The sequence below is a fragment of the Mustela erminea genome, chromosome 18 (assembly GCF_009829155.1).
Source record: "Mustela erminea isolate mMusErm1 chromosome 18, mMusErm1.Pri, whole genome shotgun sequence".
Taxonomy (NCBI): Eukaryota; Metazoa; Chordata; class Mammalia; order Carnivora; family Mustelidae; genus Mustela; species Mustela erminea.
Window position 1 is genome coordinate 8,477,579 of NC_045631.1, and position 72,089 is coordinate 8,549,667.

At 45.5% G+C, this 72,089-nt stretch overlaps 1 protein-coding gene across 2 annotated transcripts; it reads right to left on the minus strand.

The window, feature by feature from the left end:
* Positions 1-22,903: 22,903 nt before the first annotated feature.
* Positions 22,904-52,990, minus strand: PMP22 (peripheral myelin protein 22). Of its 2 annotated transcripts, none has more exons than XM_032320357.1 (5): positions 52,769-52,990; positions 48,313-48,424; positions 46,952-47,051; positions 31,030-31,170; positions 22,904-23,158 (listed from the first exon to the last, which is right to left on the minus strand). In XM_032320357.1, the coding sequence occupies exons 2-5, from the start codon at positions 48,388-48,390 to the stop codon at positions 22,995-22,997; spliced, it is 483 nt and encodes a 160-aa protein (XP_032176248.1). In that variant the 5' UTR covers positions 48,391-48,424; positions 52,769-52,990; the 3' UTR covers positions 22,904-22,994. The 2 variants fall into 2 exon arrangements, with proteins under 2 accessions (XP_032176248.1, XP_032176249.1); XM_032320358.1 differs by lacking the exon at positions 52,769-52,990 and adding an exon at positions 50,136-50,480.
* Between the last annotated feature and the right edge of the window lie 19,099 nt (positions 52,991-72,089).

Here is a 72,089-nt window from a genome sequence, read left to right on the forward strand (position 1 = left end):
GCAGATATAATTGATGTCCTTAATCAGTTGGCTTTAAGTAAAAGAGATTATCCTGGTGGGCCTGATTTAATCAGTGGAAACCCCTTGAAGGCTTAGGCAGTCCCTAAGCCAGTTACTAACAAGAGTTGACCCTACAACTGTTCTCTGTTTTCTTGATTTTCCCTTCTTAATTACCTGCAGACAACAGCTTTGGCCCATGTCCATGGAGCTCTAGGCTACTCATGATCTCTTCTTGACTGCCAGACTCATGGACTTCAGAGCTGCTTAAATAGGCCCCATAATTATCTAAACCAGTTCCCTGTAATAAGTGTCAATCATCTATCTATCTACATCTATCTATCAATCTATCATCTCTTCATATGCATGTTTCTCCTACTGGTTCTGCTTCTTTGGTTGAACTCTGAATGATACAAATGGAGCCATTAAAAAATATTTGGTTAATCCCCCCAAAAGCAAACTCTTTCTTAAATGACCAGATAGTAAATATTTTAGTGTTATAGACATATAATTTCCATACCAATTACTCACCCTTAACATAGTATTAAGAAAGCAGCCATATATAATACATGAACAAATAAATTAGACTGTGTACCCATAAAAATTTATTTGCAAAACACATGACTGGCCTGCAGTCTGTAGTTTGCCAATACCTGCTCTAGGATAGGTAGAGTTACCTGGAAGAGAGGGAACACAAGGAACCAACACTGGGAATGAGAAGGCTGACAGCCTGCATTACATCATGAAGATAATAAAAGGAAAATAAGGAAATGTGTAAACAAATTTATAAATTTGATAAACTGCATAATTTTGAAGTTGTGACCAAGTGCTCCTTGAAAAACACACGCTACCAAACTCATTCAAAAATAGAAATCTTAATAAGTCTATAAATATTTTAATAAATTGTATTTGTAGTTAAAAGCTTTCTCAGAAAGACATCTTTAGGCCCAGAAAGTTTCAATGATGAAAACTTATCATGTATTTAAAGAGTAAATAGCACTAATTCTACACAAACTCTCCAGAAAATTGCAAAGTAATGTCCACTTCCCACCTCATTCCTTGAGTCCAACATTATTTGAATACCAAAACCAGACATAGACATTATAAAGAAATGAAAACTATACACCAATATTCCTCATGTAAAAATTCCAAAGACTATTTTATAAAATTAAATAAATAATATAAATCAGGATTAGTATATTTTTTTCCCAAGAATTCAGGGTTGGTTTAATATTTGCAAGCCAATCAATGTAATCTTCCATATTAACAAATAAAAATAAAAGAAACATACAATTCTCTTGATAGTTGCTCAAAAGCATTTGATAAAATCCAACATTGATTCTTGCTTTAAAAACAAAACCAATTACCACTGCCGCCACCACCAAACAAAACAATAGAAAATAAAACTCTAGCAGAGTAGGAACTGAAGGAAATTTCCTTAACCTGATAAAAGACATCAAAGAAAGATGTGTAACTTTCATCATACTTAATGGTAAAAGACTGAATTCTTCTCTCCTATGCTTAGTAATAAGCCAAGGACGTGTGCTCTCACCACTTCTATTCAACATTATCCCAGAGGTTCTAGCCAGTGCACTAAGACCAGAAAAAGAAATACAAGGCATCAAAGTCAGAAATGAAGATGTAAAACAGTATTTATTCACAGATTACATGATTGTTTACATAGACAACTTGAGGGAAACTACGAAAGAAGCTACTAGAATTAATTAGTGAGCTTAGCAAGGTTGTAAAGTATATGTGACAAACGATTTAATTGTATTCTCATATACTAAATTTTTGGAAATTGAAACAAAAAAACAAATACCATTTACAACAATACCAAAAACTGTGAAACACCTAGGGATAACTCTGACAAAATGTGTATAAAACTAAAAAGCATCTTACTAAATAGAGAGATGCACTTGTTCATGAGCTAGGAGACTCAATTTTGTTAAGATACCAGCTATCCCCAAATTTGCCTATATATTCAATGCAACCCTCATCAAAACCCCGCAGGTGATTGCAACTGGTGTCTGCTGGGGTGTGTATGTGTGTGTGTGTGTGTGTGTGTGTGTGTGTGTGTGTGTGTGTGCATGTGTTGGGGTTAGAGGCAATCTTGTGGGTCTCAACCTGTAGGATCTGATGCTGCCCCTGGGTAGGTAGTGTCAGAATTGAGTTAATTGTAGGACACCCGACTGGTGTTGCAGAGAATTGTTTGGTGTGGAGTAACCCTACATTTGGTGACCAGAAGTGTCAGAATGTGTTCTGTATAAGTAGTAAAGGAGACTCACAGGAAAGAAGTATACAGTAGAGAAGAACTAGGTTTTTCTCCACACAGGAGGGGGGAAATGAGTGTGGTTTTTTGGTTTTTGGGTGTTTTTTTTTTTTTTACATTCTAATATTTATATGATGGTATCTCATTGTGCTTTTAATTTGCACCCTCAAATGAGGGTTGTCAAGCATATTTTATGTGCTGGTTTCCAATCAGTGTATCTTTTTTTTTTTTAATTTTGAGTTTTTATTTCAGTTCCAGTAGGTAAATATACAGTGCAATATTAGTTTCAGGAATAGAATTTAGTGATTCATCACTTATATGACACTCAGTGCTCATCATAACAAGTGCCCTCCTTAATACTCATTACCTGTTTAACCCACTCCTCTCTTCCTCCCTGCTAGAAACTCTCTGTTCTCTATAGTTAAAAGTCTGTTTATGGTTTGCCTCTCTCCTTTTTCATTGGTTTGGTGCTTAAATTCCATATATAAGTGATATCATATGCTATTTGTCTTTCTCTGACTGATTTCACTTAGCTTAATACTCTCAAGCTCCATCTGTTGTTATAAACGCCAAGATTTCATCCTTTTTGATGGCTGGGTAATATTCCGTTGTATGTATATACCATGACTTCTTTATCCATTCATCTGTCAATGGACATTTGGGCTCTTTCCATAATTTGACTATTGTTGATAATACTGCTATGAACAATGCAGTGCATGTACCCCTTTAAATCAGTATTTTTGTGTTCTTTGGGTAAAGACCTAGCAGCACAATTGTTGGGTCATAGGGTAGTTCTATTTTTAACTTTCTGAAGAACCTCCATATTGTTTTCCAGAGTGGCTGCACCAGCTTGTGTTCCCACCAACAGCGCAAGAGGGTTCCCCCTTCTCTGCATCCTTGCCAACATCTGTGTAGAATCTGTAAAGATTTGCTCCTAGTCTGTGCTTTGCCTCTCCATTCTCCTAACAGTGTCTTTTAAAGAGCAGAAGTTTTTAATTTTGGTAAAACCCCATTGATCAATATTTTTTCATTTTTGCAACACAGAATGGCAGTTTCTTAAAATGTTAAACTTAACACTGACCAAAGGAATCAGTCTTTTTATTCCTAGATATTTGCCCAAGAGAAAAGGAAACATATGTTCATTCAAAGACTTGTACACAAATGTCCACAGCAGCTTTATTTGTAGTAGTCCCAAAATGGAAACAACTTAATGCCCACTAACGACTGAATGGATGAACAAAATGTGTTAGTCACACAAGGGAATACTTACTTGTTCACAGTAAAAAGGAATGAACTATTGGTACAATCAAAAAATATATATTTTAAATACTTTCAAAAGTCTACAATGAGACAGATGAAATTAATTTCAAAAATGTATTATATTTAACCCAATATATCTAAAATGTTCTCATTTCAACATATAATAACTACATATAAACACTGTGGTTAAATCACTGTAAATTAATTATAACTCAATAAGGTTAAAAATTCACTTCCTCATCTCATTAGCCACATTTCCAGGGCTTGATAGCCACCAGGGGCTCATGGCTATTGTGAGGAGAGTGCAGGTCTAGACCACTCAAGAATATTTTAAAGTTTCTCTGTGGTCAGTATCTGCAAAAATCAAAGGTCAACTTAATCTTTGAAACACTTTAACCCACCTACAGACCCACCTACAACAAATGACTGGAGTTCCCGTTTAGAGCAGCAAAAAGGGAGAGAGTCATCACTTCTCCCCTCTCCATGACTTAACATTGCATTTTTAGGAAGAGATGCAAGTGGCATTTCGAGAACAGGTCAATGTATCCAACTGGTCCTAGTCCTTTTGACCCATTCTTCCTCATCCCTGGAAGCCTCCAAGTTCCCTGAAAAGAGTTTATTTTTGCAACCTTGGGTTCCCCTAGCCTCCCCACCTCTCATTCTAAGAGGGGTGCAAAAATATCTACAAAAAATATCTCAGGTCCCCTGAGTGGCTCAGTTGGTATCTGACTTTGGCTCAGGTTATGATGTCAGAGTCCTGGGACTGAGCCTCAAGTTGGGCTCTTCACTCAGCATGGAGTCTGCTTGTCCCTCTGCCCCTGCCCCACCCATGCTCTCTCTTTCTCTCTCTCTCTCAAATAATAAATAAAATCTTTAAAAAAAAAATCTCAGGACTCAACAACCCCTCCTCTTGCAAACCCTGTTTTGTTCTTTTCCCTACAGATGTCTGGAACTTCCTTCCATCTAAAGGGCAGACTATATAAAAGGTTATAGGAGAAAAAGAGCACGGCCAATTTTTAAAAATAAGCTTTTACAACAGCAAACTTTTCTCTTGCAGAATCAGAAGTGTGAGTGACTCTGGAGAAATCCAGTAAATAGAGGCTGGAGTAAGATAATCCATTAAGCCCAGATCACTTGAATTAAAATCTAAACCTTAAAGTCGAGAGTTATGCTTATTTCTTTAGTTTTTAGTAGATGAGTACTGATAAGATTACATTGTTGTACATACAACGACGAGGGCTTTTTCCCTCTCATTTTTCCCTAATTAAAAAAAAATATATATATATATTTTTTTTTCACTTCAAGGCACCAGGAAATATATATATATATTAAAAATAAACAAAATAAAATAAAAAATATATATATATATATATATATATATATATATTTTTTTTTTTTTTTTTTTTTCTCCTGATGCCTTGAAGTGAGAATGATCCTTGGAGCTGCTTTGTTGGCTTGGTCAAGGGGGCTTGCTCTGTGGGCTTAATTTTGTAAGACATTTTCTTCAATAATTAAAGGAGATTTTTGTGTCCATTCTCCCAACCATGTCCATTGCCACCCCCCTGAAACACAAATCCATTGACGGTTTGGGGAGGAGGAGAAAATGGCACGGTACTGTTTAATTCCCACTGATACTCCATAAACAAAATATGCCCAGGCTATGAAATGGCCTGGGCATATTTTGTAAAATTATATATGTATTAAGTATAATGATTGCCTAATTATTAGCTCTGCCATTGCTAGTAAGCTGGTAAGGGTGAAGTAGAGCTGGTAGGAATTTGGGAAGGAATTAGAGGTCTGAAATGAAGGAATTTAGGACACCAAAGACAAACCACATCTAACAAGATTAACAGTGATACCTGACATACATTAGGCACCTGTCATTTGCCAAGATTATGTCACTTAAACTCAACTCTGTGAAGTAAATACTGTTACTGTCTTGGAAAGGTTGGACAACATGTCCCAATTTTATGGTGAGTGAGGGCAAGACCCTGGGTCTGAATGTAGGGTCCTGATTCTAAACCCGAGGAACCCCCTGATTCTGAAACCCTAATCCTAACCCTAATCTCCACTTCTTTGGGCTGCCTCTGAGTCTGCATGGCTCTTAATGGCAACTCTGATCAGTCCCTAAAACAGGTCACTTCGAGAAAGAAAAGAACAAGTATGTACCATTGTTTGGCATTATAGAGACAAACACAGGATTGAATTTAGGAAAAGTAGGCATTCTTTTCCCCTTAACTCAGAGAAATCACGAAGGAGCCACTTTGATTTTGTTCCCCAGACAGTGTTTAGAATGCTTAATCACCCAAGAGAAAGGATGAGCCCCAGGCTGAGGCTTTACCGCCAATCCTCACCAAGGATGGGTCCTGCCCCTCACTTTACTCATTTGAGGCTTTGTCTGAAAACTGCCTGATGATTAAGGTTTGGGTGATTCCAAAGTGCATAACAATCACCCATTCAAAGCCTCTTAGTGTGTTAATAAGTATATATCCAGACTCCTGGGTGGCTCAGTCGGTTGAGCCACCCAACTTTTGGTTTCAGCTCAGGTCACGACCTCAGGGTAATAGAATCGAGTCTTGCATAGGGCTCTAGGCTGGAGGGAAGTGTGCTTGGTATTCTCTCTCTCTCTCTCTCTCTCTCTCTCTGCTCTGTCTTTCCCCAGTTCATGCACTCTCTCACTCTCTCTAAAATAAATATATAAATCTTAAAAAAAAAAAAAAAAAAAATATATATATATATATATATATATATATATATATACATGTATCATTTAGCTGCAAAATAAGTGCAGTAAGACCAACAAGCCCCCAGGACGGATGGACAGGTCCTAAATACTCCATGCTTTATGGTCAATCACCAGGTATCAAATCTAGAATCCAGAATGCTGGGGGATTCCTGATCTGGGGTCTAGACATAGAAAGAGTAATCTGGTTCATTTCAAATGAAAAAACAAAATAATTTTGTGTTCAATGTGCAAATAGAGCTGGGGTGGAAAAAATATGAAAACAAATCCTATTCAAAATCTTTAGGGTGTGAGTTTTGAAGAAGGTAGAAGAACTATGTATGAAGAAAATGGTCCCTCCTTGTATTACCCAAGCAAGGGCTCCCTCTACTGGAAATCGATTTTGAAACTGGTAAAATTGTAACTGATTCCTTGAAATGCCTATTTCGTGGTGAAACAAGAAAAGCACCCATAATTTAAACTTTCAAGACTGACATCACCTGTCTACCTAGGTAATGATAGCTTTTCACATTCTTTTGAAGCCAAAGCACTGATTTAGTAAAAGAATATTCATTTGCTTTAGGGTGATTAAGAGGAATACAGAAAGATGCTATAAATCTTAGGAAAATGCTCCTTAAAAATGTTTGTTGTTGTTGTTGATATTCTTAATTTGGCAGAGCTATAAAATCATCCTGGGAAATACCTAATGGAGCCCAAAGGAACAAAATGACTGAAAGGCATAATTTTTCACTCAACACCCTGATGGGCAATGAAGGAAATGTTTTTTTGGCTGCAGTCCATATGAGATGTGGACTTACTGTATATTTCTCAGAGGTTTAGGTCTTGACTAATGGTGTAGGCACCCCAAGGTGATTGCTATACATCTCCAACTCTTAAACCTCCATGCCTGCCCAATACGGACCAGCACATTGAAGGTTTTATATATACATCAGCCTCCGATGTAGTCATAAAGCAAGGCACTTTAAAATCATATGTTGCCTACTTCTTGGCTCCATTTGGAATTTTTTTATTAAAAGGACCAACACAAAGTCCAGACAATATCCATTGGATATTGTAAACATGTAGAGTTAAATTTTGGAATCCACTTACTAGATTGTAATGACTGAGTCTAAAAGACATTATCAAGGGGCACCTGGGTGGCTCAGTTGGTTAAGTACCTGCCTTTGGCTCAGGTCCTGGGATCACATGGGGCTCCTTGCTCAATGGGGAGCCTGCCTCTCCTTCTCCCTCTGCCACTCCCCCTGCTTGTACTCTCTGGCTCTATCTTTCTGTCAGATAAATAAATAAAATCTTTAAAAAAAAAAGGTCATTACTGATTGTGTCAAATCAATAGGTCAGTCAACTGTACATTGTCTTACAATTCCCAGCAGTCATTTGCACAAAAGTATATACACCATGAACATGGCAAAATGCATAGAAAGCCAGTCTTCCCATATAGTGAGCAACAAAACAAACTGACATTCTCTCTGGAGAGACTGAGTTCGTACCATGTTTTCATCCTACACACACACACAACACTCATGCACTCTGACCAGCTGAACAACCCTGAACATCTCAAAGTGAAAAATCACAATGCAATTCAAAAAAGTCACTGAGTACCTTCTGTCAATTCCATGAGAAATTTGTAAGCAAGCAAAGTCGAAAAGACTATAAAAGGAAAGAGGGTAAGAAGTGCTCACAGAAAAATAACATTTTTGAGTGTGAGTTAAGGAGTTTATTCATTTTCACATTGAACTGGAGACCCATGACTCTATTAACACTTTGATTTTGGTTACAAAACAGTTTTGTTGTGGAGAAATGTTCTCCCTCACAAAGAATATAGACTTGTTCCCCTACATCTATTATAATAAATAATAAACAAAAACGTGAAAAGTTGAAATGAATAGAACAATATTAAAATACTGTTTTATAGCCAGCTTTTTTCATTTTACAATGTATTCTGATTGTTCATTTTTATAAATATTCTTCTATTACAACATTTCATTTTTAATAGCTGATATTCTAGCTTATGGATGTGTCACAATTATTTACACTGTTTTTTATTTTTCCAAGTTTTCTACTATAAATACATGTCAAATTAATATCTTTGACCCTAAATCTGCACACAGCTTTGATTATTCTTTTAAGAGTAAAATCCATACTGTAGAATTACCAGGGCAAAGGATATTTTCATATGTAATAATTTTGATATATATTAGCAAATTGCCTCCCAGAGAAGCTGTACCAGTTTATGATTCTATACTAACTTCTCTTTTCCAGCTTTGTAGGTATAAAAAAGGGGGTAAGGATTTTTTTTTTTTTTTTTTTTGAGAGAGAGAGAGAGGGAGGAAATGCAGGGGTAGGAACAGAGGGAGAGAGAGAAAATCTCAAGCAGGCTCCACAGCCAGTGCAGAACCCCACAAAGGGCTCAATCTCATGATCCTGATGTCATGACTTGAGCCAAAATCAAGAGTTGGACACTTAACTAATTGAGCCACCCAGGCACCCCTAACTTTTATTTTTTTATTCATATTTAGCATTTTTATTACTTCTTATTTACAAATTATGTGCTTATAACATTCACCCATTTTGGTGTGTTTATTTCTTAGCTACTGGCAAGAAATTTTTGTATGCAACATCAAAAATAAGAACCCATTGACATGTGTTAGAAACATTTTCCCATTCATTTACTCTAGCAACAAATATTTAGTAAGTGCCTACTATGTGCAAAGATATATACTAAACCCCATAAGCAAAATGAGAAAAAAATCAGTAGTCTTTAAAGGATGAAAAAATATGCCTGCTCATAGGATCCTAAGATTCCACAATGAACACGAGCAGACAACAGTATATCTAACATTATGGGGAGAAATCTGTGAACCACGCATTTTCTATATAGCCAATTTATGTATTCAGGTGACAGAAGGTCATTCTGTTATTCACAGCTTCAGAAAACACTGTGCCCATGTCCCCTTGAAAAGTTAGTTGAAGATGTCCTCCAACAAACCATAAAGTGAACCTCATTGATGAATTCAAGAATGGGGAAGGCATGGTATAAAAATATTGGGTGAGCTCAAAAACCGTGAGAACGGTCACAAATAATTACTGATACAGTTTCAAAATTACAAAAATCAACTTCCAAAAAACCCTCCAGAGCAATAATTGTTAAAAATAATAAGCAAGATTAAGCATCCCAACACCTAGGAAGAGATCATTGTAAAGAATACGTAGTCTACGCCAAGAGGGGCTATTAAAAGATGCTAAATGGTGGGCGCCTAGGTGGCTCAGGCCATTAAGTGAACAACTCTTGATGTTGGCTTAGGTCATGATCTCAGGGTAGTGGGGTTGAACCTCACATGAGGCTTCCCACTGAGCATGGAGTCTGCTTGGGACTTTCTGTCTCCCTCTCCTTCTGCCCCTCCCCACACACCCCCTACCCTACTTGTGCACACACGTACCCACAGATTCCCTTGCTTTCTCTCAAATAAATAAATAAAATCTTAATAAAAAAAGATGCTAGATTTTAAAGATAAAGTAAAGTCATGTGCAAAGGCATTTTGAAGGACTATAACTAAAAGGAAGTAGGATGGAAATGCTCTATTCATACAAAATAGAATCCAATGCAAAAAAAAATTGATTAGGACAAATAGGGTTGTGTTATATTCTAAAGAGTATAATTCAGATGGAGATATAACTGTAATACTTCTTTATACAGCAAATGTTAGAGTATCAATGTAAATAAAGCTAGAAATTATTAGAGATCTGAGGAAGAATTGGCAAAAATAAATAAGAAACTGAGTGAATGAAAGCAAGAAGTGAAAAGGAAGAAAAATAAGAATCCTCTTGAATTAGAAAAAACTATGTCAGATTGATTAAAAAATATATTTTTTAAGAAAATAAGAGAGGGAAACCACCACCACAACTAATCAAAGAAAAGAAAACACACATGTGTAAAATTAAGACAGTTGATACAGGCTATTTTAAATTTTTATTAGAAAAGCCTGTCTCCCCTTAAAAAGTAAATTAGAAAATCTGAAGAAAATAGACAATTCCTAGAAAATGTATAAATCATCAAAATGAATGAAGAGTTCAAACACTGAAATAGGAAACAAATTGGGAAACAGAAATTTAAGGAAGAATGCAGAGTGCTATTCCATAACTGGTAGGATCTCTTCACAAGAGCCAGAGAATTTTTGCTGCTGAGTACATCTCATCTTCAAAAAAAACCAGTAACACCTGTACTACAGAAGTCCCATAAGGAAACATAATATTCTTCATTCCTGTGACAGCCCTTACATGGCCCTAAGATTAAAACTTATTGAAGAAAGCACATAAGAAACTTAAAAATCAATTTAATTTATAAATATGAACACCAAAAAAGCCTTGATAAAATGCTATTAAAATCTGTCAAGATGGGAGAGGAGCAGGCGAGGCAGAAGAGTAGGAGACTAAATTTCATCTGGTCCCAGGAATTCAGCTAGACAGTTATCAAACCATTCTGAACACCTATGAACTCAACAGGAGATCGAAAAGAAAAGCAGCGATTCTATCAACAGAAAAACAACCACTTTCTGGAAGGCAGGGCATGGGGAGAAGTGAATCAATCAGAGGTAATATTTGGGAAAATAGACCACAGGGAGAGGGGCCGGCTCCTGGCAAGTGACAGAGCAGCAGAGCGCAAAATCAGAACTTGTACAAGTCTGCTCTGCAGAGGGATGTCACTCCAGAGGCTAAACATGGGGTGGAGCCCTCGTGGGGACAGTTTGGTCTCAGGACCCACCAGGTCACAGAAAGACGGGGCGTATCTGAGTGTGGCAGAGCTCCCAGGTATCATAGCAGGAAAGCCAGCAGCAGAGACAGAGCTGAGGGGCAGCTCTCAGCTCCGGGTTACCTTAAACCATGATCCAAGGCACAGCCTGGCTACTACCCTTTGAGCAGTGACCCCACAAGTGGCAGATCCGGGAGCCTCACCTTCCTCTTCGGGAGGAGCAGCGTGGGATCGCAATGCAGGAAGCAGCTGGGTTTGGAGACTCCAAATGGGGCCAGGCGCTGGAGATAGAAATGTTTGGTCACAGGCCGGTTGAGCACGGAGTGTGGCTGGAGACCAGGGAGATAGGAGGGATTGACTGCTTTTCTTCGAGGGCACACTGAGGAGTGGGGCCCCAAGCTCTTGGCTCCTCTAGCCAGAGATTGGGAGGCCACTATCTTCATTCCTGTCCTCCAAAGCAGTAGGGAAAGAATTCAGGGAACAAAAGCTCCTGATAGCAAAACCAAGCAGATTGCTCAGCCTGGCCGCTGGTAAGGTGGTGCAGTTCCCCCTCAGGCAAAGACATTTGAGAATCACGGCAGCAGGCCCCTCCCCCAGAAGACCAGCAAGAACATCCAGCCAAGACCAAGTTCACCCATCAGTGAGAACAGCAGAACTCCAGCACTAGGGGAAAGCAATACATGGAATTCATGCCTTTTCCCCCATGATTCTTTAGTCTTTCAAAATTAAATTTTCTTAATTTTCATTATTTTTTCCTCTTTTTCTACTTTTTTTTTTAGCAGAGTGTACTAAAATTCTGACTGGTGTGAGGTGGTATCTCACTGAAGAAAAACCAGGGTTCTTGATAAAGACTGAAAATATTTAGTAACATTTAATATACATTCTTGGTTAAAATTCCTATTGAGAATCAAGAAATATGTACTTATTGAAATAAATCATCTTTAAATAAATTAACAATAAGCACTAGCATTCTCATTAAATTCAGAAAAAAATAAAATGATGTCTACTATCACAGCTCTTATCTGGCCTGTTCTGAAAGTTTTAGATGATCAATAATGTGATCAAAGATCTAAGAACTATAAATACAGGAAGGGAAAAAGAGGCACATTATCTCATTTTTCTATTTTTGCCCATGCACTGATTACCTGTGTGAAAAGTCAAGATAACCAATTGAGAAATGTTGAAAATAATAAGACAGTTCTGCAAGGGAACCAAGTATAAAACTGGTTAAGAAAATCCAGTAGTTTGGGGTACCTGGGTGGCTCGGTTGGTTAAAGTCTCTGCCTTCACCTCAGGTCATGACGTCAGGGTGCTGGTATTCAGTCCTGCATCAGGCTCTCTGCTCAGCGGGGAGCCTGCTTCCCCCTCTCTCTCTGCCTGCCTCTCTGCCTACTTGTGATTTCTCTCTCTGTTGAATAAATAAATAAAACCTTTAAAAAAAAAAAGAAAGAGAAGAAAAGTCAGCAGTTTTCCAACATGTCCACAAAAAACAATAAAATACAGTGGAATTAAAATAATTCACAAAAATCAGAAAACATGTAATTGTGTAAAAAAATAGAATTCATATAAAAATGTAGGATCAGTATAAAGAAAGCAAAATATGCTATTAAAGTATAAACTAAGAACTGAATGATTAGCATTCACTCATACTCTGCACTTTGTTGGGGAGAAAAATTTCTCCCTCTAACCGAGGTCTTCCAGCAGAACTAAGAATTAAATTTAGATGAGATGGGTTAACAATAGATGAAAAACCCGAGGTTTTATTACACATGCCTTGAGGCCCAATGATGACATTGATACCTAAAGAAATGACAAAAGCAGACAGCTTTTATACATTTGAGGCAAAGACACAGTAAGTTTGTGAGAAATGTATAGAACAAGGAAAACAGGTATAGGGAGTTTCATTAAGGAACATCATTAAGGAATTCTAATGCAGAATTTGGGCTGAGTTAGTAGATTAGCAAAAAAGTAACAAAGTTTGTTTTTACAGATTTCTTACCTTTTAAAGTCTCTATCTCTGGTGGTAAGGATGTCTTTTCCTTAATGGAGGGAGGGAGCTTTTCACATGGGAGATGTATTTCCTGCTTTCAGGGTGACAGAGAAGGGTCTGCGTGTCTTTCCTCTATGGGCTATTGTTTAAGTAACTTCTACTAAAAATAATCAATATGCCAGGGCCACCTAGGTGGCAAAGTCCATCAAACATCTGACTCTTGATTTTGGCCCAAGCTGTGATCTCAGTGTCCCGAGATTGAGCCCCATGTCTGGCTCTGAGCTCAGCATGGAGTCTGCTTGAGATCCTCTCTCCTCTCCCTCTGCCCCTCCTGCTTGTGCATGCTCTTTCTCTCTCTCTCAAATCAATAAATAAATCTTTAAAACAATAAAATAAAAGAATCAGCATGATGAAGTGGCACATTTGGGGGCAGCCTGGCTGGCCTTGGTCCCTACGACCTGCGTGGGATGATATCGATTTTCTCCCAACTAAAATTTATAAATTTAACATAAACTCTTTCAAAGTAAATAATCGTTTTCAAAATAAAAGGGCCTTCATGTACAGCAGCTTCTAGCAGCCCCATTCTCCTGGCTTCAAACTACTGAAAAATCTGGATAAAATTTCTCAAAATCTGTTTGAAAGCATTGTTGTGACACCAAGGCCACCAGGATTTGAGCCAGGAGATCAGAGAAAATAAAACCCAGTGAGGTGCACCCACCACTAATTCTGAATTTCCCCTTAAGAGGTTTGCAAACTAATAAGCAGCAGACCAAGAGATTGAAAAACTGTCTAAAAGCAGATGCTAAGGGCAGAAAGACTAAGCCATTCTCAGCACTTTGAAGAATTGCAGACAACTGGAGTTTAGCGTTTACTAAGATGTGAGGGTACAAGACCCTGGAGAGAAAAGAAATGGGAAAAAGGACTCCCACATCTTAAACTGCTATCCCCACTCTGTGCACTTGACATTCTGTAAATGGTCCACACCCTGAGCCTGAGCCCACAGGCAGAAAGCAGCTAAGAGGATAGTTTCTGATCCAAACTCCATTTGTATCAATTCCTGAGATTAAAATATTTCTCAGAAGAGCTCCAGGATGGAAAATAAATGTCATCCAAACAATCCCCTGGGGAAACCCAAGATTCTGTTAGTGAAGAAATATGTTAACTGTCCATCTTCAACATCCTGTCTTGCTTTTTAGTGCTCAGAAGGAATAAGAATCTTGTCCTTTTTTTTTTTTTTAAGAGAATCTTTTTTTTTTTTTTAAGATTTTATTTATTTGACAGAGAGAGATCACAGGTAGGCAGAGAGGCAGGCAGAGAGAGAGGAGAAAGCAGGCTCTGCATGGAGCAGAGAGCCCGATGTGGGGCTCGATCCCAGGACGCTGGCATCATAACCTGAGCTGAAGGCAGAGGCTTTAACCCACTGAGCCACCCAGGCACCCAAGAATCTTGTCCCTTAAAAAAAAAAAAAAATCACGAAAATAAAAGGTGTATTACTTTTCAAACAGGAAGAACAGACTTAATGAGAGATCTACCAACAGCTGGGACAGACAGTGGTCTCTTTTCTTTCTTATTAACAGTTTTATTGATATATAATTATCCTAGAATACAACTGACCCACTACAGTGTACAATTCCTTGGTTTTTAGTATATTCAATTCTGTGGAAAGACGTGTAACCAACTTGACAGTCCATTTTAGAACATTTTCATCACCCCAAGAGGAAACATGGTACCTGGGAGTTATTACAACCCTACCCCCTTACATTCTCATCCTCCCTTCCCCGGTCTTAAAGAGTCACTGATCTTTCTGTCTCTGTAGCTTTCCCCACTCTGGACTTTTGAAGAAATTGACTTATATAGTTTATAGTCTTTTGTGACTGACTTCTTTCATCCCATATAAGGTCTCCAAGGTTTGCCTGTGTTGTAGCATATAGCAGAACATCATATCTTTGTGTGAACAAATAGCATTCTGGCAGGTGGGTATAAGACTTATTGCTTATCCATTCATCAGGGAATGGACATTTGGGCTGTTTCCACATTTTGGCTGTTATAAATAATACTGCTATAAACACCCATGTATTTATATGTCTGCCTTTTGTGTGTTGATGTCTCTCAGGTATATTCCAAGGACAGAAATCACTAGGTCATATGGTAACTCTATCTTTAATCCTTTGAGGAAATGATAGGATGTTTTCCAAACCAGTTGCACCATTTACATTGCTGCCATCAGTCTATGAGGCTACAATTTCTCTACAGGCTCACCAGCATGTGTCATGAGCAGGCTTTTTGGTTTTAGCTAACCTAGTAGGGGTGAACTGGTATCTCATTGTGGTTTTGATTTTCATTTCCTCAATGACTTACAATGCTGGGCATTTGAGTGTGGAGTATTTGCTTGCCATTTATATTTTGTCCTTGGACAAATTTCTTTTCTTTTTTTTTTAAGATTTTATTTATTTATTTGACTGATCACAAGGAGGCAGAGAGGCAGACAGAGAGAGTAGGGAGGAAGCAGGCTCCCCACTGAGCAGAGAGCCTGATTTGGGTCTCAATCCCAGAACCCTGAGATCATGACCTGAGCCGAAGGCAGAGGCTTTAACCCACTGAGCCACCCAGGTACCTCCCTTGGACAAATTTCTATTCACTCATATTTTAATTGGTTTATTTGTCTTTTTATTATTGAATATAAGGGTTCTTTATAAATACATTCTGGATACAGGCTCCATATCAGATATATGACTTGCAAATATTTTCTTCTATTCAGTGGTTTGTCTTTTCATTTTTTGATAATGTCCTTTGAAACACAATAGTTTTTCATTTTGATGACATCCAATTTATTGATTTTTTTTTCTTTTGTTGCTGGTGATTTTGGTGTCATATCTAAAACTCTTTGCCAAGATCAAGGTCATGAAGATTATTCCTAAATTTTCTCCCTTACTAAGAGTTTTGTAGTTTTAGATCTTTAATTTAGGTCTTTCACCCATATTGAGTTAATTTTTTATGCACTGTTGGAGTGCCTGGGTGGCTCAGTCATTTAAGGCTCTGAACAGCCTTCAGAGCAAGGTCATGATCCCAGGGTCTGGGCATTGAGCCCTGCATCAGGCTCCCTGTTCAACTGGGAGCCTCCTTCTCTCTCTCCCTCTGCCTACTTGTGCTCTCTCTCTCTCTTTCTCTCTGTTTGTCAAATAAATAAATAAAATATTTTTTTAATTTCTTATGTGCTGTTAAATAAAAGTCCAACTTAATTATTTGTATGTGGATAGTTAGTTGTTCAAGCACTGTTTGTTGAAAAGACCATTCTTTTCCCCAGTAGGTGGTATTAACACCCTTGTCAAAATTCAGCTGATCATAGAACATGGTCAAATATATGTGAGCTTATGATATATGATCATAGAAATGTGGGTTTACTTTTAGACTTTCAACCTGATTCCACTGATCAATATGTCTATTTTGGGGCTAGTAATGACTGTCTTGATTACCATTGCTTGTGTAGTAAGTTTTAAAATCAGGAAGTGAGAATTCCTCCTACCGTTTTCTTTTGCAAAATTATTTTGGTTATTTTGGATTTCCAGTCATTCCATTTGAATTTTAGAAAGAGCTTATGAGTTTCTATAAGGAAATCATAAATTGGATTCTGATGGTAATTGTCCTGAAAATGCAGAATAATTTAGGAGCATTCCCATCTCAACAATGTTAAATTATCTGATCCATGAACATGGGATATCTTTTCAATTATTTAGGTCTTTTTCAATGTCTTCATTGATGTTCTATAATTCTCAAACTATAAACTTTTGCACTTTTTTTGTTAAATTTATTCTTTAGCATCTTATCCTTTTTTGGGTGCTATTCTAGGTGGAATTGTTTTCTTATTTTTATTGTTTAATTATTCATTGCAAATATAGAAATACAATCAATTGTTATACATTGGTATTGTGTCCTGCCAATACCATGCCATGAATTTGCTGAATTCATGAATTAGTTCTAAAGTTTTTTATTGGATTACTTAGTATTTTCTATATACAAGATCATTTATCTGTGAATAGAGATAGTTTTAGTCTTCCATTTTAATCTTGGTGCAATTTTTTTTTACCTAATTTGCCTAACCGTCCTAACTAGAACCTCCAAGTTAGTGTTAAATAGAGGTTATAAGCACAGACACCTCTGTCTTGTGCTTGATTTTAGAGGAAAAGTATCCAATAATTTAGCAATAAATACGATGTTAGGTGTGGGTTTTGTTTTTTTTTTTTAATAGATTTCCTTTATGAGGTTGAGGATATTTTCTTATTCCTAGTTTTTTGGGTGTTTTGTCATAAAAGAGCATTGGATTTTGTCACATGCTTTTTCTGAGTCTATTGATTGGTATGTCATGATTTTTGCCTTATTGTGCTTTTCAACAACATAATTTCCATTTGTCCTTTTTCATAATTTCCATCTTTTTATTTATATTCTTTATCTGATGCAACATTGTTATCATACCTTCAGTTACTTCTTTAATCATGATTTCCTTTGTTGTGTGAGTATGTTTACGACGACTGCTTTAAAGCCTTTTTCTGATAAATCTGACACTGGCCTCATTCATAGATAGTTTTTCTTTCTTTTTTTAAAAAAAGATTTTATTTATTTATTTGACAGACAGAGATCATAAGTAGGCAGAGAAGCAGGCAGAGAGAGAGAGGAGAAAGCAGGCTCCCTGCTGAGCGGAGAGCCCAATACAGGGCTCGATCCCAGAACCCTGGGATCATGACCTGAACGGAGGGCAGAGGCTTTAACCCACTGAGCCACCCAGGCACCCCTCATAGATAAGTTTTTCTACTTTTTTCTAGTGTATGGGTAGTACTTCCTGTTTCTCTGCATGCCTCATAATTTTTTTGTTGGAAACTAGATATTTTAAATAATTTATTGTAGACGAGATATTTTAGATAATATATTGTCCCTACTCAGGAGTTTGTTACTGTTATTCACTTGTTTAATTATAGGCACATCTCAGAAATACAATGTGTTTAGTTCCAGACCACCACAATAAAACAAATGTCACAGTAAAGCAAGTCAAATGTTTTTTCTTTGTTTCACTGTGCATATAAAAACTGTGTTTACCCTGTACTGTAGTCTACTAAGTGTGTGACGACATCATGTTTGAAAAACCTATTGTATATACTTTAATTTAAAATACTTGTTTTCTGGGTGTGGTGCATAAACTATGAATTCTGTAACACTGAAAAGAAATTTAGAAAATAAATAAAAATTCTTTTAAAAAATTTTAAAAAAATACCTGGTTGCTAAAACGTGTTATCAGCTGAGGTTTCAGCAAGTCATAAGCACTGGTCACAGATCACCATAAAAAAATATAATCATGAAAAAGTTTGAAATATTGCTAAAATTACCAAAATGTGACACAAAGATGCAAAGTGAGCAAATACTATTGGAAAAATGGCGCCGATAGACTTGGTCAATGCTCAATGCCACAAAGCTTCAGTTTTTAAAAAATGCAAGATCTGTACAATAAAACAAGGTATGCTTGTATTTGGTAACTAACTAGATCTTTTTTTTGGGGGGGGGGCTTGTTTGAAGGTTCTAGCAAGGGAGCACAGCTACTCGTATACCCTTGACAGAAGAATTGTCCTCTCCTCCATCAGGGAAGGTCGCCCTCTTTGACCAAGCACGCAGCTTCCGGAGGGACGCACGTGGAGCAGTGAGGGAGAAAGGGGACACCCGTATAGCCAGCCAGATCGGCCAAATCAACCCTGGTGATCAATGGGGTGACAGATATCGCAGCCAAATCGCCCTCACGTCCATAACTAGATCATTTTAGTGAGGCATCTGTCTTTCCTCCCAGCAGTGCTGAGCCTCCGATGTTGTTCCTCAGAGAGGCACAGCTTTGGAACCCTCACTCTCATCCTGGGATGACAGGGGATTCAGCAGGCTTTTCTTACTCTCTTTCCCAGACCATGTCACACTGTTAGACCCCATTAATTTATTGCTGGTTTCTCTATTGTTTTCAATAATGCCCTGAGTCATAAATTGATCTACCGATTAATCCAGTCCCATTCCAACTCTTTGGAAGGAACAGTTTCTGAAGCCAGGGTGTGATTTTTTTGTTCTGATCCCAGAGGGTTCCTCCTACCCAGACTATTCCCTTGTTCTCTCCTGCAAACCAGGCGGCCAGCATTTTAGCCTGTATCTTTTTTTTTTTTTTTTAAGATTTTATTTATTCATCAGAGAGAGAGAGAGAGCACAGGCAGACAGAATGGCAGGCAAAGGCAGAGGAAGAAGCAGGTTCCCCGCCAAGCAAGGAGCCCGATGTGGGACTCGATCCCTGGACGCTGGGATCATGACCTGAGCCGAAGGCAGCCGCCTAACCAACTGAGCCACCCAGGCGTCCCATAGCCTGTATCTTGAATCTCCTCCCAACTGCCTTCCCTCAGCACCTCCACCATCCTTGAAAGTATCTTGTGGCCTGAACTTCTTCACTCTCTGGAGTAGGTGTGGTTTGCTCCTGGGAAAGAGAGGAGAAACTATCTGTTTTGTGGATGTTTCTCCACCCAGGCAAAAATTTCTGAGCCAGGGCTCAGTGAGAAGGGTGTAGGTACACAGCAAAATATGATGCATAATTCTGAAAGCATGAAACCAAGCTCGTTAAAAATAATGAGGTATATGCTGATGTAGAAAGATCTCCAATGTATGTTATTAAATGAAAAGAACACCATGGTAGTAGTAACTTGGTCCCTTTGGGGCACATTTTTCAAATACTTAGATGGGTGTATATATGTGGTCATGGTCTTTTTATGTGGAAGACATCATAAGCCATGTCTTATGGGTTATCTTTGGCAAGAGACTATGGGGAGGTAGGAAAGAGGTTTTCCCATGTTATTTTCCCCTCCAGATGTCTCTAGGATGTTATGATCCTAGATATGTATTACTTTTTTTTTTTTTTTAATGCCAAGAGCATTTCTCAGGTGGGGACATTTGGGCCACTTTTGGTTTTCTGCTTTATTCTTATGTATATAAATTTCTAAGTGTTAGGTCAATGTTATACAGGAAGGTTTGTGAAATGGAAGTGTACTTTTCAATGTATAAGCTTGTGAAGTGACACTCCTAGTTTTCCCAATCATCTATGTCTCACGTGCACCTGGTGGCCATCTTGTCACCCAACCCTGTCTATCCAAGTCACAAACAGAGTTAGCCCATCACTACTGAAAAGGAAGAAAGGAGGAAGCCCTCCTGTCAGAGCTGTCCAAAGACACAAGAGCATGAGGTGCCTGAAGGTGGGTTTATTCATACCCTTGCTCCTCAAAGTGTGGTCCGTGGAATGGCAGCATCAGCGTCACTTAGGCACAAATCAGAAATGAAGAACCTCAGTCCCCATCCCAGACCTACGGAACCAGATCTGCATTTGGAGGATTCCCAGGTGATTCATCACCACACTGAAGTCTAAAAAACATTTCACAGGCTCCTGGTTTATCATCCCCCACTATGCACTGGGATCACCTGCAGGGTCCTTTAAATCTGTTGAGGCGGGGTGGGTCCCAGGACAGACAGAAAGAATCCACATCTCTGGGGTAGCCCTTGCATGGGAGACTCTAATGTGGGGGACTGGGATTTCGAATTCCCCGGAACAATCAATATCTCTTTTCAATTCACCTCAAACATCGCATCTGTCATAATCACTGATTTACAGAGCGTTTTCTGTCTACTGCTCACTACACTAATAAGCACTTTATATTTTCCATCGCTTTTTAATCTCTACAATCCCATAAATTGGGCATTGGCATGTCCATCTTATAGATGAGAAAATGAAATCTTAGAGTTGGTCTGTCCCCAGTCTTCTGCAGCTGGTAAGGGAGAGAGGGCAGGTTCAAATCCAAGGAGCCTAATCAGTTTGTCCTTCATTACGATATAGTTGTGTGCCTGTGCCTCTCACAAAAATATTACCCTTTGTGATCCTAGGGGCCCCTGGGTGGCTCAGTTGGTTAAGCATCTGACTCTTGGTTTAAGCTCTGGGTCCTGGGATCCAAGCCAGTGTTGGGCTCCATGCTCAGCATGGAATCTGCTTGAGATTCTCTGTCTCTCCCTCTGTCCCTCTCTCCACTCATGCTCTTTCTCTCTAAAATAAATAAATTATATCTTAAAAAAAATATATGTGATCATTTCCTGACCTCTGGTGCCTAGTTCAGTGTCGGTGCTTAATGAGTATCAGAGCAACGCCGAGTGAATCATAAGCTTGATGTTTTGCACGTGTGTGATATAACATCGATGGGTAAAAATATCCACAGGTGAGACACAGCCCAGAACCCCGGAGCTAGATGACATGGTCAGCCCGTGCCCTCCCTCAGGACCCCATCAGGAACTTAGTTGATGCCTACTAATGTTTTATCTCAAAGTCTGGCCTCCAATCATCATCCAGTGATTCCTTCATCTGACCTCCCCCTTCTTTTAGAGGATAGGGGTGTGCACAGCCCATGCCAACATTTCCCATATGTTAGGTGAATGCATGACGTGCTTCCACGGTTCCCTGTGCAGTTCATCAGAGAAGAGAGCGCGGGAGAGAGGGTTGAGTTAATGAACACTCAAGTCCCTTCCAGCCCATTTACAGTTTGTTTCAGCTGCGATTCCTCGTCCTCCTCAAAGAGCAGACATCTGCACAGGCTTACAGAAGGCACGATGTGCTCCCTGTCACCTGCAAGAAAGCCAAAAGCCAACCTAGACCATGAGCCCAATCTTGGTTTCCGCCAAAGCATCTCTTTCCTCCACTCTGAAAGGCAACCCCCACCCCCAAGCCAAGGTCCCAAAAAAACTCCAAGAGAGATCAGTGAGTTACTCTGATGTTTATTTTAATGCATCTTAGTCCACACAGTTGGTATAAAATCAGAAAAAAAGCAAAGGCAAAAAAAAAAAAAAAAAAAAAAAAGGTCTGGAGTCTTAGCATCAGAAGGGCACCATATTTACATCTACAGTTGGTGGCCAGTACAAGTCATTGCCAGACAGTCCTTGGAGGCAGAGAACAGTCTAGACCCAGCTGAGCCCTGGAAACGCACAGTCCTGGGCGGGGTGGGGGTGGGTCTAGAGCTTGTCCCGATGCTCCGACCGTAAGAAGAATGTGGGAGCGATAAAGGCTGTGTTTATTATTTATCTATTATTGGAATAACTGCAGCCTAGCTAGGTACAAAAGCAGTTATAAACCATTTATATTACAGAGAATTATTTATTCAGGTCTCCATTCTACTTTATGTTGTAAAACTGTTAATTGAATTTCCAGTGAGTGGTTTAGATGATTAGTGATACTAAGGAATGGTAGATATATAGCACCATTTCATGGGTTTCTTGTCACCGATTTCTCATCTCGATATGTGACCGAGACACCCACCGTCAAGGGCAAGCGTTCCGAGGCCACAAGCCGTGTTTTTGCCAAGGGCTCCAGTTTGGGGGTTTCCCGCACGTGAGCGTGAGGCTTCGCACGGGGTTGTGCGCGGCGCCCGTCTCTGTGGGAGAAGCACGGGGCCACCCACAATTTAAGGGTTTTGGCCATTCAGGGTTTCTACCCACACTTTGGTTTTCTCAATGAGGTGGAGCGGAAGGGAGGTATCTTCTTTCAGATAAAAGGGAAGGGGCAAGACGGAGTTATTTCATGTCTGGGCAAAACAAAAAGAACGAAAAACAGAGAACGGAAAATACTGAGCTCGATTACACGGTTAGGATGTCAAGTTCCTTAGCTACTTCTTTAAGATTCAACACAAGGCTGATGGTCAACATAAAAAGCAAACAATACTATGTACATATATGTAAAAAGTGTTATAAATAGGTTTTATAAACCATAGATATTATATACATCTTCAGTCAACACTAACCCCCCCCTTTCAACTGCTTTCTGTTTGGTTTGGTTTGAGTTTGGGTTTTTTGGCTAGCTCTTTTTTTTTTTTTTTTTTTTCTGGTTTCTGGTTTCCTTCCTCCCTTCCCCTAGGTATGCTCAGTGCCTCAGACCAGCTGTCTGGGCGCCTCATTCGCGTTTCCGCAAGATCACGTATATGACGCCGCTGAGAAGGGCCAGGGGGAAGGCCACCCAGGCCAGGATGTAGGCAAAGCCATAGGAGTACTCCGAGTTGAAATGCCATTCCGGGTGCCTCACCGTGTAGATGGAGGCCGCGCTCATTACGCACAGACCTGGGGAAAGATAGAGGCAAGTGCGGTGAGAGAGAGGTCACGGCGAGGGGTCCCCGGTCCAACACCCCCAGTGCGGATCCCACACTGGGGGTGTACCTGCCCACACCACTCCCTGCTCTTGACTCACACACACTCACAGACACTCACACACACACAAACACACACACACCGGGTTGCCCAGTTGTTGGCTGACAACACAGAGAGAGAAGCATATCTGATTCGGGAAGGAACCCGCTGCCAGGTTGAGAGGAGGAGCTCAAAGATCTAGAAACACAAAAGTGATCTGTTCTCTGGTTCCGATCTATGTTGACCTAGACCAGCATCTCCATGGTCCCTTGTCATCTTTTCTGCCCCATCTCTGTTCCTTTAACTGTCACCAATTCCTAGTCGACAGCAAGAATTTGGGTTGTAGGATAAACCTGCCTAGCTCTTTCCAAGGAAGGCTGGGAAGTCGGCATCCAGGGTGGGAGCCCTCGGGACCCTGTGAACTGCTCTGCAAGTGGGCCGTGATGCCATCTGAACCAGAAAAGTGAAATGACACTCTGCCACCTGAGTGGCGCGAGGGCCAGAGCATGGGGCTCCAGGCAGAACACAGGGCCCCTTAGCAGGACTGCATTGTATCAGATCGAGTGATCAATGCCTATGGGCATCGCTAGGCTTACAAAGGAATATAGAGGAACAAGAAGAGGACGAGGAAGGACAGTATATGACCAGGAGGCAGAGAGAGGAGGAAACTATCATTGTGCTTGGTCCCTTCCAACAGTTCCTGGTGCCCCCAAGGTTGGTGAAGCCCAAAGAGGAGAGGAAGGTTATTGGATACACAGATAAATCAGGAGAACTTTCCCCTGCCTACGTCTGCACCCTTCTGGTGTGGGAAGGACAAGAAAAAGCTCTACCTAGGAGCTCTTGAAGCAGGCAAATTCAAGAGTGATGGTCTATGCCCACAGTGGCAGTCCGCATCCCCCTGAAGGGAGGGGGTCCGGTGATGCCAGCACCCCAGCCCGGAGCTGCACAAAGCCTGCCCTGTTCCCTCTGTTCCCTCCTGAAAACAGGGTCTGTGAGAGGCTCTGAGTGGCTTTATTATAAATCCAGCATGCTCTGCGGGATTCCTGTGGTTCCAAAGCTCCCAGTGCCCCAGACCACCTACATCTAACCTCACTGCTATTCAGGCTGCTGTTCCAAGGGACACTGCAACTTTGTTTCAACAAAGTGCATAAGTGGGACTATGTTACATTCGCCACCCTGATAAGACTGTCCTTCTCCAAGTCAGAGGAGAAAACTCCCACTCCGCTGGCCCCCGCTAAGAAAGCCACACAATGGTCCTGGAACTACAGTGGGATGTGATCCAGGATCCACTACCTACAGAAAGTTCCAGAGACAGCCAAGATGCCTGCGTTGGGGGGGCGCGGGGGGGACCCGAGCAGGCAAACTGTCATTTGGGGAAGACAGCCGCTTTGACCTGTCAGGAACACGCTTTATTTGCCCTGAGGCCCGTGATCCCCAGTTCCCATCCCCCATGGCCCCCCAAGGCTCACCTCAGCCAAGTGCAGACTCGCATCTTTAAGAAAGATTGCGGTAGTCTCTTGGGAGAATGTTGTCCAGACAACATTCGAGAGTTTCTCCCTATCAGGGCGGCTGGACCTACCTAACGAGGGCAGGGCTGTGCAAAGAGAAATGTGACCGAGGGAACAGAGTGTGAGAAGGCCAGGCCGATGCCTGTCACGCTGGCCAGGCTTCCAAATGGGCCATGCGCCTAACCAGCCGCCTCCTGAAAAAAGGCCACGAGAGCTGTGCAGACCAGCCGTGCCTGGATTTCACTGGGAAGGAGTGAGCATTCCATCTGTGACCAAGAGGGACCGAGGGAGGCAGGATTCACAAGCATAGCAACTAAGCAGATGGCCTAATTTACATGACATTTGCCTGAGGAACATCTCAGAGGCAGAGGAATTTGCACTTTGCCAGGATCTGCAGTGAGCTGAGCTAAATCACAAAGCCGTGCTTTGTAATTACTGTCGTCAGGAGACTGATGTTTTAGGGAATATGTTATTACAAGGCTGTCTGTCTGTACAGCCCTGGGATATAGGGTAGTTGATGCCACACGACAGTCCCAAAACATTCGTCCCGGTAAGTGGGTGGTAACTGGCTTCCTCACCCACCGGTAGGTGGGGGCGTGGCGATGAAGGTCCCCCACGGGGAAGGTTGCTGTCACATCAGCAAGCTTTGTGCCTTCCTTCCCTATGGACAAGCCATCTGTGCTCTGGGAGTGACAGGGACCTCCTGATAGGCACCTGAGTCCTGAAGGGCAGTCAGCTATCAGTGGGGGCCACCAACCCTGTCCAGACAACATTCGCGAGTTTCTCCCTATCAGGGCGGCTGGCTCTGGAACCAGCTCCCTAAAGCCCCCTTGAAGAGGAGGCCTCAAGCCGCCTTCATAGCAACAGCAACCACGGGTGAGCAATCAGAGCCCCACACCTTCGGATGGGAGCAACCAAGGGGCCAAAGACAAAGCAAGAAATGGCAGGAGGTCTCGAAACTTCCTTATCTCCATTGTGTTTGGCTCTGAACACATGTACTGAGCACCTACTGTGTGCAGGCACTGTTCTGGCTACTGAGGGCACCATGATGGATAAGACATGGCCCCTAGTTTCAGGGGGGACTGTCATTCAGGAGCAGACATGCCCGCAGAAACTTCCAATATGGCCTGACATGATTTCAAGAGAGGGAGAGAGAAATGCATCAGATGATGTCCTGAGAGGATGGACAGGCACATAGTCCAAACTGGGGGGCCCAGGGAAGCCTGATGGAGGGAGACGGTACTTGACCCGAGTCTCGAGGGTGTGGAAGAGTTAGGCAGGGGAAGCAGGTCCTGACAAGAATCCCCCAGGACGCGGAGAGGGCAGCGTGAGGGGAGGCGGGAGAGCCCTGAGTGGCACATTGAGGAAGTTGTGGTGGGAAGACCATCCTCAGCCGGGGGGAAGCATGATCTGCGGTGGGTTTCAGAAAGGTCACTCTGGGAGAAGCATGGGAAAGGGATTTCGGGGTAGCAATGAGAGGGGACGGGAAGGCGCCCAAGTTGGCTTTTGCACAATGGCTGTGGTGTCAGTCAGGATAAGAAGAGAACAGAAATGGACAACTTCCACACAGGAATGGACTGGATCTGGGTTAAGGGAGACAGGGGACCCAGCCTGGCATGGCCCCCTGATGAGCTAACTTAGCTCACTGGGAAAACAGGGATGTCTGAAGGGCTACAGGATAATGGCTGGGAGGAACAAGCCATCAACAGAATTGAAAGGAGCAAAGGAACTCAGGGAGTTAGATCAGTGACCTCCGCAGAAGCCAGAGGGAACCTAGCTAGAAAGTAAACGGGAGGTACAAGGAGCCTCGTGGCGCTGGTTGGAAGAGTGAGCGCCTTCGAGTTCTGCAACACCCCCACCCCGCCCCCGGTTCTGAGGGTCTTGAGGTAGGGCAGGAAGAGGCTGGAAGCTCCCTTCCTCTCAAAGTGCTGGGCTCTCTGTCTGACAACGAGAACTTTCTCTGCCCTGCTGGCCCAGCTCCCGATTTCAGCATCCAAGCGACCCTCACCACCTCGAAAGCCGCCCACTGCATTCCCGGATTCCGACCTGGGCACCGCGAATGCCACGTCTAGAACGGTTCACCCCGATGGGGGCGGTTCCTAAACGTGACATCTGGCTGCTGCTGCCCTTGACCCCTTTGGAATAGGGAGTGCCCTGTGCTGTGTTTTTTTTTTTTTTTTTTTAAAGATTTTATTTATTTATTTGACAGAGAGAAATCACAAGTAGATGGAGAGGCAGGCAGAGAGAGAGAGAGAGGGAAGCAGGCTCCCTGCCGAGCAGAGAGCCCGATGCAGGACTCGATCCCAGGACCCTGAGATCATGACCTGAGCCGAAGGCAGCGGCTTAACCCACTGAGCCACCCAGGCGCCCCCGCCCTGTGCTGTTTTATTCATCCCCCAAAGTCTTTCGTTCTAAAGCCCTACATCTGTATCCGTCTGTTTGACAGAACAAACAGAGCAAACAGAACCACTCACTCAGGGGGTCTCCTTTTACCGTCTTCTCTGTTCTTCACACTAATCACAATATATAGTAACAACACATGTGACCCGCGTTTGATTCTGCCAGTTGGAGAACAATTGCCAGACGGAGTACAATTATCCAGTCATCCAACAAGCGGCTTATTCAGGGCTTTCTATGTGGCGTGCCCGGAGCCCGGGGCTGGGTCCCGAGTCGTTAAATAGAAATCCAAACGGGGGCTCTGTCTTTCAGGTCTGTATCTCTGTGAATTTCCTGAGGCTTTCTCATGGAGCGTAACCCAGCCCAGCGGGCCTGGGGTCAGGGTAAGCACTGTCTGAGAACATGGGTACCGGTTCTGAAGACAAAAAAGACTGCAAAATCCAGAGAGAGGACAGGAATGGCTCTTCTCCAAGAAGGCGGTTTACAAGAATTGATGGTCCAGGAATGGGATGCGTGGTGGGCAGAGAAATTCCTAGAAGACCTTACAGTGAGATTAGGGACGGTATGATGGCCACACCAACAGTTCCCAACCCTGGATGAACATCAGAGCCACCCAGAGCACAGTCCCACCCAAGACCTCTCCAGGGATGAAGCCTGAGAGCTGGCGTGTTTGTCAAAGCTCTTTTTAAAAAGGTGATTCTTAAAAAAAAAAAAAAAAAAAGAGTTACTATTTATTTGAGAGAGAGAGAGGGAAGGAGATAGCGTGTGTGCATGAGCAGGGGGAGGGACAAAGGAAAAGGGAGAGAAAGAAAATCTCAAGCAGACTCCCCGCTGAGCACAGAGCCTGACACGAGGCTCCATCCCACGACCGTGAGGTCAGGACCTGAGCTGGAACCAAGAGTCAGATGCTCAACGAACTGAGCCGCCCAGGTGGCACCCCTAAAAAGAGGATTCTGATGCACAGCTAAGATGGAAAAACAATGAGCTAGATGGAGCCTCTTGACCCGTCTCCAGGAAGCAGCCAACCCAAGAAGTATGTAATCAAGTGTGAGACTTGTGGCTTATTATGAAAAGCAGAAGGGGATGAGGCAGCAAAGCAGGCGGACGGATAAGCACCCACAGAGGTATAATCTAGAGCAAGCAGAGACGGCTCCTAAAGCTACAGTCAGTCCCAACAGCCCCCCACACCTTGTACCTGCCTTTCCCGCACGCTCAGGTGTCATCTATGAAGACCACAGCTGGGCCCTCCAAAGGGATGCTAGGCAGGGGCAGGGCAGCCCAAAACAGCCGCCTGGGAGAGACCAGTGGCTTCCACTTTAAAATGCTTCAGTGCAGGGTGCCTGGGTGCCTCTGCTGGCTAAGGATCTGCCTTTGGCTCAGGTCATGATCCAGGGTCCTGGGATCGAGCCCTGTGTCAGGCTCCCTGCTCAGTGGGGCATCTGCTTGTGTGCTCTTTCTCTCTCTCTCTCTCTCTCAAATAAAAATCTTTTAAAAAGATAATAAAAAATAAAATAAAATAAAATGCTTTGGTGCTTTGAAGAAGTATGGGAATTTCTAAGGGAAGACCCTTTCTCTTTTAGTCCTCCACTTGAGCGGCAAGACCCTACAGCGCAAGATCAAATGCAACTTTCTGGAGAGCCTGGGGTTACCAGAGGATCCTTTCAGCTCACATGAACTGGTGCTCACAGTTAGGAACAGAACATTCTTCAGGCTTATAAATTATGACCACTCCTGTGGCTCGACACGACTAATTCAAGACAACTTCCTATTTGAATAGGGGCTGCCAGGCTGACAAACTGATAAACTGAAAATTGGGTCCCATGAGAGATAAGAAGCTACATTCAAAGGGGAAAAATGAAGAACAAATCATGTGCTTTTAGATTTTTTTTAAAGCAGAATTCTAACGGGCTTACACTGAGTTCAGAGGAGAGCCAGAACAGGACGGGTTAGAAATCCATGCTGAAAAAGCAGAGTTTCTGCCTTGGGTGTTGGGTTCTGTGGCAGTTTTGGTGGATTCAGCATCTCTAATGAGAAGGAAGTTCCTAACTAAATACAGAGTTCTTGTGGAATGAGGGGAAGTGGAGGCATATGCTGTTCTTGCGTGAGCTGGGTGACCCTGGCGGCTCATGATCCTCTCCTGGTCTCAATTTATCAGTAAAGTAACACATTTGATGAAAGTTCTGTTTCCTAAGTCTGGATTGTTTTATCTTGAGGACACATCCATTGATGCAAAAGTATGATCATCATTTGACTTGATGTCGAACTGTAAATGGCAAGCCAAAAAAGAAATCCCAGAATATTTTCTAGTTTTGTGTATTATTTCTAGAAGCAGAGTGACTAATGATAGCTCTGCTTCTAACATACCTAGGAATGATATCTTACTCCATAATCTGTGAGTTAACAAAATTGGCAACACTCCAGGAGCCTTCCTTGGTATAATAAAACTATGCAAGTAGCAAAGCACTCTTCGGTTTTGAAATCCTCAGATGGTACATACTGAAATGCTGTATTTAAGGATTTAATGAGAAGGAGCTGTCCAGTCTAATTTCCTTCTGCTGGGAAAGGGTAAACTCTCCAGCTTCTAGAAAAAGGTCATCAGCATTCAGCTTCAGGCTGTGCCTTACCATATAGCCATGTGTAAGCCATTGTATCCACATATCCATCCATCCATCCATCCATCCAGGACATATAGGCTGTTACAACCTTCCAATGATGCTTCCGGGGAAAGGATGGTGATTCAGCACCATGGACATTCCAACAACCAACAAAGAGATAGCATAGCCCTTTGCCTACTCAGCCAGATACTAGAACATCCCACAGGACATGGATGTATTCTGGTATATACGGAGTTTATGACTTATTAGCATGGACTCTAGGAGCCACCACCCCATCTGCCCCTGACTTCTCTCCAGTGTTTGCTGACTCAGTCAACTGGGAGTCAACAGGCAGAAAGATAAAGAGTCAATGGAAAAAGACATTGCTCAGGATATAGAGACCAAGTTGGAAGACATCACCTTGTATAACAGGAGCTTCCCGGACTCTGCATACTGCACATATGGATAACCTGTCCAGTGGGGGGACATGAAGGCAATTTAAGGAAGAGACAAAGGAAACCTCTCATGTGTCATCATGGCCCCATGTTGGAAATGATGGCACATTACACGGGGGTGTCAAAATGAAGACACCTGAGGATGACAACAGTAAATCAAAGCCCACCAGAACCCTGGAGGGGGAATAAAGGAGAGTAAGAAACACAGCTTAGAGGAAGGACACAAGAGCTCAGCAGCACATCGAGACCACTTTCCATGCCAATGCAAAAGTATGATCATCATTTGACTTGATGTCGAACTGTAAATGGCAAGCCAAAAAAGAAATCCCAGAATATTTTCTAGTTTTGTGTATTATTTCTAGAAGCAGAGTGACTAATGATAGCTCTGCTTCTAACATACCTAGGAATGATATCTTACTCCATAATCTGTGAGGGATAACATAATCTTGGGGGATAACATGTACGGGGATACACCCTCAAGACTGGCCTTGGCTCTACTCATATTCTTGGTATTCGCCTCTGGTTCCGGGTCCAGAGTATAGTTTCATTCCTGGTGACAGGTCTGGCTGGCTTAGGGACCTTCCCACCAGAGCCCCTAAGTCTTATTTCCTATGGATCTCGTTCCATGGCATAGGGGAGAGTTCCCAAACTCTAAGGTGTAGGTACACACACACGTACACACACACACACACACACACACACACACATCTGTATTTTACATAAACCATCCAAGGTTTATGTAAAAGACTCACAAACATCTGTCCTTCCGGGGCCATGTCCCTCTATGGGACATCATTCCCCAGCCTTGCACAGGCAGTCTCCAAATGAACTGGATATCATCTCCAACTTACCAGCAAGGATCTGGAAGACTCCAGTGATGTAAAACCGGCCCCCTTTGGTGAGGGTGAAGAGCTGGCAGAAGAACAGGAACAGGGACAGGACACTGAAGATGATGGACAGGATCATGGTGGCCTGGACAGATTGCAGCCATTCTGGGAGGGGAGAGACACCAGGTTAGGAAAAGCCAGCCAGGACCAGGGGAGAAGCTGTGCCATGAGGAACATGGCGCCTGGTGCACCATGACCCCTGAAAACCACAGTCCTCCCAGGTGACAGAAGCCTTTTTTCTATGAGCAGAACTCAAACCATTCACTTGTATAATAAGGGCTGCAGGAAAACAGCTCTAATCCCACTACTAGGAGTTAAACTCAAGTTAAAATATATTGAACTCCTTCCCAGTCTTTTTGCCAAATGAGTTACTCCCACATAAGTACGCGGGTTGAAGAGAGTCCGAGCCCCGCCCACTGCCTTCTCTCTTCTTGCCCTCAAGGGGTTTTCAAAGGCTTGCTTCTTGGATCCCCTATATTCCAAGAATAATTTAAAACCACTGTTCAAAATATCAACATCCCCCCAAGGAGAGTTTGGGATCGTGAGGATGGCTGGGAAGAACAGACACTATTGATGCCAAAACCAATTTTGTAGTAAATTGGAAGAAAACGATAGTGGAGAAGAGCGTGCTATGAACATCCACTTGTTCAGCCAAGCCACGTCTTGGTCAAGCTTAACCCCAGTCGTGAGCGTCTGCTCAGAGCGGTCTGTGCTCGGTCATGCCACCAGATGGGACGCCGGGCTCTACTTCCACAGCTTCACTGAACTGCGCCCATTCCCACCCCTACCCCTCCTGCCCCAAGACTGGATCAAATTCCCAAGCTTCCTACTGAAGTTCAGGCAGGAAAGGGAATTCTGTAGCTGACCGTCTGCCACAAGAGAATGTCATCTCGGGAGGGAGGAGAGAAGACGACACAGCCTGGGCTCAGCCCTACAGAGGGAACCTATGGCGTCCACCTAGGAGAGCCACATTTGGCTTTGTCCACCTGTCACTCACGTCCTTTCCTCCAAGTGCCAACCATTGGGGGAAGGTGTTACTCTAAGCAAGGCGAAGCAACTGGAGAAGGAGAAGCCACAGGGCTCTAACCTCTCAGCCCAGTAACTGGGTGGTGTGTAAAAGCTTCAAGAATCACATCCATGCTTCACACAGTACTCCAAGCTGTGAAATCCGCATGGCTTATACTCAGTCCCAGAACACGATGAACGTCGTTTGAGTCACAAGGAAATCATGGCAGAGTTTTAAGGGCGCTGGGGGGGTTAACTGAAGAAATGTCGGAGATCCACCAGTCCAGCCCCTTTGTACTGACAGAGATTTCCAGAGATGTTCTGAGGAGCCCAGCTGGCACGGCCAATCTGCGAGGCCCCGGATTCCAGTCTAGTATTCTTTCTACCATGACAGAACATTTGCTTCTTTTACGTTTTCAATGTCTTGGTCAATTAAGGTAAGAAAATGATGTCCCGGGTTATGAGCTATCTTGACTTCACTTTTTATATAGCTCTTAATTTAATCTGTTTGTCTTTCTCCAGCCTAGTAATTCCTCTAAGGGAGCAGTCTGCAATAAAGCTAATGTTGCCGTAATGTTATTTTTTCCAAGGTAAACCAGTTATCCAGCACTCTGGTAGGTGAGGCTGGAAACAAAGATAACGTGAGACCCAAATCCAGAACGAAAACAGTGACTGAGTTTTTTTACTAGGAAACATTCTTCTGGGTACACTCTCCCAGGCAGTGTGGCTGGTGCAGATGAAAACCTGGATTTCCTCCTCCAATTCTGAAACCTTTACCTGACTCTACCTCTCCTACCACTAACAACAGACCTCACATTTAGAAAAAACTCATAATCTTTGACGCTAAATCTACAGGAATAGGAATTTCCTTAGACTTAGAAATGCAACTAAAGCCTTCTTGAAACTTCTTTTACCAATAATTTGAACTTGAGTCCCCACCCCACTACAATGGAGTTATTTTGCCATAAGGTGTCAAATTATATCAGAATTAGGGGCTCAGGGAAATTTTTATTCAGTGAATATTTATTTGCTTAACACCTACTATTTTGAGGCCAGCACTATGGTTAGTTCTGGGGATACAAGGCTGAAGAAGCTTTTCAACCATAAGTACAATAAAACACATACATGAAGACAGTAAGTCGAACTATATCATCAATCACAATATATGTAAATGGGTTCAAGTCACTCGTTAGAAGATGAAGAATTTCACCTTCAATGACATAATTCCCATTGATAGTCTGATACAAGAGATACACCTAAAACAAACAACAGTCAAAAAATCAAAAGATTTTAAGAAGAGGTGCCAGGCAAATAGTAATAAAAAGAAAGTAAATATAGCAATAATGGCATCAAACAACACAGAATTTAAATTGCAAAAGATGAAAAGAGCCAGAGAGGGATACTTCATAGTGAGGAAAGACCCAACTGACTATGAAGAAAAGATAGTTTTAAACCTTTATGCCTATAAAATAGCATGGCTCAGGGGCACCTGGGTAGCTCAGTGGGTTAAGCCTCTGCCTTCGGCTCAGGTCATGATCCCAGGGTCCTGAGATCGAACCCCGCATCGGGCTCTCTGCTCAGCGGGGAGCCTGCTTCCCCACTCTCTCTGCCTGCCTCTCTGCCTACTTGTGATCTCAATATCTCTCTCTCTCTCTCGCCGCTCTCTCTCTCTCTGTTAAATAAATAAATAAAATTTTTTTAAAAATAGCATGGCTCAGAAAAGGTATAAAGTAAAAGATAATTGGGAGATGAGAAGAAACTGACAAAGTCACAGTCATAGTGAAAGTCATTAGCATACCTCTCTCAGGATAAACAAATCAAGTAACTGAAAAAAATACAGAGCAGAGAGATTACTGGTAACAGAATTAACCATTTCAACTTAGTAGCTATACAGAAAATTTGTGTCCATATAACAAAGACCACGAATTATTTTTTATTAAGAAACAGTCTTAAACGTTATGTATTAGGTGACAAGTAAATCTCCATGAATCTCAAAGGAAGCAAAAGTGATACAGGCATAAACTAAGGCAAACAGAAAGTAGGAATGAAAAACAAATTGGCGAAAATAAGACTGGAAATTTAAAAATAGTATTTGGACAAAGAAATCAAGATGAAAACTAAAACTTTGCTCAGCAGGGATTGGGATTGAGAGAGTAGTAAAAGTAAAATCTGTGGGCAGTGGTCCAAGCCGTACTCCGTGGAAAATGCACGCCCTTGGAGCATTTACTAAAAATCACAAATACTGGCAAAGAATGAACTAAACTTTCCACTTAAGAAGTTAAAAAAGAGGGACGCCTGGGTGGCTCAGTTGGTTGGACGACTGCCTTCGGCTCAGGTCATGATCCCGGAGTCCCGGGATCGAGTCCCGCATCGGGCTCCCAGCTCCATGGGGAGTCTGCTTCGCTCTCTGACCTTCTCCGCTCTCTGGCCTTCTCCTTGCTCATGCTCTCTCTCACTGTCTCTCTCTCAAATAAATAAATAAAATCTTTAAAAAAAAAAAAAAAAAGAAGTTAAAAAAGAAATAATTAAATGAATCCAAAATGAACTGACTCATTACTGAGGAGCGCAATTGTTAATAAAATTTAAAAAGGACAAAAAAAACAATTAATTAAAGACTCATGTTCTTTGGTGGGGGGCTCAGAAAGGCAGACAAATTTTAATAAAGCACATAAAAGAAGTGCTAAAGACATAGAAACATACTATCTTCCCAGATAGAAACACTCGAAGTCTTAAAGAAGCCGCTTTCTCCCAACATAATGTACAAATTCAATGCAAACCTAAAATATATCCCAACTGGAACTTGTCAAATGCTTTAAAAACTTATCTGAGGGGCACCTGGGTGGCTCAGTCAGTTAAGGGTCTGCCTTTGGCTCAGGTCATGATCTCAGGGTCCTGGGATCGAGCCCCGCATCGGGCTCTCAGCTCGCTAGGGAGCCTGCTTCCCCTTCTCTCTCTCTGCCTGCCTCTCTGCCTACTTGTGATCTCTGTCAAATAAATAAATACAATCTTAAAAAAAAAAAAAGAATAGCCAATAAACATATGTAATGGTGTTCAACCTCATTAATATCCAAGAAAATGCAAGGAAAATCCACAAGGAATGTGATGCCAAAGTTTATCTATCACACTGGCAAAAATCAAAAAAGTTCTTAAGGTCAACCGAGTACGTGTATGAGATACCCCTGAACATTCAGATGAATGATATATAATCAACCTTCTGTGACTGGCAATTTGGCAGAATATATTTAAATTGTTAGATGCTAATAACAGGACTCCACCATTTAATCACTACACCGTGGATAAATACTTAAACATACCCCAAAGAGACATGAATAGGATTGCTCACTATACCATCACTCCCATGAGTGACAATAAAGTAGGGTCAATCCCTCCGATAATATTTTTGCAACCACTAGAGTCATGACTTAGATCTCCGAGACATCGAAAGAACTAAGGTGTCCACACAACATGATGTCATTATGGAAATACACACCAAAAAGCTTTATAAATAGCTTTATAAATAGGTGTGTGTGTGTGTGTGTGTGTGTGTGTGTGTTTTCGCTGGAAAAAGAGCCAAAGCCAAAGCCAACTGATACGTACAGCCACCCCCAGGATCTGGAGCTAGAATAGAAGAGAGTTTGGTCTCTGCTCAAAGACCAAATCTGTACCGTCAGATTTATTTTTAATAAGGAGAATACTTTCCTGTAACATTTGAATAATTAAAACTAACTTAAAAGATTCCAAGGCAAAGCAGCACAGCAGGCCGCAACAAGGTATCCAAAACTCAAAGAACACTTGGAAACTGGACAGGACTGGTCTTCTACCTGCAGAGAGTAAAGGGACTTCTTCCCTCGGATGCTCTCAGATGGGGAGCTGGGGAGAGAGCCAACGGGGCCAGCAGGGAGCAGCCTCCATTCCAGCCCCGACAGGCTGGCTGAGGTGCATGGGATTATTCAGAAGGAAGCCCACAATGTCCTGAGGAGATTCAGAAGTGTGGAGGACATTTCTCCGGATCCAGAATCCTTCATCCGGATGGGACTCGACCAGGAGAGCAGGAATCCCCACTCGGGGCAAGGCAGGTGTTTGATCCTGTATGAGGACGCGCCAAGCCCGACTGCTGGGCAGCCCAGGAGATGGCTCTGCCACCCCCTTCTGCTGATCACCGGCTTCACTTCTCAGTTACCATGTGTTTGGCCTTGGATTTCTCTTCTCTGACATGACACACCAACTATCTTGCAGGGCTACCGCAATGATCAAGAGAACTGATAGGAAAGCTCTGCCCAGGGATGATACGAGCCCCCCGGTTTAAAAAGCTGATGTGGAAGACGAGGGCAAATAAGCATGTACGGACTGTTCCAGGGTACGGTTTCTGGGGTATCTCTGGCTGGGTCACTCTGGTAATGAAAAATGGGGACCATAATGTTCCCACAAGCTATATGACTAGGGGACCAACCAGAACTCCAAATGCATTTGCCAGTATTTGCAAATTATCTGGAAAGAGGCAGACTGTGACTCTTTTAGGCTTTGCAAGCCAAAGGTAGGGTCTCTGGGGCCATACTCAGTTTTGGCATCTTAGCACAAAATTGGTCTCAGTCACTATGTAAATGAACGGGCGGGGCCTCTCATCCAGTAACACTTGACTTACAAAATCAGGCCCTGGGCCAGACTCGGCCTGCAGGGTGCAATGGCCAACCTCTGCTGTCGCAAAGCAAGTCAGATGTACGGGATGTCATTATTAAGGGTAGAGAGACAACGGATGTAAGGGACAGAGGTCTCAATGACAAAGCTGTTTTATAGGAAGCAAACTTCACATGACACCAACACTCCAAGGGGCAAATCTGAGCTCCTACCCGAGCCCCAGGGCAGGACGGCGCTGTCTCTCCAACTGCAAATTTCCGATGACTCGCTGAGCCAGTAATGAGCACCCCCGGTCATCGCCCCAGCGCAGTGGCCCCAAGTGGACACCTGGGTGAATACTGGGGGAATTCCCCCTGGCAACGTTTTCATCTCCAACCTTGGTGTAGAGCCTAGGAATTAAGAGCCCTGAAACTCTCTGCAGGCGTGGTTTTAATGAGATTGCCAGGTCCAGGAGGTGCTGACAGCTCTCTGACGTGGGCTGCGGGTGCAGGCAGACCCTGCTCCCCCCCGCAGATAAGGGCAAGCTTGAGTTACCCAATGATCAAAGCTCGCCTCAAGGTCAGATTCCTGCTGCCGTGGCAGCTAAGCGGTAAAGGAAGGACATCTGCCCCCACAGCTGTATTCTTAGCCCAGGGGCCTGCAGTCCAGTGGGTTATGGGCTCAGAGAGGATGAAGCACTTTGAAATGTACCAGAGCATCCGGGACCTTCCGCGTCCGTCCTTCATCGTGGGCACAGAGCCACCTGCCCCGCCCATCCTCCTTGCCCCGCAGGGAGTCCCGCTGGACTCTGAGCGACTCCTAAAAGCTTTCTGACTCTGTCAACAAAAGAACCGGTTTTCTTGGAAGGGAGAGGAAGGACAGGGGCGGGAAAGTCACCGCAGACATCGGGGAGGCCAGGAGAGAAGAAAGCCTCCAAGAAAGAGGCCATCAGAGGGGATGAGTCCCAACTCCAAGAGATCGATGGGATTGCACAGGTGCATAACACTGGGCTGCTTTCAAAAGCATGTGACCAAAAATAATAATAATAATGATAATTAAAAAAAAAAAAACCACACAGGCTCAACAAGGCTTGGCTCCCCACCCTCAAACCTTCCCATTCCCCTACCATCACAGTGCCATTTTCCTTACATGTTATTCCAGGAATAGGTGACCTGCCAAGAGGCCTCCATCCTCAACAATGTGGCTTTTGCCCTTGGGCTTTGCCCACCAGCCGGAGCACATGCAGAGCCCAGCCTGGGTCCCCCACCCTGGTGGGTGGGGAGGCTTCAGTTTCATCCCCATTCAGACCAGCCAACGGCTTTGAAAGGACGTTCAGGTCTCAGGCTGGAAGCAAGCTGAGTGTAGCCTCTCAGCCCACAGAGAGCCGCCTGGAGCTCACAGAGACGAGGAAGGCCACCAGGGAGAAAAATTTTCCAACACATAGTCATGGGAGGGGGCATGTTAACCAGAGCAAAATCCACAGAAAGAAACTGCAGGTCAAGGTGTTTCAGCTAAATCTGAATAAACCGTACTCCTGATTAACAGGATTAGTTGTAGACACAAGGAGGAGTCTTTCAGAGCCTAACTTGCATCTGTGGTTTGACACCAAAAAAGTCTTATTCTGCTGACTAATCCTGGGGCTTGATAGGGGAATATAATATAGCACAGAAAGTACCTGAAAATAGGAAGCTGTTGGAGGCTTCCCTTATTTTCCGGTTGGAAAACGCTAGCAACCAGAGGATCAGGTTAGGCTAGGCCGTGTTTCTCAAAGAATTGTTACGGGACCCAAGGGCTGAATAAAAAAACAAAAAGAGAGGAGATGGGTTCCATGGCCAAGTCCATTAACCGCCTTCCTTGGATGTTAATTATAACGTGTAACGAGACATAGTAAAGGGGAAAGGAATTCTTGCCATATGAGAAGCCTTCTTAACTTTAGAATTTTTGTGTTTTTCAAACTGACTCAACAGAAAACCTTGTTTTTTTTTTTTTTAAGAACAGGCCTCTTGGAAATAAATAAAATCTTTAAAAAAAAAAAAAAGAAGAAGAAGAACAGGCCTCTTGGAACCACTGGGTTTGGCCAAAAAAACAGCCTTCGAGGACCAAAAGCCATTGTTTATGAACTGTATTATTCAAGACAGCACAGAGGATGTGCAAGAATGGCTGCGTTGTTCGCGGGATCTTTGGGTTTGAAAGGCATTCTCCACATCATAATCACCAGAAGCCACCTCTCCTTTCAATCCTGGAATTATTTTCAGAAAAGCCAAGCATCACGGTGATTAAGAGTGGGCACAGTAACCCCACCAGGCACAGAAACCACCGCCCCTTCCCTTCCCCTAGCACAACACCCTACTCTCCCCTGCACAAGCTATTGACATTCTACCTAATTTCCAAGGCCCGTCTCAGAGGCCACCCCCACTCAGGACCTGATGTGGTAGGTGCCCACTCCAGGCCATACCTCCATGCTTGCTCTGCTAGGCAACCCAGACACTGTCCCAGGTTCTCAGGTCGTTAGAGGCAGGCCCAGGGAAAAAAAAAAAAAAAAAAACAAGGAGTCCTGAGGTCTACTGCACTGGGCTTTCCACCACAATACACAGACGTTACTGAGAGGTTGAATAATACGTTTGAAATCTGATGAATTAAACGAGCCTGCTTTCTTTAGCTTTCGAAGTCACCGCAGCTAGGGAGGGAGGAGCGAGACTGGTGTGGCAAGGTAATGAGGTCCCCATTCTCCGTTCATCTACGTGGTAGTCAAACCACCACCCCAGGTTCCGAGGGGTAGGAAGCGGCTCGTGCCCGCTCTCTAGAGGCAGAACGTGACATAGCTGGGATTTCTGAGGAATCTAGCCAGTCCGGGAGAAGCCACGGAAGGAAGGAGGCATCACCCAGACAAGCGGAGAGCCTCGAAGACAAAACTGGGGTCTCTGAATATTTGAAGTCAGCCTAGGGACGCTTCAGAAGTTTAAAACCAGGCAACCTGGTCAAACCCCAGTCCAGCCCATCAGGCAGGAAGGAAACCGTCGGAAATGAGCAGACCTAAGAGGGGACAGACTTGGGTCTAACAGCGACACCACTTATGACAATGACTCACGGCTCCCCTCCTGTATCACTGGCCACTCTTTCCCAGTCCCTTTGGCTAACTCCTTCCCGTACCCCGTTTAATCACTGGGATATCCCAACACTCAGCTCTAGACCCTGTGCCTTTCTTCCTGCCCTCCCCTCTCCCGCCTCACCCCCCACCCCCTACTCTTCCAGTCAGCACACTCAGCCAACACTGGCCTCTTTCCATTACCTCCTGGAATATTCTTCCTGTGGCTCTTCCCATGACCAGTCCTCCCTGTCTCCAGCCACAAAACCGGAAGGGAACAGGCCTTCCGTAACCAGTTCCCCCGACCCTGGCGACTTTCTATGTCATCATTCTGTCTCCTTCAGAATCCTTTCCTCTCTCTGCCCTTGAGTATTTATTGTATACTCTGGGTGTCCCCCTAAAAGTCACCGTGAGCCCCACTAGAGCAGAGACTCAGTCCTTCTTGTTCAGCTCTACAGGGTCAGTTTGTGGATGCGCTCAACATATTTGAGGAATATCAATGAAAGGGACTGTGCTGTTAGCTCTTTAAAAATGAAAGAGGTAGGGGTGCCTGGGTGGCTCAGTGGGGTAAAGCCTCTGCCTTCAGCTCAGGTCATGATCCCAGGGTCCTGGGATCGAGCCCCACATCGGGCTCTCTGCTCAGTGGGGAGCCTGCTTCCTCCTCTCTCTCTCTGCCTGCCTCTCTGCCTACTTGTGATCTCTGTCTGTCAAATAAATAAATAAAATCTTAAAAAAAAAAATGAAAGAGGCTCTCTTGAAAGGTAGTGAGGTCCCCGTCACTGGTAGGATGAACATGGGATGGGTGTAGCAGAAAGGTGTCTGAAGCAAGGTGCAGCGGGAAAGAGGGATGGACTTGATGACCTCCCAGGTCCCTGCCAACATTGGGAGTCTACATGAGTGTCCACGACAACACACCCAGGAGGCTTTGTGCCAGACATCCCTCTCTCGGGCCCTGAAAACCAACACCCACAACCTCAGCCCCATGATGGCCAATCCCTGCTCCTGAAATACAAGAGATGCTTTCTTGACTCTGCTGGATCCTGGAAATGTAATTTAAATTTCTGAAAGAGCAAAGACCGTGAGCCTCAAGGACCATGTGGTTCAGACCCAGATTTGAACAAGCATGCAGGGCGAACTCCTGGACGTTGGCGTCTGATGAGAAACTTCAAGGCTTGAAACATGAGCATTCTGACACTGCATCCCCTTCCTTGCCCCTCCCTTGCCTGCCAGGGCCTCGGCAACCCACAGGGGCCTGTAAAATCAAGAGCCGTTACTTGGGCAGAGATTGTGGGTTGGCCCAGAGAGCCGGGAAGATTTTAAATTGCAAAACATGAACCCATAAATGCAGAGGGTCTCCTGTGTTCTCTCCAAACTGACCAAGAGCTGAGCCACAGACAAGGAAATGGTCTGATGCCCTTGCCGAAATGAGAAGGCCACCAAATGGATGCAAAAAAGAGAGAGAGAGAGAGAAATCTGGAATCAGGGAAGACACAGACAAGTGACCACCGAGGTGGCCCTGGGTGTTCTGGGGACAGACGGGAGGAGAGCCTGGTTTTTTCCATCACACTTTTGTATTCAGAACGAAATGAAAAGAATTCAAGAATGCATACGTTTTATGTGCCTAACACCTCCAGATGGTCAGCTCCGTTCTGAGACAAAGAAGGACTTTTTAAGTGGAGGCAGGGCATGGGGGATGGGTTTTAGGAAAGATCATGTCTCTGCAACCAATGAAGAGCTAGCCAAGCAAAGGGCCAGCAAGGTCAGGTCTAAGCCCTTCCAGCTCCCGGAGCCCCAAGCAGCCCATAGCCCGACTCCAGAACTCTGATTCATTCTGCTACCCACCAGGTCCACGCAGATAAAACAAAGCGTTGGGAGAATGCCTGTGTGCACTGGGACCTAAAATGTGCACAATATGGAGTATTCAAAACAAAAAGCATTAGTTCGGTCAACGCAAGACACATTTTGCCAAACTTTCTGGGTCAGTAGATTTTAAACTCACGCATGGCGTAAGGGCTCCAAGGAGACAGGCGCCTTCGGGACTTGGGGAGAAAACCCATCGCCCCTGCTCCCCAGATCCCAGCCGGAGCTGCTCAGATCTCATTAATTTGAAAACCAAGGCTCTAGGAACTGGCCTCCTCTGTCTCTGGATGGATGTAGCTTATACGGACGCCACCCCCACGGGCCCTGCCTGCCTCACCCCAAGGCTCCGTTTTCTTACTCAAAACAGAAAGAACCTATTTGTTACTGGATCCTAATTTCCTACCAGGAAATAACATTTATAGCTATTTTGAAAATTAGATGGGAAATGGGTAGATCCCTATGGGATTTCGTGTGAAAGTAAAAGATCTCAATGAGGAAGATGGGCAAAGCAGCAGAGGAAAAGAAAGCAACATTGAGTAAGAATCACTTGTCTCGGGACAATGGCCAGACATGCATCCGTGCTTTTCTACCATGCAAAGTTTCTGATGTGTTCTGCCTTACAGATGATCTGGACTGCTGCTCCAACTTGGAAAAAAATGGACCGAGATGCACGTAAAACACAGCAGGTCTAAACGGACAGTAAAAGGTAGAAATGCACCCGAATGTACCAAACTGCTTACTAGGCTCTGGAACGAGCTAGAGGCCAGCATGCTGTTCTACCCTTCGCCTCTGTCTTCCCGCTATCTTGTCTGCCCTCTGTCCCTCAATGCTGCCAGGCCCCTTCCTTGCCCAGAGAGCCTGCGCTGGTTGGCCCCTCTGCCTGGAACCTTCTCCAGATGTTCATACAGCTGACTCCTGGTCATCCCCAAGGGGTCACTCCTGCAAGAGGCTCCCTTCCCCACCCCAATCCCTCATGACACATTAGTCTGTTTCGTTCTCTTTATAGTTCCCTTCCCTGCCCCAAATTATCCAAGTTTCTTGGCTGTTCATTTCACCCAGTAAAATGCAGGCTCTTGTTCACTCTGACATCCTCAGTGTCTACAGTGGTATCTGGTAGAGGACAGGCACGCACAGAGTAGCTGTACACAAAGAACAGAGGAGGGGAGAAAGGGACAGACCTGAGATGGGAAGTTTATAATCAAGAAAGTTCCAAGATGAGAAGAAGAAATAAGCAGTGAGGTTTCACGGGAATAGATCATTCAGGTAGGTTCCTATGATATTGGGGAGAGATCTCCATCTGAGGATTAAGACTAAGGAGAGGACTCTGAAATTCTTCAAATCCAGAGTCATAGGCATGGCTTTGTATTTTTAAAATTATCACCCTGGAGTCAATGTGAAAACTTAGTTACAAAGAAACAAGCAAGGTGAAGTGTTTGGGGGCCTCCTTTGTGGCCCTGATAAGTCCTGGAGGCATGGTGACCTTCAAGGGAATAGTCAGTGGGCCAGGGCAGGGGAGGCGGGCAGGGGGTAGCTATGAGGGAGCTATAAGAGTGCTAAGAGGAGCAAGGAGGGAACACATCCAGGCCGGCTGCAGACACGAGCCGAGTTCACTAAAATCCTAGGAACTGGGGTGCCTGGGTGGTTCAGTGGGTTAAGCCTCTGCCTTCAGCTCAGGTCATGATCTCAGGGTCCTGGGATCGAGGCCCGCATCGGGCTCTCTGCTCAGCGGGGAGCCTGCTTCCCCCTCTCTCTCTGCCTGCCTCTCTGCCTACTTGTGATCTTTCTCTCTGTCAAATAAATAAATAAAATCTTAAAATAAAATAAAAAAAAATAAAATAAAATCCTAGAAACTGTCAAAGAGGTAGGTTTGGTGGAGGAAGGTTCAGACTGACCAGTTCAGGGGTGCCTCTGAGACATCCCTGTGGAAATGTCTGGTAAATGGCTGGCTATGCAGGTCTGGAGTTCATAAGAGATGGAGGCTAGAAAAAAACAAAGATCCCAAAGACGTCATGAAACAATAAGTCTAAAGACTTAATGACTGGAGACGGAGAGAAACAGAGGGAAGTCTAAGGGTTATACACTTTCCGACATGGGGCTTTGTCAGAAAGGCAGGATGGTGGATGGAACCCAGGACAGAGGAGAGATGAAATATTTGAAAAATCCTAAAACAATGGAGGTCTGCTCAGAAACTGCAAAGGACCCAGCAGAACTATGGTAAAACAGTAGGACCGAGTATAGAGCGGGGGGGATGGTCAAAGCCCTGGAGAGATGTGTTTCAAACCAGGCTTAGTGGGAGATGCTTGCTATGAAATTTCTAGGAATTGGGAAGCCATGCATCCCACGAGGCCAGATGACTATATTCCCGGTCTCCCCTCTTAACTAGGTGTGGCTGCATGACTAAGTTCCTATAAAAGATAGAAAGAGAAGTATGTGGTCCATCTGGAGATACTTCATGAAAAGGGAAGGGCACACATTCTTCTCCTCTTTTCTCCACTCTGCTGTCTGAAGCATATATTAGATGGCTGGAGCTCCAGCAGCCCTTTAGTCTATGAGGATGAGGACCAAATGAAAGAGAGGGCAAAGAAAGGAGCTAGAAAGTGCCTGGGCCTCTGACAATTTCATAAAGTGCCATAAACGATCTTATTTAAACCACTGCTTCTTGAGGATGCTCTGTTACGTACAGTCAATCTTAATCCTAACCAGAATGCTAGCCAACTGGTCCGACAAATCCCCTGCATTGCTGTCCCCTTGCTGGCGGTCACGTCATTGCCTGGACAGGGAATATCCTCCTCCATGCCTGTATTTATTTAAATCCTGCCCATCCTCTGAAGGATGGATCAAATCCCACCTCCCACACGAGACTCCCCTTCCACTTCCTCCCCTGAACTCTGGTGCTGCCTGCCTGCCCCCACTCCTTGGGCATCTGGCCTCTGCCGCCTTCACAGTGATTCACCCCTGCACACGTATCCCCTGGATCCTCAAAGAGGCGCAGGACCATCAAGGGCAAGGCCCCCAGTTTCCGAGGCCTTCTATTCTCTGGGCCTGGGAAGCATTCCATGCCAGGCATTGGATGCCAGGTCCTGTTGGCATCCGCCCCAGGAAGCCTCTTTCACTTCTACCTACAGCCAGGTTCAGGATGAAGCCAGAAGGTATGTAGACGCATTCAGAAAATAGAAGAAGCTCAAGTCCAAACAACCCCAGCTTACTTAAGGGTGTCCCCAGATTCCCTCAAAACATCGGAAAAGACAGACGTGGAAGAAAACCCATTCTTCGGTGTCCCCCCCCCCCCAGCCTCCCTACCACAAAGCAACCACATGGATTTGGAGCCCACAAGAGAGACCCCAAAGTTATTGTAGATGAACCCAAGGAAAAAGCTTGGCACATAAAGAGCCAATTAAGAGACGAAAGGTGTCCTAATGAAAGTAACACTGGTCCCTCTTTAAGTTGGGAGAAAAGCCATTTATAATCGCGGCAGGTGCAGCATAAAGGGCCGATAACAGGCCCAACGTGAAGACCACTCTTTTCCCCGGTTTGAGCACGGTTTAGACGGCTGCTCCTCTGCCCCCTTCCGGCTCTAAGAGTCCAGGATTCCATGCCAACCCCACATGGTCCCGTGCCACTAAGGGAAGGGCGCCTGTGGACACGCCCCACCCCTCGGGGAAAGCCACCTTTTCGGGCCGCATCACCACTTGTGGCCACCAGGTGTCAGTAGCGAGCGAGGCGCCGCCCATCCTGAGGCTTGGGGAACTTGAGCCAGACCCTGAAGAGGGGTAGACAAGGGATGCTGTGGCTTTGGGGACAAGCAGGGCTATGGCCACATTCTCAGGCACGCATGAGTATTTCATCCATTTGCCTGGTTGCCAACTCACCCTGCAAACTCACTGTGCACCCTCTGGGATGTTTTCAATGCTCTATCTTTCACACGCTCTGAGAAAAGATTCAGGGCTGCTAGCATCAGTAAGGACAGAGGTCTTTCTTTTCTTCCCTCCACCCACCCAAGAAAGTGACAACATAAACCAGGGTTTTCTACTCCTCGCCTAGCCTCCCCACAGAAACTACCAAATAACGGTTCTAGCACTTTCTCTTTATACGGAGGTTGGAGATGTTGGTTTGTAATGCTTTGGCGACAGCTGGGGTATTATCGGGTGCTGGGCCCACAGGACGCAAAGCCCAGCCAAGAACCTGCACTGTGCAAAGCCAGAACGAAGGCTCCCTTCACTGCCTGCTTTATTGCCCTGGGTCTAAACTGGTTTCTCTCATCAGTTGTAGCATCTTCAACAGGGAAACTGGATCATGAGGAACAGTCATTCAGCAGCAATGAGAGCCGTACTTCATTGGTCTTTTAAAACCCAGGATGTCGAGAAAGCTCTCTCTGCCCATCCTACTAGGATGTCCCTCTCCAGGCTGAGGGCACCTCCTTTGAAACACGAGACTATGCCAAGCCACACCCACTATATCCTCAAAGCCAAGCACTACAGCCCCTCCCAGGGGCCACAATGCCACTAAACAGCGCCTAGCTGCCCAAAAGAATGCACTCTCTTTACCTTGGCCTCTCCACATCCAGACACAGGACTCCCTGATCCCCTGTAATGCTCTCTCTGAGTACTTAAGGTGTCTAGTGGGTGTTTCGCAGCCAATTATCCCCTTCACTTGAATCCAAGTACGCCTGGTTTCAAATATCTCACAAGCGATGGTGGGGGGGGGGGCACGGGGGGGGGCGGACAGAGAAGAGACAAAATCCTCTGGATGAAGGACCCTCCCAGAATTTAGCATTCTGCAAATAGCTTGGAGTCCCCATCTTGCCACAAGGAAACACTCTAAGGTTTTGATGCTAAATGGCAGGAGTGAGACCCACGACCTAGAAAAGCAGTCTTGTAAATGAAGGACCAAATGCTGGACCAACAACTACCTTTGGGACCATCACTGAAAAAGGCAGAAGCAAGACATTTCTGGATAGAGACAGCAACCACCAAAGATGCTGGTTGGGGCCAAAGTCCCAATGGGGTTAGCCTAAAGTCTTGCCATTGAGCTAACTTATCTGTATCTGAGTTATTTTGTTTACAAGGAGCATTACATCAAGTGATAAGGGGGAGCTCTAGGGCATCTTTCCAGGCAGAGATAATGTACAATGATAACCAGGGTCTTGGCTTAGCCAGGGAAACTGCTATCTCTCTCCTTTAATCTTGGATTCCTGGTCCCCATTGCATTCCGCCCTACCCCAGCAAAATCGCTGGAGCTGTGTCTTCTAAGAACAAGTGTTTCCAGGTCTGGACTGAGAAACACAGCACCCGCAGATCTGGACAAGCAAAACCCCAGTCTCACCGTTCGCGGATGATGAGTAACAGTGGAGGACGTTGCCCGAGGAAGAGGTGCTACAGTTCTGCCACAGGTCGGTTGCGTGTCCATTGCCCACGACCCATTGCTAGGAAGAACCAGACATGATCAATCAGACAAGCTGGGGAGCAGCCTCATCCACCCACCCGACTCTCTAGCCTGCCCCCTGCCCTGCCCGCTGCGCCTGGCCAGAGGCCACAGTCATGCGGGGGTGGGGGAAATGAGAGAGATGGGGGCTGGCTCAGACAAGGTGCTGCCAGAGGGCAGTGTTTGCAAGTGAAAAGCACTTTGTTTTTAAAAAAAAGTAGCACATGCGTGTGAGCTAGTATGTGCAGAAATATGTACCATAGAAGAACAAGGCTCGGACTCAGCCCAGGACACCTACATTCAAACCAGCTCCCCTCCCTGATCTCCTGAGTGTCAGCAGCCCCAAAACCACCACCCCTCGGAGACTGTCTCCCTACCCATAATTCCTACTAATCCAACAAGATTAATTAAGACATTGTAAAGACGCTTATAAATGATAGCACAACCCACAAGTCCCCAACATCAATATTTCTCCTTCCGACATAATTCTCTCTCAACCTTTCAACCAGAGGGGAAAATCGCATGCCTGGACTTTGCCCCTACCTAAAAAAGTTAAAGCCACAGTCACCTCACTGCCTGAAGTCTCAAATCGAATGTGCTAGATGTCTGATGGGTGTGTGACATCAGTTATACCCTGATGACCTGTTCCTATATTGGAGGCTTAATAGAGGAAGGCTCTGGGTCCCCATCATAAAGCAGACCCAGGACTGTGAATTCTTTTTTTGGAGGAGCCCATGTTAACCTTCCAATATCCAGCCCTCCAGGGGTGTTTTATGAACTTAGCTGCCCAGCTGACCTGTGGCATGTGAAGTAAAACAAAACTTCATTAATACTCTGCTTCCTTCCTCCATGAATCTACAGCGAGGGATGGGGGGGAAATGCTACGCAATCTCATCAAAGGAAAGACTGGCAACTCTGGCTCTGTACTGACATTATCTGGCTTACACGGAGGCCTGCGCAGCTAACCTGGGCCAACGATTGCTTCCTTCCTACCCCTGACTCTGCTCCGGTTTTCTCAAAACAACTGAAAGGGAGCGGATTGCCAGAAACTGCAAAACGCCCCGCGGGGACGTCTGAGACTTTACGTTGTCTCGCGGCGCTGAACTAGAGGGAGCCAGGCCGGAATCATCGCCCGGGGGAGGCCGGAGCCTTGGGACAAGGGTGGGGGGAAGAGTGGGACAGGGGTTGGGGGGAGAGAAGGGCATGGGTGGGGAGGAGAGGGGAGCTCGGGGTGCCCCGCCCGCCGCCCGCCGGGCACTCACGCTGACAATCGTGGAGACGAACAGCAGCACCAGCACCGCGACGTGGAGGACGATGATACCCAGCAACAGGAGGAGCATTGTGGCGGCAAGTTGGGCTCAGCGGAGTTCCTGCCTGCCAGGAAAGAGAGCAGAGGCTGGACGTGAGGCCGAACCAACCCGCGCGAGCGAGCGACGGAGGAGGAGCGCGCGGAGGGAGGGTCCCAGCGCCGGCGGAATGCAGGGGGCTGGCACCGCGCCCGCCCGCCCGCCTGGCCCGGCCCGGCCCGGGCGCCTGCACGCCTCCCGGGGGCCGGCCGAGAGAGGGCAGCAGCCGACCGCAGCATCCCCGCCCGGCAGCCGCGGGGCCTGCCTGCGACAAAAAATCCCTTTGCTTTGGGAACAAAACAAGGGGTACGCACGTCTAAGTCATCCCGGGAAGAGAGGTTTTTCCCGAAGGACGAGCGGAGGCCGCGGCACATGTCCACCCACTCGGGGTTGCCTGCGAGCCCAACCCCACGTGGGGAAGGGGACAGAAGAAGAGTCTGCCCCTTTTCCTACGGAGGAGGAGGTGGAGGGTCAGGGGATAGGCGCCCAGATTTCTGCCTGAGGCCTGGGGACACCGGCGGCACGCTGTGAGGGAGAGCGCGCGGCGGGAAGCTGGTTGCCCAGACTCGGCGCGCTCCGCATTCCGTTAGTTTCCGAGTTTCCACCCGCCTCTGCCAGCGCTGGGGAGCCGTCCTGGCCCCAGCTCCGCCTGGCATCGACACGGGCGGCTCCGGAGAGGAGGCGCAGACCGGGGGAGTGTGGGCAGGAAAGAGTGGCCCAGAGAGTGGCCCGACCCTGCGCTTCCCGCCCACCGCGCGCTTCCCCAGGCGGCCCCGGCGGGCCGGGCCCAGCGCTCCCGGGCTGGCCACTTGCCCGATCGCCGGGGTCCCGGCCGCGCCCCCCGGCATGCACAGCCGAGACGCAATCCGGTCCAGCCTCTGCGTTCCGGGACGCGCGCCCAGGAGCCTGCATGGAGGGGGCCAGACGTCCGGTGGAAGGGAGAGGCGGAGGACGCAGGGTTGAGTCCCAGGAGAACCGCAGCCTACCAGAGCTGGCAGGACATCTCGGAGCAGTTGTGCGGTCCTAGTCCCTCATTTTTACAGACCTTGGGGAACTGAAGACCCGGGTGACCCGTTAGAGGATACGTATGGCTGTGAAAACCCTGCTGCACTTGGGGGGACCGTTTCAGCACAGGGCCTTGGGCCAGAGAGACGACATTTCAATAACTCCGTTTTTAAAGTACCCAGAGTACCAGGCCCCTCCGCTGCGCTCCGTTAGCAATACATTCAAAAGAGCCCTGGAATGTCCGGGAAGAAGAAAGCCCGGTTTCCCGATGTCTCCCAGAAGGTTTAAATTAAATCCAGTGGCTCCGAGAGCCAGGGAGGGGCAGAGAAGGCTAATCGGAAAGAGGTTTGTGGCTAGAAATTGGGGGACCACAGGGGTCCAGCAGCCCTCTCCCAAGGTGTCCACCGCAGGGACCAATTTTCCAATGAGTCCCCAAGTAGGCGCTTCTCCAGCAAGACGAAAGCTGCTCAGTCCCTGCCCCACATTCCGGACACCAACACTCGGCCCCTTATGATTTATGTACCATAAGGCAGGCCACGCCGTATCCCTGCAAGTCCCGTAAGAACTATGCAAGACAGACCGTGAGACGTGTCTGTCTGTCTGAGCTCAGAAAGACACCGCGAAGACCCAGCCAGCCCAAAGCCCGCGCCTGCTCCGCGCCTTCTGGCACCATCGACGGAAGAAGCCCACGTTTCTCCTCCATCTCATCCACTTTCCCCTACCAAAGCACTTACAGCCCAAAGGGGATGGCTGTCCCTGATCCTCAAAGTTGCCTCCGGCACAAACTCTCGGTGCGTTTGCTCGGCTGCTGGCGTCCCCGAAGACAGCTGCGCTGCGGGGCTGCGCGCGCGAAGCGAGGGGCCAGAGGGAGGCTCCCGGCGTTCCCCTTTAACAGGAACAACGCCCTGTCTGCGTCGCTGCAGTAGGGTGTGTCCCTGGGTCAGCGTGTGCAGGGGGGCGGGCCTCAGAGAGGAGAGAGGGCAGGAGGGAGGGAGGGCAGGCAGGAGACAGTTACTCGGCCTTCAATCCGCCCCAGGAGAAAGTCGATCCCTGCAAAACCGCTGCGACTTTTACTCGCAACTAGGCGGCAGCTGAGCGTTCTCACCTCCGCTTCCTCTGGCTCCCCGAGTTCCTGGAACCAAGTGCTGGCCAATAAACTGGTCCCTCCGCCCCCTCAGCCACGTGGGAAGAGCCCTCCCGAGGTCGCCCCCGCCGGTGCCCAGCGCTGGGCTTCTGGGCGCGTGCAGGCGGACTGCGCCCACGCTGGGGACCAAGGCTGGATTCCTCTCCTCCAGGAAGGGGGGAGCAGGCACTTAAGCGCTGGAAGGCCTCTCTCTCCTCTAGGGTGCGGGCGCGCCTGACCTGCCCTGGCATTTTACCGGGGCACACCTGCCCCGCGCCCGCGTGCCCGCGCTGTCAGTGTCTGCACTTAGGTGGTGTGCCGGGTTCCGAGGACACAGGGGGACCCACTGGCTGGCCCTGCTTGGGTGAGAATTAGCGGGAGGAGGGAGAGTCCCGCCGTCTACAGAACAGCATCCCTGGGTGCGGGATGGGGGCGGTGCGGTGGGAAGGGGGTCTGACTCCTCCTAACCTGGGCAAAACCAGACCACAAGTGGGTAAGCTCCTGGCCAGGCTCCCAGCCTCGGCTGGCATCCCGGCCATAGGGTGGGGAGTTGGCCATTGGAGGTCGGGGAAGAACAGCCAGGGAAATCCGCTGATTCATAGTCGCCTGAACGTGGTCCGCCCAGCGTCACGGGGAGAGAGGCTAGCCCTTCTGGGCGTGGCACAGGTGGGCCCTAGTGAGGCTCTCCCATGAGAGACTCTTGATGCACCAACAAGGAGTCTTAATGTGGATTCTAAATGTCTTTGCTTACTAATGCAGCCCTTTCACACCCACGGGCACACACGCTCCTGCTAGTGTCCTGTGTCATAAAACCTTATCGCTCTAAATGAGTCAAACGATTCCATAAGACTTTACTCTTTGAATGTAGCTGCTTGGGGTAGCTGATGGCATATTCTTATCTTTAAGTAAAAGTACATTATCTGAAATAGTCTTCAAACAATGTTTTTTTTTTTAAATTTTTATATTATGAGGCTAAAAAGAAGGTAACGTAAAAATTTCACTCAACGCCCATTACGTGGCAGGAACTTTAACAGGACTTTACCCACGCCCTGGGAGAAGGGGGTATGGGGCAATGCTTAGGGACTCTGGTTCTGGGCTCAGACAAACCTGATTACTCAGGATTGTGAACTTGAGCCAGTAGGTGAAGTTGGATGAGCTTCTGTTTTCCCATCCCCAAGCAGATCTGGTACTGCCTAGTTTATGGGGGTGAGTAAAAGGAATGAAGTGTGTGAAGCACTTAGCATAATGCCTAGAACATAGGGACCAGGACTCAGTAAATTGTCACCATGGTTATTATTATATCATCTTTAGCCCTCAAGGCAAGGCAGACACACAGCCCCCTCCACCAAGCTAAAATAGCTTAGAAATCCCACAGGTCTGAAGTTCATATGCAAGTAGAAAAACCAACCAGAGGAATATCACTGTGTTCTCTCCTCCTGGGTCATTTTATAGGTCAGCAGTGCCCCAGGAATCATGGCCTCACTTTATACCATTCAGACTTTTATTTTATTTATTTAACTAACATTTATGTGGTCACCTTGTCCCGAGGACTATTCTAAGCACTTCACAACTATTAGCTTATTAAACTCAGGATTTTCGTTCTCTTCCTTTTTTGGCTCCCAATAACCTTTTTCGTGAAGTATATACATCTAGAAAAGCACACACATTGTAAAGCACGGCGTGTTTCCTTCCTCTTCCCTGAACCCAATATTTTAGTCAATGAGCAGGTAATACCGCGTGGTGGGTTTCAGAGCATGTGAACCTGAATCCTTTGGTCCAGCCCTTACTGCCTCTCGCCTGCCTCCTGCCTGTCCGGTTCCCAGGGGCAGAAAAGGAAACACTGCCTGGGGCTTGGCCATACCCAAGGACCAGTCAGTGCTTTGCTACAGGTGGAAACTTCTCCCTGACCTGCTTCCCAACCCGAGGTCTCCCTGCCAGCTGTGTGTACAGAGCTGTTTCCCATCAGGGAAATAGCATCGGGCCCCCTTTCTCCCTTCACATCTGGAAGGGCTGGTCTTTCTAGATGCTCTCAGATAGTCCTTCTCACCTCCCCAGCCGGAGTATACAGCCAGTTCCTCATCAGGGATTTAAAACATCCTCTGATTTTCTGTCAGTTCCAACACAATGCACCATCTACACTGCAATCCCTTCCAGTCGTGGTTTGCAGCGAGTGGGGGATCAGGCAGCTCTCCCAGAAGCATAAGCACATACTATCCAGAGGGACAGTTTGCCAAGAAGACTCACCAGGCCAAACGGTGTAACCCCTTCCTCCACGCGGATTTCTTTGCAGTCAAACACAAGGGACGCCAAGGCAAGGCCCTCCCCACAGGGCGCCGGAGAGATGGGCAGGCAGACTCTAAGCCCCACTGCTTGCAACCAGGATCCCCGAGATGTTCCCTGGTGTTGCTCCTTGTAACTGAAGCCAGACCAGGCGTCTTTCCAGTTTATTCAGGGGCTGGTCCAATGCTGGGATATGTCATGGTGGCCTGAGAGCTTCTCAGCCTCTACTACTTAAAGAGACAGCGTCCTGTTTTGTATACTTGTCAAAACATAGTGATCCCAAGGGGCCCCCCGGAGCATGGAGAACCTGGGCTCAACAGGGAAAGGACTTGGGATATGCCTGCAACCTGGGAAGCCAAGCCTGCTCCCACTTGTGCCAGCCTGTGTGCCAGCTCCCGGCACCCCACCTCTCACCCCTCCGGGGAATTCCGCAAGGAGGAAATCCACCATGCAAAGGATCGGTGTGCATCGTGTCATATGTGTTACCTGCAGAATGAGTCTCATTTTTAATCAACATCATGGTTTGCAGGAGCCCCAACATTGCACACAGATAATGCTGACCTTCCTGAGATAATCCTATTCAAGTAAACAAGTCTCTTATGAAGCTATTCCAGCCTGTCCTGCAGGACAGGCTAGATTGCCGATTGCAAAAGTCGCAAAGAGGCAGACACACGAAGGTGCGGTCTTCTTCAGGCTCTTTGCACTGTTCCTTCAGGCTCTCAGAAAGTGCCCTGCATCTCTAGCAAGTTCTCCTGGGTAGAAACACTGAGACAAGGACACTTGGTTGTTTTGAAGGAGTCTCTTGGAATTCTGGCAATTTCCCCCACCCCTTATGTCTGGGGAGGGCGAGGCCCCCTGTAGTGCTCTGTAGAGTTTGGGGAAGTCTTTCTCTGTCACAAACACTTTATGTTTCATTGGGCTCCGCAGGCAGAAGGGGGTCCCAAAGGCCCTCTCCCCATTCTGCTCCCAGCCAGGATCTCTCCCGTCCCGGTGAAACAGTGTAACCCAGCCTTGGGTCCCCTTAGATCTGACTGCTCATTAAAACGACAGAGAGTTTTGCATACGGCCTGGCCTGGGCCTGTGTACAGAGCTACTGAGTCAGTGGCTTGAGATGCAGCTCAGGTGTGGGCCATTTTTTACATTCCTCAAAATGTTCCTGTGTCCAGCCAGACTGTCACAAGGTGTCAGGTGGTCCCCGGTGTCCTTCTAGCTGCTTTCCCTCGTGGAGCCCAGATGGAAGTGAGGCCCAGTGTGAGCTGTAGGGTTAGACAAGTTATGGTTCAGTCTTACAGGTAACACAGGGGTGTGTGTGTCTATCTAGGGTGTGTGTGAGAGAGAGAGAGAGAAAGAGAGACAGACAGACAGAGAGTTGCTTCCTCAATCCTCCCCGACACAGAGGGTGAGGGAATGCCCAGTGAGCATGACTTTGGGCTTTTCCAGATAACCCCCCCTCCTATATGACCCCCCACCCCGGCCTGTGATCCTACCTAAAGACTGCAGGATGAGGTTTCTGCCCCTCAGGCCAGACTAAACCTGAAGACATCTGACATCATATCTGCTCCAGGGCTAAGAAGTCAGAGGAAGAAGAGTAGGCCAGTGTGCAGGTGGGAGGCATGTGTTGGAGGCTACGGCATGGTTGGAGTTGAGAATCAAACCAGGCCCTGACTTGTGTCTCCTTCAAAGTCCGGACAGCTTGACAAGGGGTTAAGGATGGGAAAGTTGAGTAACACTGAGGAAGGGTCTGTGCTATGTGTCGTGCGCTCGCCTACGTGACTTCCCACACGCTCTCCCTACAGACGGGAATAATGTGGTCAGGGTCATGAATTCTTAGTTGGTCCTTGTTGTTCCTGTACCTCCCATAACCCATTCCCTGGATGATTGTCTTGCTAATGGCTTTAGTCAAGACTACCTGGCATCAGGAGGTTTTGCTTATAGTTAATGTGAACTTGTTATAGAAACTTGCGGTCATCTGACTAGGTACTGATGTATTACTCCTTCTATTGTGGTCTTCCTTATAAATGTTTGTAAGAGGTGGAATAAAATCGGCACTGTTGGACCTCCTCCTCAGTGTCCCTCCTGCCCCCATCTCTTTGTCTCTTAATTTCTTTTCACCATCCTCTTAACCCTCACGTTTCCTGGTCGATTTGTCGTGCCGGCTGCGACAGGCATGGATTTTTCTTCTGGCTGGATAGTGCTAATCGGATCAGCCCTCCAACCTCCCAAGAGCTGCTTGTTCCAGGACCAGCTCTGTTGGCCCTCTGTCTTCTCCAATCCCCCTATCACCTACAACCTAGCCCTGAAAACTTGCTGGCTTTGGCTGAGACCTGTTTGAGGAGTTCCTTGGGGCATCCAGGCACCAGAGCTGGTCCCTGCTGTGTTCCGCCTTCGGGCACCAACACACTTGTCCCTACACACCTGGGCCAGGCTCTCTGTCTCCTCCTGGGCCTCTCCCTTCCCTGATCTGGAGGCCCTCCTTGCCCAAAAGAAACCCCAGTCCTTCTGTGTTGCGCAGTGCATCCTTGGGGCCATGGAGAATATCCCCCAGGGTCACTTGCGATAAAAATGAATGGCATATTGATCAAGTCATATTTTACTTCTATTATTACTTCTGTTCATTTTATAAATAGGGATGATGAGAATCTCGCAGACTGGGAGCCGATACGGGGCTCGATTCTAGGACCCCGGGATCACGACCTGAGCCAAAGGCAGACACTTAACCAACTGAGCCACTCAGGCATCCCTCTTTATAACAACCTTATGAATAGGCACTCTGATCATCCTTTTGCCATCTGAGAGGAAACTGAGGCACAGAACAAGACACTGAGTGGCTTTCTCAGGACACCCCACCCCACGAGAAAACAGCAAAGGCCAGATGCGAAGTAGGCATCCCGGCTACAGAGCCCATACTCTGTACCCCATGCTATCTTGTACCCTAACTTTGGCCTTCACAGAACATCTGTCCTTTGTCACATCATATAATCATATCATACACATCATACACACCAAATAATCCAATTTCCTTTTTCCACCAAAGTTCCTGGTATAGCCTATCTATTTCTACATCTGCATTTCTTTTTTCCATTAAAAAAAAAAAAGGAAAATATTCCAGCACCTCCATGGCTTGCACCAGTCCTATGAGCTCCCCTTGCAGATGTCCTGCCTACTTCTGTGGGCACGGCCTCTGTGTCTCACACACCCGTGGAGTCCCGCATTCCGCTGCTGACAGTTTGATTTGATAAGACCATCGCGGTCATCCTCACCGGAACTGGGACTTAAGCAGGCACTGGAAGTGGGACGCAGCCCCTTTTTCTCTGCATTTCGAGTTGCAGAAATGCTGCCACCCGTAGTGGTTTACTCCATGGGGGGTCGGGGGACAGGTTCTGACCATCTTCTATGTGAAGAAGGCAGGGCTTGGAGAATTTGCCATGTTTCTTCTAGCCACCGGCGAGTACGTGCCAGGGCTGGGCCCCAACGCAGTTCCTCTGATTTCCAAACCTGTGATTTTTCCATCATGTGGACTCCCCAAGGGGGAAAAAAAAAAAAAAAAAAGGTGAGTCTTAATTGGGCAATTGTCCCGTAGATGAAGTTGTCGTCAGAGCCTCGTTGTCTCCAGGCGCTGGGTCAGTATCTGGCGAGGTGTTTACACCATAAATGAAGCCTTTCCTGTCTCACTGCAGTCAGCAGCCTGTGTGGGCGTTCTTGGCGAGGCCTGCACACATCTGGTCTGGAAAGGTCCTCAAAAGCGAGGTTACTGCCTCATCTACACTCCTCTGACTCTTCTGAGCAGCTTAGTTTTAAAAGCTCAAGCACAGGGTGGGGGGAAAAAAGGCAGAGGGGAAGGAAAAAAGGAAGGAGGGAGGGAAAATGGGAGGACAAAGGAAAGAGGAGGAGAAGGGAATAGAGAAGGAATGGAAGGGGCCAGTTTGACTTCCCTGAGCAGATCCCTATAAATACACATCAGAACGATGGCAAATCCAAGCCTCCAGAAGATGTTCTCTGTGACCAGCAGAAGCAGGTAGAAAACCGCCTGCAGACACACACACTCAAGTTGGCACAGGACCCGTTCCCTCAATTACTGTCTTTAAAATTCACAATTTTTTCTTGGGACAAATTTCATCTTTAAGCTCCTTCACCTGTGGAAGTGAGAGAGCACAGAACGATTATGCTGTGCCCTTGGAACGATACAAAGTACAAAGAATTCTTTGTTCCCGAAAGTTTGTTGCTTAGGAAAGCCAGATTCCATAGATGCAAGCGGCGGGGGGGGGGGGGGGGGGGGGGGGTGAGAAAGTGGACTTTTCTGACATCCCGTGAGCTAGTGGATGAGGGATCTGGGAGCGATTTAAGTAGAAGAGGGTCTGAAACTGACATGCCCTTGGGATGGAAAACTATGAAACCTTCCTAAGACTCTGAACTCCTCCGGGACATTTTCTGCTTCGGGCCAGGGTCAGGCTCATGGAGGTGAAGAAGGTGGTCAATCTGGCCACACGGATAAGGCTGGGATAGGTGGGAATGAACATATTTTCTGAACCCCACAGACCAGGCAAAATAGTGCCAAGGAAGGCAGCCCAGGCTGCAAGTTGGAGGTTCTCCTTTCTCAGGGAGGTGGTTAGGAGAGTCCACTATAAGCCAAGGGAATGCTGGATTCGATAGACAAGGCTACACCGAGCTATGGGTGCATTAATCTCCTGCAAGAAAAACGAAGTGTGCACCAGCCATCCCCAAGACAATCTGAGTGAACAAGCCCCAGGATGCATCATTGTCCTTGCAATGCATCATCCAACAAGTGCCTCTGAGTTGGAGGGACAGCAGTAGCACTACAAATGAACTTGAACACAGATGTTTTCTTCATCTCTGAGTCCCTGAACCACTTATCAAGTGTGAAACCTCAGCTCAAGCCAGGGGAGTTCACAGACAAAGGCCAGATCCCTTTGAGAGGTTCAAGACAGAAGTGGGCAAAGCTTCAAACATGTTTACTCTTCCTTGTTAAAGACCGGGGAATATCGATCCAGGGGACTTCAGTGGTAAGCCTGGGTCTCCTGTGACATTTACATTAGAATTCTGATCCAGAAATTAAAATTCTAAAAGTATATCTCACAGGAGTGATGGATAGGCAATGAGTTGGCCATTAGAACTCTTTTTACCATGAAGGAAAATGGGAACGTCCTGAATCTCAAATCGTGGGGAAATGACTGGGGGAATTTGCTGCAGTCGGAAGATGAGATATCATGTAGCCATTAAAAATAACAGTGAAGGGCACCTGGGTGGCTCAGTGGGTTAAGCCGTTGCCTTTGGCTCAGGTCATGATCTCAGGGTCCTGGGATCGAGTCCCACATCGGGCTCTCTGCTCCGCGGGGAGCCTGCTTCCTCCTCTCTCTCTCTCTCTCTCTCTCTCTCTCTGCCTACTTGTGATCTCTCTCTGTCAAATAAATAAATAAAATCTTTAAAAAAAATAATAACATTGAAGAAGGCTATTTAATGAAATGAGGGAAGCTCAACAATGCGTACTTAGTGGGGAAAAGTTAGGAAATAATATATCTGTAATTTACGGGGTGCTTACCAGGCAGTCTGCTAGCCCTCCCATTTTACCTACAACAATCCCAGGAGGGCAGATTATCACTGACCCCTAGGACGCTACAAGGTTTAGTAGTGCCAAGGTCTCACAGCTGGAAAGGTAGAGCCAAAATACAAATGTTGACAATCCGAAGGCAAGACCCTGCGTTCCTAATCCCTAGACTCCAACAAATGGAGACACATACCAAGTTCCACGGTGACAAAAAAATGAAAGCAAAATCTGAAAGCCCACCAAGTTTGAGAATGCAGAGCAACACTGTGCTTCCAAGTTCAACATCACATGGGAAAAATACATTTGCGTGGAACTGAACTGATCCCAGAGCCAATCGTGAGTAATAACCACCCATCTGAGTCTTGTGCCTCCATCAGCTGAATCTGTGGATTTCTGGCTTAAGTGGAGGAAATGGGCACTGGGCCTACCCCAGGGAGGGGTCAGGAGAGGCACAGGCCAGGCCTTGCTTCAACTCTTGTGCTGTCTCCAAATGCAGTGACACATCCAGACCCGGAGGTAGTATGACAGTATTGAATTCAATTGTGCATCTTACAATGCTGATGGTATAATGTAAGCATTTCCATGGACCATGAGTTTCATAACCTTATTTTGTACTTATTTAAATACATCAGGAGACTCAAAGAAAACAAAGGAAGTATCCTGAACCCTATGGATCTTGAGGGACCATGAATGAGCCAACAACAGTCCTTTGGTCTAGGTATGTGACTTTGAATCTGATAATCCCTATGACTCATGGCAAAAACATGGTCAGATGTAGTTCAGATGAGTAAAAGTGCACTGACCAGTTATAGTCCATCGACCAAGGGGGAAAGCCCTATGTGGTTGTCAATGCTCTATCTCCAACCACACTCTCTTCCCTCTCTCTCTCTCCTTCTCATGCCTCATCCATCCATTATGGTATGCAACCATAATGCTGTCAAGGGACGCCTGGGTGGCTCAGTTGGTTAAGCAGCTGCCTTCGGCTCAGGTCATGATCCCAGCGTCCTGGGATCGAGTCCCACGTCGGGCTCCTTGCTCAGCAGGGAGCCTGCTTCTCCCTCTGCCTCTGCCTGCCACTCCGTCTGCCTGTGCTTACTCTCTCCCCACCTCTCTCTCTGATAAATAAATAAAATCTTAAAAAAAAAAAAAATTTAAAAAAAAAAAAAAAAAAAATATTATTACTACCTGAATTCCACTACCTTGTGACCTCCTCAACCATTGGGAGACCTCAACCATTGGGAGACCTCAACCACTGAGAGACCTTCCAAGTAAAGTATTTATATGAGCCTTCCCAATGGATGGTCTACTGGATATGGTCTTGTGCCTCATTCCTATACAATCTTGGATCATTGAATATATAACTGAGCCTTGAGAACCCTTAGGCAGGAACTAGATTATGAAGCATTTTTTAAATTTATTGGACCATTGAACTTTTGTTACTAAATTCTCTCCAAGACATAGGTTCCATGGAACTCACCCTTGAGAACACTTCTATTGAAACACTGGACTTCATGACCTCTCCAGCTCTGATGTTCTAGTCTTTCCCAAAGAGAAAAAATGGCATTCCTTCAAACTGACTATGGACATTTCAAGAAATGAAGAGATAGATTTGAAGGCAGGAGGCTTCAGATAGGGACTCTAGGCCAGCTAACATTCCCCAAGCAGGTAAGAGAAAACATCCATGGAGGTCAGTCACCAAATTTGTCCCCATGATCCTGAGTGAGGAATTGAGTGGATGTCTTCTGAGGTCATGCCATGCCATGTCACTTCCAGTGGCCACTCAGCCCCTCCCTTGTCATGTGTTTTTTTTCTCCTTTTGGAGACACCACTGTGTTTCAGCGCAGGGGGTGGCCTCGTTGTGGTCTTTGGAAGAACACCGCAGAAACCAGTTATGGTGTTATATGGACTCATAACCCAAGAGTGGCCTCTGTGTATTGGTCCCTAGGTTCGTTTTTCTCACTACAGACTGAGACCCATGAGCTCAAAAGTCTGCTGCTAAGTCAAATTTTTACACATCAAATTGTTTTAAAAATTGCCCAAATAAGCAGACTCCTATCCATTTCAAACCCTGTGAAACCTCACTGCATATCTTTAGGCCATTGATGACATAGAGGCCAAGTTCCACTCCAGAGGCTTCCCAGCACGTTGATGAGCAACATCGCCTACACATGTAAGCCCACTTTTAGAATCCTATATTCTAGGATTTCCTTCTCCCTCTTCCTTTTGGGTGGTAGCCTGTGTGCCCACCCACCAGAGCCTCTGGGTTGTCTCATGCTAGGAGGGATCTCGTCTCTCATGTAACCCTAGCCAAGCACCACCTAATAAAGTGTGTTACCTGTCACTCCCTCTACTGGTCATATCTTTTCCCTCTAGGTGCACCCCAGAGTCCCTCAGATTAACCTCCACATAAACATGGACAGATGTGAGATCCAGAAGAATCCTTGAGCCAGCACACAGAAACCCAGCAATGGCCCTAGGATTCACACACGCACAGAAGGGTAGAAAATCCTCCAGGGAAGCCAAAGCATCCCAGGGATAACATCACACTGGCCACTCCAGCTTCCTCAAATACCCAGCTTTGTGGGTTGGTTGGTTTGTTTCCAGAGAGCTCAGGGTGCAAGGAGTTGACATGGATTGCCAGTGGTGGGCTGCCAACGGGAAGACCCTTCTCAGTCTCAAGCTGGGGGAAAACACTTTCACGAAGCTGAAGGCATGAATTGTTCTGCTATGCAGCTGTGGAAAAAGAATAGACCTGTATGTCATCTGGTGGCAGCCCACAAGAGCCCTGCACCCAGACAGCACACCATTAGGTGGACTCCCACTCAGGTGACTGATGGACCCATTGTTTATCCAGCAATTTAGGCAGCCGGTCCTTTTCTACAAGGCTATGTATGATTACCTGGTAGGGCTGAAAACAGCTGGTGTGGTCTTAACAACCACACAACTAAGACATCAGCTCCCAGTCTACACCAGCAGTTGCTTCTATACGGGAAACAAAAGCCGTATCTCTCTTCTCACTAAGGTCACTGGACTTTGCTGGCTTCTTCCATGATGAGAGAGTAAACAGATGATGACTCAGTGTTCTTGGCATCCAAGGCCATCCACAGGCAGAACCAGACTCTGGGCGATGTGTATTTTGAACATCCTAACCTCAGCTATGTGAGGGGAAGGGAAATGAAGACTCCTTGCAACTAAATTCATTCAACAGGGATTTACTGAGCAACTGCTTAGACCAGAAGCAAGTAACATTGCTTGGCCCCTTCTTTCTCCATTAGAAGGCAAAAGATTCCCATTCTCCTAGACGTGCTTCTTTGAAAGTAGCTTTTCTATTGTCTCCATCAAAAGGTGCAGCCTGTTCCTCCACTCTTTGCTTCTGGACCTGGCTGGGTGACCTGTTTGGGCCAATGGAACATTCTCAGCAGAAACAGAAGCTTCAAGGGTGCTTTCTCATTGGGGCTTGCCGTTTTCCTGCTGGGGACATTCCTCCATCATCTGAACAAGCCCAGCCATTCCAGCCATCTCAGCTAAGGCCCTGGAAATGTGAGCCAGCCTGGGGTGGGATGTGGGGGTTTGGAAAGCAGCTGAGTCTGGCTGAGACCATAAGGGATGCCACACAAAACCGAGCCAGCACTCATTGCTGAAAACCAATGATTTGGTGTTTCGAGCCACTAAGTTTTGGGGTGCTTTGTTACACATAAAGAGCTTACTGCTACATTAACAATCCTAGAATTGGGGTTAGATGCCAAATACATGCTTTAGGAAAAGGGCTCTGTGCCAGCAGACAGAGGCAATGGACTTGCACTCCCTTGGGGTGCTCTGGGGCCTGGAAAACTGACCTTCACACTTGGCTCAATGGATTCTCTAAGGGAGGAAAGTGGCACAGTCAGGGAGATCGAACAGATTCCTGGGGCTCTGTGGGAGTTGCTTGGCCTCTCTGGAAAGTCTCTGGCATTTTCCGAGGGTCTTGTGATTCTCTGGAGGTGCTAAAGGTCTGTAAAGAGCCCTGTGGATTTGTATGGTGCTCCAAGACCCAGAGTCAAGCAGGACTGCTCAAACTAACAGCAGCAAAGCTTGTTTCTCCTTTATTCCTGAGCCATTGCTGTCAGCTGCATGACCCCACCAGATGGACGTGCAAGATGGGTGCACCCACTGGTTGTGTACTTGGATGTCATGCAACATAAAATTGCCACAAAAGTATCTAAATTCTTATCCTCATTTTCTGTATTGACCTCACCACCATCCTGTAACATCAGTGAGCTGGGTCTGGCCCCATGTTTGTACCACGCTTTAGTCGAATTTCCGCAAAGAGGGCTGAGGCTGGCCCTACAGTGCACACAGCCCCTGGCCCAGAACCATGAACTTTCATTTGCAGGTGGAGCTTAACTATAAAGTTTTTCTCTGGACATGAAGCCAGGTGTCATTTCTTTAACCCCTGGTGCAAACGCTATTGAAAGTCAAATAACCAGACAAATTTTGTAAAGAACAGAATCTTTACTTGGGAGAGGCTCTGAATAATAAAATAATAACTCTCAACCTTTAACATCTCACTGGCCAGAAGATACAGATGTCTTAAGGACATTGTTCTGTGACCATCGGTGAGTCATGGTCTTGACAGTGATGCCAGTCTGCATTGCCAGCCCTACCCTGAATGCCAGTGTGGGGTCTGCTGGGCACAGTCTGCCCCAGGAGCTGCAGGAATGGCACTCCAGCCAATGAGATGATGAACCCCGACTCTGAACAGCCATTCTCCTTGATGGAGCCCCTACTTTCTTCTTCTGCAGATAGGAGAAGCATAAGCAAATCCCAGGAAAAAATCTGGAGTGCTTTAAGGAGTATCCCTTGGAGCATCTTCCTGGGGGACGGTCTTGCAGCATTGGATAGGGGTGCCAGGAGCATGCAGAGGGAAGATTCTGAGGACACTTAGGGAGCACCAAAAGGTACCAGGCCTTAAGTGGCTGATATATGATTTCTGTGTTCTTCACAGCACCCATACAGTCCCAAGATAACTGAGACCTGGAGAAATTAAATGAGATGCCCAGAGTCATGCAGTTAGCAACTGTTTGTAAAGAACTGCAATCACTACTTCTACATGAGCCCCCAACAAAATAAGTCCTTTCCACTGATTGATGGTGCCGTTTTGGAACTTTTTCCCACAGAAATCTTTTTTATGCCTCAAGTGGATAAGGTTGGTGCTCCACCAAAATACTATCAAATTCTGTCTTATCATTTCTGGGCACCTGCTCCTCAACCTTCCTCCATCATTGTGTTTCCCATGGCCAGTACCTTCAGGCTCTTCTTTGAAGGGCTGCCCTTGGCCTTTTGGAACTCTCGACCTATAGGCATGGAGAGCTGGAGATGCATGGGAGCTCACGTGCCTGTCTCCCACCCCCATCTTGGCCATTAACAAGACTGCCAGATTAAGGAGAATCAAAGCACAGATCCCTTGCTTTGGGTTGGGGTGACTCTGAGGTTCATCTTACCCTCCAGTATTTATAGGGTAAGGCTAAAGCTGTTCTCCACAGGATGTTGCCCAAGATGGTGGTACCTGTTCTTGGCTTCTCTCAACGGCCCCATCCTTTACCAAGTCTGCTATGGTGGGGGAGGTGGAGATCTACTCAGTAAATCACATGCTCACCAGTCCCCATCCCGATGTCAGCTTCTGGAGAACCCAATCTAAGGCACCTTTTTCTGAAAGGTGGCAGGTAAGGAAAGGGCAGGAAAGACAGGGAGGTGTGGGACGAGAATGAGAAATCCTTTCACTTTGGATTATCCTCCATTGGGTAATCTTGTTCATTTTAGCTTGAAGTTTCTGAGACGTTTACAACCACGCCACTGTGCCACATAATTGTTGTCTGAAATTACAAATATAATAGGACACTAAGTTTGTAAAATACTCACATACACTAGAAGAGACCTCGGAGATAGGAAAATGAGCAAATGATAGGCTGACGTCCGCCCAGGGATGTTTGGTCTACGCGCCATAAGGCAATGATGTTTTCAGATTGAACTCACTGCCGGCACTTCCAACCTGGAGTCACGTGAAAATCTCTATTTCGGGCTGGCCTTGAAAAACTGGGACATTTGGCAACACCAAGCCCACATCACTGACCAGCAGCAGCCACTCGCAGTGAGTAGCGGCTCAAACGTAAATCGTGTATTAACGAAGATGGAACGGACTTTCATGAGATGGCAAATAAAATCCCAGATCTTAGTGGCTTAACCCGACAAAGATCGTTTGTCATTTACTCAGAGTCCAGTCGGAGTCGGTGAGGGCCCTAGTCCCACCGATGACCCAAGGATCCAGGATTTCTGCTTCTTCTTATGAAACATCATATAACTAAGAAGCACCCAAGATCACTGTGGGAAGGCAGGAGAGGTGAAAAGAGGCACGCTGGCACAGAACCACCCAGCATCCGCTGGCCAAAACGAATCAATTGAACCCAGCTGCACCGTGAAGGAGACTCAGTGCAACAGAGTACTCAGTGTCTCGTTGGCACACAGGCAGAGCTCTCTGTTTTGCCAAATATTCGTAAACTCTATTACCTCCCGACACTGTCCTTAATCATCTACACCTGTTGGCTCATCCGATTACCCTGGGTTAAAAGGAAATTTATCAAATTAGAAATCCTCCTCTGGGCCCACAAGGATACCCCAGCTCCTCCTTCAGGACTGTTGCTGCCAGATATAGCCAGGAGCCTTGGACAGGTGTCCCCAGGGTGGAAAATCCCCCAAGCCCTTAGAGAAACCATCCATCCACTGACCAAGACACACGTGCTGCAGAGACAAAAGTGACGCTCAGCTGTTCCCAGAGGCCAAACCTTTCACCCACACCTCTGTTTCTATTTCAACAGACATCTGGCTGCTGGTAAAAGGACTTTTTGAACAAACATAGTGTCTTTTCTCAACCCGACACCCAGCATCGCTCCCAGGCAACAATGTATACGATGGTGACTGTGTCTCCAAATGAGGCCGCACAACCAACTTAACACAGAATGTGACTGAAACCCCCTCCTGCTTGGGGCTGAGACAGTTGCCTGCGGGTTAGCTGGGAATGAAACTTCCAACCAATGCTATGGGAAAAGGCATTTCAAGGGCAAGCCACCAACTTAGAAATGTTTCTGGCTGTCACAGCTTTATAAACTAGAATTTACCTGTATGGGACAATCTGTAAGTGGTTCATTAAGGGTCCGTTTTTCCCCCCTTGTGCTCTGTGTTAAAATGAGACCCTCAGACTAAAAGCCTTCAGGAGCTACTTAGTATCAATCAGAAGATGGAAAAGCCATTCAAGGTCTTCCAGAATTGCAAAAAAAAAAAAAAAAATCCTCTAGATCAGTGCTGTCTAGATCAGCACTGCTTATTTCTATCAGTTCCAAATACTTTCTTTGTTAATTTCTTTCTGGGCCTATGGATTGTTTAGGGGTATGTCATTTCCTTCATAAATATGCAAGGACTTTTCCCGGATCTGATGACTGATTTTTTATTTAATTCTTTTGTAGTAAGAGGACATACTCTGTCTGATTTTAATCATTTTAAATTCACTGAGACTTTTTAATGGTCAGCCTGTGGCTTATTGTGATTGACGTGCCATGTACACTTGAAAAGTTTACATATTTTGCTGCTTCTGGATGGAAAAATGTCAATTATAAATGTTAATTGGATCCTTTCATCGATAGTGTGCTAGTTCAAGTCTTCTGTATGCATCCTTCCTGATTTTCTATTTTTTTAAGATTTTTAAAAAATTTTTTATTTCTTTTCAGCTTAACAGTATTCATTGTTTTTGCACCACACCCAGTGCTCCATGCAATACATGCCCTCCCTAATACCCACCACCTGTTTCCCCCAACCTCCCACACCCCCGCCCCTTCAAAACCCTCAGATTGTTTTTCAGAGTCCATAGTCTCTCATGGTTCACCTCCCCTTCCAATTTCCCCCAACTCCCTTCTCCTCTCCATCTCCCCTTGTCCTCCATTCTATTCGTTATGCTCCACAAATAAGTGAAACCATATGATAATTGACTCTCTCTGCTTGACTTATTCACTCAAGATAATCTCTTCCAGTTCTGTCCATGTTGCTACAAAAACTTGGTATTCATCCTTTCTGATGGAGGCATAATACTCCATAGTGTATATGGACCACATCTTCTTTATCCATTCGTCCATTGAAGGGCATCTTGGTTCTTTCCACAGTTTGGCAACCGTGGCCATTGCTGCTATAAACATTGGGGTACAGATGGCTCTTCTTTTCACTTATTTGAGAGATGGAGCGAGAGAGGGGGAAGCTGGCTCCCCACCATACAGGAAGCCCTATGTAGGGCTCAATTCCAGGACCCTGGGATCATGACCTGAGCCAAAGGCAGACGCTTAACTGACTGAGCCACCCAGGTACCCCTCTGTCTATCTTTTTCTCCTGTCAAATTTTGAAAAAAGGTGTTATAACATCTAACTCTAGTGGTGACTGTGGCTATTTCTTTTTGCAGTTTCACAAGTTTTTGCTTAATTTACTTTGGAGTTCTATTATGTGCGTAAGCATTTAGGATTATTATGTCCTCTTAATGGATTGATCATTTTGTGATTATAAAATCTATCTCTTTGCTCTGAAGTCTCATAGGAACCGTCCAATATTAACTGAATCACTTCAGCTTTTTGAAAATTAGTCTTGGTATATCATGTCTTTTCCCTTTCTTTACCTTCTCATTATGTCTCTCTATATACGGGGGTTTCTAGGATCAATGTTCTTTGCCGCCTGATGTCCAGTGTCCAGTTTCTGTGTATTTTGTCTTTTTGTTGTTGTTGTTGTTGTTGTTGTTGTTGTTGTTGTTTCTAGTCAGAAGGTAAATCCAGTCCCTATCACTCCTTCTTGGCCAGAAATTGAAATTCTTTTATTTGATTTTTTTATCAGTATTTTCTAAACAGGCATGGGTCCTTCTCATCCCTGGTGAGGACGTGACTTATCTACCAGGAATCTCCAAAATCAACTCCTTCATGAAGCTTCTCCTGACTTTTCCCTCTTACTGATGCACTTTTGTAGAGAATAGAACTTTTTAATTTACAAGAATACACTCCAAGCTCCTCACGAGTTCTCGAGGCGGGGTTCACCAATGCAGACTACCTGTTTTCCCTGAATGCTTTTTTTCTAGATAAGAACAACTTAGACATCTGAGAGGTCTACCCAAAGAAACGCTTAGATTAGATGAGAACTGCTTCCTTGGACATCTCTACTTCTTGTTTCCAACCTTGTCATCAACAGCTGGCTTTTGTCTCAAGATTATTTAGCACAACAGAACTGAGATAGGATTTTATTACACTGTGAAGATAATCATACCGGGGCCCTTCCCCCGACTCCCCATAGAGAACGAAACTTTTCTGGAATGTTGTGTGATGGGCGATCAGCTGGTCTCCTCACTAGTCTGGTGACTTGTTCCTGCCCGTACATTTCATGTTGCACCTTCAGCAAAATTAAAATCACTGCATAATCTGTGATACATCTAGACAATGGAATATTATACAGCGCAAGAAGAAATTGAGCTATCGAGCCATGAAATGACATGGATGAAACTTACCTGCATATCATGAAGTGAAAGAAGCCAGTCTGGAAAACTGCATACTGTATGATGCCAACCGTAGGATGTTCTGGAAAAAGCAAAAGTAAGGAGATAATAAAAGGATCCATGGTCGCCTAGAGTTTGGGGAGATGTGAGCGATAACTAGGCAGGGAAAAAAATAAAGATTTTTTAGAGCGGCGAAATTACTCTCTATGATACTAGAATGCTGGATCCATGTCACGGTATATCTGTCCAAACCTGTAAAAGGATCAACACTGACTGAATGCTAAGGGCAAACTCCAGGCTTCAGGTGTAATGATGTGTCAAGGTAGGTTCATTAATTTTCATAAATGTACCCTCCAGGTGAAAGATATTGGTGATGGGAGAGCTGGTGTATGTGTGTGGAGATTTCTGTACCTGCTCAATTTCTCTATAAACTAAAACTTCTCTAAAAAGAATTGAGTCTTATAAAAATCATGTCACAGGTCTGTGTGACCACCCATAGAGTGTTGACTCCAGGAATACCGCATCCAGTTGCTAAAATCTAATTACACTTTATGGCATTATTTGTGCATTATTTCTTTACCACTCCTCCTTCAGTCTATAAGCGTTGAAAGGCTGGGACTTGTCTTACTGTTTTCTGATTCTTATGCCTAATTATAGTCCTGGGCATAAAATGAGCACTTTACTAATATTTGTTGAATGAAAGAATGAGAGTATAGTTAGAAAAGCATATGACTCTCCAGACTTCCATGTATTTCTAGAATGCCTGCCCTGTGGTGACCCCATGTTTATATGCACCACACCCATTGGCTGCTAAACATTGCGTTGAGCTTTTACAACTTATTTATTTACATTACTTCAAACGTCTTCAATTTCCAACCTAATGGTTCACCTAGGATCCATCCTGTCACGTGGACTTGAAGACTGGTTTAAAAAAAAAAAAAAAAAAAAAACAAGAGCATAGTACAGTAGAATCATAGGAATCTCAAGAATGCCTAGTGCTGGATGTCTGGGTGGCTCAGTTGGTTGAGTGACTGCCTTCAACTCAGGTCATGATCCTGGAGTCCTGGGATCAAGTCTGGCATCAGACTTCCTGCTCAGCATGCGGATGGGGGGTTCTCCTTCTCCCTCTGGCCCTACCCCTCTTATGCTTGCTCTCTCTCATTCTCTCTCTCTCAAATAAATAAATAAAATCTTTAAAAAAAATAAAAGAATGCCTAGTGTGGTGATAGACACAATGAAAGGGCCAGTGGGACACTAATCTTCCACCATCTTTTTTTTTCCTACCATCTTCTGGGTTCCTTCCTGCACCCCTGTGATATACATGAACTCTTTGAGGCTTCCTATGACAAAGTCAAACCCTTTTTGTGTTTCAATCAGATTAAAAATGCAGGAGCCATGCATATGAAGTCATGCTATTTTTTTTATTTCTTCCACTTTTTTTCTCTTCTTCTCAAAATTGTTTTAGTTATTCTAACTCATTTGCCTTTCCATATAAATTTTAGAATAGTCAGGTTCATAGCCATTAAAAAAAAAAGCAAAGCTCACCTGGATTTTGGTAGGAATTATGTTAAACATGTATCTAATTTTTCAAATTAAATTCATTTAACCAACATATAGTACATCATTGGTTTTTGATGTAGGGTTCAATGATTCATTTGTCATGTAACACCCAATGCTCATCACATCACGTGCCCTCCTTAATGCCCATCATCCAGTGACCCCGTCCCCATTCCCCCCTCCCCCCAGCAACCCTCAGTTTGTTTCCTCAAAGTCAAGAGTCTCTCATGGTTTGTCTCCCTCTTTGATTTCTTCCCATTTGGTTTTCCCTCCCTTCCCTTATGATCCTCTGTGCTATTTCCTATATTCTACATATGAGTGAAACCATATGATAATTGTCTTTCTCTGACTGACTGATTTCACTTAGCATAACACCCTCCAGTTCCATCCACGTCAATGTAAAGGACACACTATTATTATCATTCCTGTTTTACACACAAGGAATATGAAGTTCAGAGCATAAAGACACTTGCCAAGTCCATTAGCAGAACCGGACCCTCCCGTGTGAGTATGATACCCTTGCCACTAGCTCACTCTAAAGCTTTCGCTTCCTCACCGGTTCATGTTATTTCAAAAAAAAGATGAACACTTGACAGCACTGGGTCCCCAGAGCAGTGGATCTGATAACACTTGACCAAGCCACGGCTTGGACCAGGATCAGGATTTTATGTGAACTATTTGAAGACCTCTGATGAAAGGCTGTTCAGTGAGAACATTTAGTCATGCTCAAAACATCTGAGGGACTGAACTATGTTTATCCAGACCTGGCAATTCCTGTGTTCAAAACTATTTTCCTGGAGCACTCTACAGGGCTGAGCCTTTGCCAGGGAATGTTCCTATAATGTTTCTCTCGAGTCGGAGGGAATCACCACCCCAGCTCTATACGTGTGGGGACAGCAGCTGCCTGTTCCTCCTCCCTCCCAGGCAGGCTCTCAGCACTGTAGGAACATGCCGTTTTCATCAAAGTTTATAAATACCTCGTTCATGGTGCAGCCCTCCCAGTGGTTGCACGGGGACACCACGGCCATACCGATCCCCAGGATGTCCAGACTGGTTTGTGGACAAATCCAGAGGCTGGGATGCCAGATTCTATTGCTTTTTTCTTGGCCACACAGCCTAGCCACAGGCCACATGTGGTCTGAGGCTTAACCCCTCTTTCAGCCCATGTAAGCACATGGCTCCATGACAAAATGATGGAGCTATATTGTGGAGGCTCACCCTTGAATGCGAGAGGCAGCAATGGGATCCAAAAGCATCCATCCCTGGACGCATCCTTTTATGAATGGGATGGGTTGTTGGAGATATAGAAAGCCGGTCATTTCTCACAAGCTTAACTGCCTAGTTTTATCTTAGTTTGTGGGTTTGATCCCCTTTGCTGCCTCCCAAACTTTACCAAAACCTACTTTAAATGTCTTCTCTCGGGGTGCCTGGGTGGCTCAGTGGGTTAAAGCTTCTGCTTTGGCTCAGGTCATGGTCCCAGGGTCCTGGGATCAAGCCCCGCATCGGGCTCTCTGCTCTGCTGGGAGCCTGCTTCCTCCTCTCTCTCTGCCTGCCTCTCTGTCTACTTGTGATCTCTATCTGTCAAATGAATAAATAAAATCTTAAAAAAAAATAGATGTCTTCTCTCAGCTGTCCTATAAAACATCAAGGGAAGTCACTTTCCGTATGCGTTGGATGAGTTTGCTAGGGATGCCATAACAAAGTACCTACAGTTAGTTGGCTTTAACAACAGAAGTTACTTTTCTGATGGTCCTAGAGGCTGGAAATCTGAAATCAAGGTGCCTCTTCTGGGACTTCTTTTTGGCTTGTGGATGACCATCTTCTTCCTCTACATCAATATGGTCTTCCTTCTGTGCAAGTCTGCCATCTTAATCTCCTTTTATAAGGACACTGGTCATATTGAATGACGGCCCACACTCAAGACCACATCTTTTTTTTTTTTTTTAAAGATTTTATTTATTTATTTGACAAACAGAGATCACAAGTAGGCAGAGAGGCAGGCAGAGAGGGGAGGGGGAAGCAGGCTCCCTGCTGAGCAGAGAGCCTGATGTGGGGCTCGATCCCAGGACCCTGGGATCATGACACAAGCCGAAGGCAGAGGCTTTAACCCACTGAGCCACCCAGACCACATCTTAACCTAATTTTTTCTTTTGGGACCCTTTTTCTGAGCACATCACATTCTGAGATATTTTGGGTTTAGGACTTGAACATATGAATTTTAGAAGGACACAGTTCAACCCATAACACATCCTGACACAGAACAGTGTGGTGGGTCCTTGGAAATTAATGAGGGATCTTGAAAGGGGAGAGAAGTTTGAAAGGAGAGAAGAGTGGCTTCAAGTCCAGTCAACCCTTCTCCAAAAGAGATTCTTCTTCCAGAGCAATCTTGGAGTTTCTGGGTTCCTTTATTCCTTTCAATGGAAGTACAGAAAATATTTTCTAAAATTGAAAATGTATTTCTTTGCAGTCCATCTCTTAGGCAAACTCACTTTTGGCCAAACCTTATCCCATCCACACTAACTCTACCACTGTGCAAGCCTCCCTTCTTCCACAGACCCCACAACTAGGGCCAATGCATCTTCCCAAAGCATGGCTCAAACCCTAATGTCTCCTCATGG

Coding starts and splice junctions, on each gene's coding strand:
- PMP22 (XM_032320357.1), bottom strand. CDS start 48,390: ATGCTCCTCCTGTTGCTGGGTATCATCGTCCTCCACGTCGCGGTGCTG. Junction 47,052..48,312: donor TCGTCTCCACGATTGTCAGC/GTGAGTGCCCGG, acceptor GGTTCTTCCTAG/CAATGGGTCGTGGGCAATGG. Junction 31,171..46,951: donor TTACTCATCATCCGCGAACG/GTGAGACTGGGG, acceptor CTCCCCTCCCAG/AATGGCTGCAATCTGTCCAG.